This window comes from Rhipicephalus sanguineus, chromosome 6, assembly GCF_013339695.2.
Source record: "Rhipicephalus sanguineus isolate Rsan-2018 chromosome 6, BIME_Rsan_1.4, whole genome shotgun sequence".
Lineage (NCBI taxonomy): Eukaryota > Metazoa > Arthropoda > Arachnida > Ixodida > Ixodidae > Rhipicephalus > Rhipicephalus sanguineus.
Genome location: NC_051181.1, coordinates 126,868,145 through 126,935,324, shown reverse-complemented (window position 1 = coordinate 126,935,324; position 67,180 = coordinate 126,868,145). Strand labels below are relative to the sequence as shown.

The 67,180-nt window shown below is 47.0% G+C and overlaps 1 protein-coding gene across 1 annotated transcript; it reads right to left on the bottom strand.

Moving 5' to 3' along the window:
- Nucleotides 1–7,885: 7,885 nt before the first annotated feature.
- LOC119396373 (urocanate hydratase) lies at nt 7,886–42,234 on the bottom strand. The gene is made up of 22 exons (XM_037663571.2): nt 41,977–42,234; nt 32,165–32,295; nt 27,487–27,640; nt 26,697–26,887; nt 25,819–25,885; nt 24,861–24,917; nt 23,735–23,821; nt 23,524–23,612; nt 22,918–22,980; nt 22,120–22,228; nt 18,621–18,691; nt 17,668–17,765; nt 17,359–17,422; nt 17,225–17,257; nt 15,148–15,236; nt 14,884–14,954; nt 14,058–14,156; nt 12,737–12,836; nt 11,423–11,504; nt 9,956–10,004; nt 8,710–8,760; nt 7,886–8,057 (listed from the first exon to the last, which is right to left on the bottom strand). Exons 1-22 carry the CDS (start codon nt 42,100–42,102, stop codon nt 7,911–7,913), a joined length of 2,028 nt encoding a protein of 675 aa, XP_037519499.1. The 5' UTR covers nt 42,103–42,234; the 3' UTR covers nt 7,886–7,910.
- Between the last annotated feature and the right edge of the window lie 24,946 nt (nt 42,235–67,180).

Below are 67,180 nucleotides of genomic sequence, written 5' to 3'. Positions count from 1 at the left end.
GCCAAACCGCCGTGGTAGCTTAGTAGGTAAGACGTCTCGCTGCTATGCTCAAGGGCGCGGATTCGATTACCGGCCACGGTGGCCGCATGTAAATGAGGGCGAAATTCAGCACCCATGTACGTTTTTAGATGCACGTCAAATGTGTCCTGAACCACTTTTCCAAGTAATCATCAAATGACCTCAGTATCGGAGTTTATGCCTTATGAATCGGCTGCCGCAAGAACTTCTAAACTTCTCGAATCCGTCAACGACGAGAAGATTTACAGGAATTTGTCGCACGCTTTAAAGGGGCCGTGCAACACTTCTTCAGCAGTGTCAGAAAACGCTGCTAGTTGGTAGTCGAGGCTCCTGAGAACACGCGAGCCGAATGCAGCACGCGGCCTGGAATTACAGTGAATTCTCAAAGTGAGCTAGAAATCGTTCCCTCTTCTTTCCACATATGATGCCATATACCCAAGTTCACGGCCATTGGTTGATATGAGCATCACGAGCTGCATATTTACCGCTGCCGCCGCAGGAGGCCGCCACGTGCCCGCGCGCTCGCTCCCGATCACACTGAAAGTAAGGCGCGCGTTCGAAGAAAAAGAAAGAAGGGAAAAAAAGTGCTCAAGGTCACGAGGCGCGCGTGACGTACCTTTTTCCCCCGTGCCACCCCTCCCTGCTTAGCTTCCAGCGCTTTCGTGGGGACGAGAGAAGATGGAAAGCAATTAGAGCGTGCGACAAATCTCTGTAACTCCTCTCGTACTCGACGGATTGTAAAATTTTTTGCAGCAGTCGATTCTTGAGGCAATAGGCTCCTTTAATAATGTCATTCGACGGTCACTTTGAGAAGTGTTGCAGGGCTTTCCTCTCCTCCCGTCGGATGCGCTGGAAGCTACACGAGGAGGGATGCCAGGGGGGAAAGAAGTTACGTGAGCGCGCGTGATGAAACGCGATCGCTCTCTCCCGTTATGATTCCTATAGTGCACCACGGCCGGTCTGGAGGCGCGCGCTCGCTCCTTCCTTTACGGCCTGCGCACGGGGGGCTGTTGCTACCTATGGCCGCAATTTCGTGGGGGCGCTCCGAGCCAACTGCTCCTAGAGTTACTGTATATGCTACCTTTAGGTAGCAGAGTTGCGCATCTGTCTTCCAACGCCGCTAGCAACCATGCATTGCGGAAAAGCTGCCGCTTGGGCCAATTTTTTTATTTCTCAACGCCGCCGCTGCAGCAAACTGAATTAACACTCGCCATCGACAGCCAATGTTTATTGCCGGTCTTCGACACGCCAGACAGGTTAATCGGCGTCACGGTAGGCATGTCGCCTGCAAAAACGAAGTGCGACTTCACCGCATAGCTGTGGTTGCTAGCCGGACCTATGCGCAACTCTGCTACCTAAAGGTAGCATATACAGTGACTCTAACTGCTCCCTAACTCACTCCCGGCCGTTGCGGAGGCTAGCGCGCGCAGGGAGTGCTCGGCTTCCGACTTACCGTGGCGCTTTCTGAAGTTAGAGTCTATGTGGTACTCATGGTACCAATGCGATAGAAACATGGTAGCAAGTATATATATGATGACTCTGGTAAATTCCGCTTTACAGAGTTGGTGGCGCAGGCCGCTCATAAGCCCACTTCTGTTGCTCGGCAAAGCATCGACGCGGTTATAACACAGCCTTGTTTTTTTTTTTTTAGGTTTCTGTAACTTCGAGAATAAGTAAGAGGATGAACATTGCATTTGGTTGAGGAAACGGTTTAATCATGGTTTGGGAAATGTTTATTTCAAATGTACGTGCCGGCCGTCGCTGTACTTGAAAATAACAAAATTGCACATTTTTTGTTGGAGGCATCTTGATTCGTGCTTTAATATTGAAACAAATACTTCAAAAAAGTGAAAGCCGCGGCATAATAGTGACGGCCACGTTGCAGAATGGGAAACAGAATGTTTTCCTTGGTACTACAACAATATGCGCATGGAGAACTGAAAAAAAAAATCACTGCTGGTAAAACACTGTAGTGACGATCACAGTTTAAATTAGTCAAGTCTGTCACAGCCTGATATGCTTCCGCGAGGGCTTGTGAATAAAACCGGAAGGCCTGTCATTCTGATCTGCTAACTTTTTTGCGTAGTTAATAGGAAGAATCCGGAGAAACTTCTCAGAAATAATATATGAGCCAGCACTCTCGCGTGACTCTTGTCCACACCTTCCGGACAGTGCAGAAGTGGCGAATATTCAAGGTATGGCTCAACAGTCAATTGCAGAGTCTCGAGGATTTTCGTTCGAGGAAGATATTTGACTGCTTTCTCGAAGAACGTCACAATTGTGTCCAGCATTGATAGTAACTCCGGCTTTGGGTAGTGTAGATCATAGGCTTCTTGCTGACGGAGAAGATGATACAAAGGACTGCTCGTTCTGTTTGTCGTCACTAGCATGGCGCATGTTTCGCAACCGACATCAGTGATGAGTTTGGCAATGTAACCACCTACATACACCAAGCCTGAATAGGCAACAGAGTTCGGTGGTTTGCGAGGAGGTTCTCGCAGAGCTTCAAGTTGCTCAATAACAACTTCCGGAATAGACACCGCCGCTTCTTCAATGTTTTCGTCGCGAATGCCCATGTCTTTTGAAGGTAGCGCCTTTTCCTTGACAATGTGGGTCAAAGCAGCTGTGACGGCTCTTGCGTCTAGCACGTCATTGCCCCCGCACATTACCCTCAATTTTCCAAACAATGCCTCTATAGGATTACTGTTAAATTTCTTCATGAGCAGATATATATATATATATATATATATATATATATATATATATATATATATATATATATATATATATATATATATATATATATATATATATATGTATAGTTTACTCCTTTTCTCAGAAGAAATCGGACTGTCTCCACTGTGGACTTTGTGGTGAAAAGCAGGGCAGTGTACGTCTCGTCTGTAAAGTTTCCATCGCCAGCGGCGACAGAAGAATCCTGGATGCGCTTAATGTAGCCTGAAAATTCATTTTCCAGCCACAGCAATCTAAGCACACGGGCCTCAGGCATTTTCGCCTCCATCGAATATAAGGTGGTCGGGTCTTAAAAAATATTGTTGTTGCTAGTAGCGCTGCGTGTGCGTCTTCTATTGCCGAGTGCCGACAAAGGCATACTGTCCCCACGCGCACCTGTACTTCCTTCACCGCTTGCTACAACCGAAAGAAGTAATTAGCACGAGAAATTGGCCGGGCACAGCTGGTTTACAACACGAAGCGCATGCTGCGAAACGCGCTTTGGGCGGTTGGCTCGCGACGCCCTCACGCGGAGCGCGCCGTCGTGACTGTATAGAAAAAGTTCCATTGTACTCCCGGCGGCTGCTCAGGCCGTAAGAGAAGGAGCGAGCGCGCGCTTCTAGACCGGCCGTGAGTGCACTATGGTAAAGTCCCTGAAACTTCGTAAAGTAGCGACATACGTGCATGAAAGCGCGCCTCCTCTCTTTTCTCCCTCCTCTGCCCTCTCCGAGGCTGACGCCGCGTCGGTATTGGCCAACTGCAGTCACGTGGGACCGCTCGGAGCGTTCGTTTGTTTACAGTCGCTCGCGACTGCCATCTTCGCTCTCGAAGCGCGGGTTCGCTGGTTCTCAGCGCATGTGTTTCATGGATACGCGCTTTCCATTCCGCGTGCGTTGTGCTCCGAGATACCTTGCACACAAGACCGACGTCACGGTTGGTTGCCATGGGCTTCTGCTGCGCTTTCGGATGCCGAAACAATTCAAGTGAAGGCAAAAAGCTGTTTATGATACCGTCCGGGAAGCGCAACGAGTTGCGAAGGAAGGCTTGGTTACACCGAATCGGAAGATAGAACTTTCGGACGATGTTTTCGACGCGACTATGCGATGTAAGTTGCTATCCTCTCACTATAAGTACTCGTCGAGGTTCGCGCAAATTGCTGCGTGCTATAACGCGGCAGACACGTCTCAGTTATTTGGGCAGTACGTCGCTTTTCCTCACACGTTTTATTGCTGCTTCTGCGGGGTCTGTACTAAGTGTTTCTTTTTTTTCCAAAAATGTGATTGCGAAACTTCAGAGATTCGGCGCAGTTCTTTTGAAGAAACACAATTTCCGTGTGAAAGCTCACATTAGGTGTGGTACTCTCTGTTTTTGTTGCGTGCTCGTTTTTTTTTCTGTCTTTTTTTTTTCCCGAAGCAAATAGCTTTCTCTGGCTCTTTGACGCCGACAGATCCGCCGGTGGACTTGCGATAAAAGGTAGGTAGGCAAAGCGTGCGTGTCCAACCGAGTCGCAGGGTGCATTCATCGTTTAGGAACCTCACGTACACGTGTTATTTAGCGCGAAGGTTTACGTGCGTTTCGTGTGGAGGTTTATATCCGCGAGTGGCTTTCCGCCGCGGTGGAGCAGAGGTTGCGGTGCTCGGCTACTGACCCGAAGGTCGCGGTCGACCTCGGCGGTCACATTTCGACAGAGGCGAATAGCTTGAGGCCAGTGTGCCGTGCGATGTCAATGCTCGTTAAAGAACATCAGATGGTCAAAATTTCCAGAGCCCTCCACTACGGCGTCTCTCATAACCATATCGTGGTAGTGGGACGTAAAACCCCAAATGATATTAATATCCGCGAGTGGAGCTCTCGCGAAGGAAACGTTTACGGTGGCAGGCTAGTTTATTCGTTCGCTTGCTCGTTCATTGAGCAGCGAGTATAGTTCGTATGTCAAGTACGTCTACGAGGCACACTTGCACACAATGGTTGGTGCGTCTAATCTCGTAACGAATCAACCAACGCTGTCTAAATGTATCGACTGGAAATGATGTACGCCTTCTGGCGCATTCTTCTTTCAATAAAGCTCCGAGCTGCTGCTTGCACTGACAGTGATTTTCTAAATAAATAATAGTCGCCACTCTTAATACAGCCAACACCCATTGCCCATGTGTTTCTTGCACTCTAAAAACTGTCCGCACCTTTTGTGAAGTCTTCTTGCCCCTCACCAATAACCGTCCTCTGGCTAGTTTGCGCTTCCTTTCTTGAAAACTCGGCGCTCGGCACTTTCCTATCAAGGATGCTTTTTATTAACACGCACGTCATTCGTGACCTGAAAGTACGGCGCACCCGGCGATAATGCAAGGAAAGGCACGCGAGATTGATAGTTATTGTTTCGGGACAGAAATACGCCCCATAGCACGCCCTTTTTGTGAGGTTGCTAAACAGTTAACAGAAAATAGCGAGCGCGGAGATTTGGTGAAAAAGTAAAAAACAAGTGAGCCAGATGCTGGATATTGTTTTGTAGGAAAGAGACGCCTCAAATACGCCCTTTTGTATTGCAGTGTGAAGTGCTACATGATACAGGCACGTATAGCGGCGTTAACTATATTTACCCAACCGATACTTCGGAACGGCTACCTCTAGTGCGTACTGGCAGCCTCAGTGCGTTATTGGTATGCGCGGCGAATTCGCCTCGCGAGGACGACGTGTATAGGTTTCAGAAGGCTTCATGTAGAGCGGGACATTAACGTTCAACATCACACATGTCCTTTACAAACGTGTCCTAACATCTCCTAAACGACATAAAATAAAAAAAGGATACAAAGATCTAGACGGCTAGTGTAAATGCTTAAAGCGCTCCGCCTGGCAAGCAAGCGCTCCCTTTGCGAAGCGTCGTCTGCTACGCAAGAGCAAGGTAGGTGGCGCCATGCTCGAAAAGAGAGTGCGAAGGAGAGGAGAACGAGGAGGAACGCGAGCGGAGGAGGAAAGTGTCGCTACTTTACGAAGTTTCAGGGACTTTACACTATGGTGATTCCTGTGCGCGAGTGGGGCTACTGTGTAATGTTAGCAGACTGTGGCGGCACAGTCCGCTAGGGCGAAGCAATGAATGGGCACGGCCGGACTGGAAAGACGCGCGAGCGTTCCGTGAACGCTCGCGCGCCTTTCTAGTTCGGCCGTGGAATGGAGCAACAAATTTAAATGTTACACGAGGTAACGCTAGCAGCTAACTCCATTAGGATCGCATCTTGCGTGACTGCACAAAACGCTGGCGTAGGGAAATACGGCCGCTCCAGAGCGAAACGATTTTCGTGCTGTGTCGCCTCAACGCGAAGTAAGCGCTGTGAGAGCACAGCACGTACATGGGTAGGAGCCTTGTATTAACGTCTGTCAAGACAGTACACTCGCCAGAGTGCGCTACCGCGCCCTTAGTTCGCAGTTGCAGGCCGAGAGAAGCAGCCACCCACCACTGGCACCCCTTCATGCTCCTTCGCTTGACAGTGCTGGCCGGCGTGTTTCATCACCATTTCCAGGATTTGGGGACACCTGTACGTGGCGCCATCTCTCGGTGACAGCGACGGCGTCCTGCCATAACTGAATGGGAAATATGCGGAAAAAAATCATATCTCTTGAAAAAAGCTAGTTATCAAAAACGACTCCAGGTTCTATACAGCAGAGACCTACTGGAACAATTTGGTAAAATTCAGTATCGCACTACAAAGTATGTAGCTTCCCAGGATATTTGAACGCCGCCCATTGGAAACACATGGGGCTTCACTGTAAAGTATCAGACACTCTGGGAAGCCATGCGGTTTGTAGTGCGACGCTATAATTTTAACAGAATCTTCAAATAAGTCTCTGCTGTTTATAACCGGGAGTCGTTTTTGATAACTAGTTTTTATCGTCAGATATGATTTTTTTCGCTTATTTCCCGTTCAGTTACAGCAGGCCACCGCTGTCACCGACGAGAGATGGCGCTACGTGCACATGTCCCCAAATTCTGGTCATGTGCCTGAGCCGCGCCCGCCTGCAGAAATCGCTAGCGTTCGCTCGCACCTCCTTGGCTCGCACATAGAGCATACGACACGCGAGGCGATGTTACCGACTCGGACTTTATACGGAACATGACGGCGACGGCGAAGATGCGTCTCGAGAGTCCATAAAACAAAATGAGAGAAAGAGAGAGAGAAATGAAAGGAAAACACTGTGTGCTCCTCTCATTCGCTGGAAATTGACTTTGCAATCGCTTACTTCCAGTTCAATTCCCATTGCTCATTTGTTGGACACATTCGATGATTGCGTTTGCGCAGCATTTGTAACGCAGGTGGGTAAATTAACTGGGTGTTTAACAACTTACTTGAAGATTGTTACTAAATAAAGGTAACTGCCGACGACCGGGCTTTGTGTTGCCAGGTCGAATTTACCGTGCTTCAGCCACTGAGTTGACGTGGTTGTCCTTTCGTACCTCTTCGTTACGCAGCTTTGAAGACCAAACTGGAAATACTAAATGTTTTTATTAGCGCCACCCTTCAACTTTACCGTTTGCAAAAAATACATCCCGACGCCTGTATTTCGAAGCCAGATGCAATGACTGGCACGGGAACGGGGGGGGGGGGGGGAGAGCAATCGTCTGCTGTTTAATGTCACTTATGGACAACAAAATTCACTTTAAAGCGCGTGATATATATATATATATATATATATATATATATATATATATATATATATATATATATATATATATATATATATATATATATAGTACTGCAAGGATTAAAACGTAAAATTAACAGCATTTCTAATGCTCACTTCTCACCAGCCAGATTCTCGGTTTCGACTTCTGAAAATGACAGGCGACAACAGAATTGGAAACAAACGTTTATTTTGCTGCTCAGTCTATTAGTGATGCGGTGTATGTCTCGCTTAGGCGTATTGATTCTTTCTTGATAAAAATGACAGGATTTAGGATATGACACTGCCGAGTTCCGCCATGTTGTCGCTTTCCCCAATGTGACCTTCTGGGCCGATCAGCGAGGGAAAATCAAATTTTTGGGCCAATCCGCAGTGACGAAATGACAATTTTGTACAATGTGGTGGAATTCGGCAGTGTTTGGAATAACACCCCGGTTTTCTAAGCGGTGATTAGGAACTTCCGTGGCTGATGAACTCTTGATTGATCCCTAGAGCTTCCTTCCCGCCAGAACTTTCTTCACGAGCTGCTCATCGGCTTCGTTGGGCAGAGTCACCAGCAAAGCTGGGTCGTCCTTCATAGCTCGCTGGATGGTCTCGTAGGCGTACTTGTTGCCCGACCAACTTCGGCGGCACACCTGTAGCGCGGGGGAAAATTATTTGTTCAGTGAGTGAGTGAGTGAGCGAGCGAGCCACTTCAGTACTACAGCAAGGGATCTTGAGATCTCATCGTTTTCGTACAAGCGCCATAGAGCGCTAGGAAGCAGCAAAAGAGTCATATACTCCCCAGTGTTTAATGATCTTGTGCATTCAGTTTTGCGAATGAACGCAAGTTCTTGCAATGCCTTCGTTGAGGCCTTCATTTGCAAGTTATTTGCGAATGAAGGCATCGAAAAACGCTGTGTCATAGAGACAATGACGCCACGACATTTTCATTGAAGAGCGAAAGTTGACAAGCATTTGTTGCTTCTTGTAGCGCGCATTACCATTTGCATGGATGCGATAATGCGTCTAGTACATTCTGCACATAAGAAGTGATGCGTTAATTTTTCAGGGGCGAAGCACGTTAGGCTATCGGCGTCTCGGCGTACATCGTCGTCTATTTAATTGTAACGCCTTTAGTTGTAATTGTCATATGAGTACGCAAGTAGCAGTGGCTTCAAATTCATTTCAGTGCGCAAGGTCCCCAACCCACTACTACCTTCGGGATGATACGCGCATCAGAAATTTCGTAGCCGTGACGTCAGCCCAGCGTCCTGGCGTCACGGGAAATCAAAGCCGACTACTCACCCCGTTGTTGACGTCCCAGGAGAGAAGCGTCGTCAAACGCCCGTCCGCTTCCTGAAAACGGACAGCCAAGATTTACGTCACTTTTGATTAATTTATCGAAGTGTCACTCGCACATATCTGTAGCACCATCAATAACTGCAAGATTGAAACGTTAATTCATTGCTTCAGTGATCATTCATGATCACTGAAGATTGATATTATTCTTTGATTGATTGGTGTTGATATCTTGACTGATTTATATCATGATCACTCAAGGCAAGATTGATATAATTTGATCCTATCTGTAGAACAATTGATAACCGCATCTTTAGTGATCCTTCATGACGGGATTGGGAAATGCCCGTGGACAGTAGTTGACGGTCTCTTACGGTACATACATCAGGCACATGAGGAATGATGAGAAATCGTTGAACGAGAACGTCGGTAGAGTCGACGTTTCGTCCGCCTCGTTAGTACAGTGGCTACAGTGCTCGGCTACTAACTCGAAGGTCGCGGGTTCGATTCTTGACGCGACAGTCGCATTTCGACGGAGGCGAAATGCTAGAGGCCCGGGCCGTGTACTACGCGATATCATCATCATCATCATCAGCCTGTCTGCGCCCACTGCAGGGCAAAGGCCTCTCCCATGTTCTGCCAATCAACCCCCAGGTGTTATTATCAGAGCCGACGCTTCGACAAGAGCCCTGAAGAAGACGAGTCCTCTTGTCGAATTGTTGCATCCAGCGAACATTCCCTGTTCAAGATTACTCAGTACTTCAAGCCCCCATCAATTTTCCCTAAAGTTCTCTCTTGTTTAGACTACGGGGAATGTAACACGTACTATTTCTCGCCCTTTATTTTGTTAAATTGCAATTGATCGGCGTACGCTTAGCTGCAAACTATTAAACAGCCTTGATGCTTCACTTCAGCTGTCATCTGTTGTTGATTTATTTTCGTGAAGTGTACGGCCATGCGCTCACTACAGTTTATTACTTAAAGACCCCTCGATAATTTATTACGCAAGGAGCGGTGATGCATAAGTACACAACTAGCACGGTACGTGGTTGAGCACATGAACGAGAGGATACATGGGTTAAGTATCAAGTACTTAGCGCACAATTACATGAACCCAAAGCTTACGAACTAGAAGTACGTGAGAAAACACGTAGGTGTAAACATAAGCCACTATTATTTCATAGTAGCCAACATACTTAGTTCATATTGAACAAATAGGTCAAAACAACAAAAAGTACAACTTTTCTCTCACCTTGGTTCCATCAAGAACACGGCCGAACCCTCCGTTGATGACTTCTCCCCTGCGTAGATAACAAGCCGAAATCTGTTAAGTGAATAATTAATTTAATAGGATTCCGTCATACACACCTTATGATGTCTTTTTTTGTATATTTTATGTTATCGCACATATTTATTTACAACCTCAAGTTAACAAAATTGTTGTGAAGCTTACGCCAAGTTTATTACGATACACTTGTGTGATTTGTCCTCCCTTTCTCACTTTGCGCTCTGCTGGTAACATATTATTCATGAATATTACTTTGGTATTTTCCTGCCTGCCAGTGGTCGCCAAGCCACTCAGCTATTTTGACTGCTGCAATTAGTACCCATTTGCGAACAGTGATATTGCGTGGGTTCATTAGTACTATTGGTTCACGGTCACTTGCCACTTCAGATCGTACTAGCCAAGTCAGTAAAGACTTAGACGCTGACGTGTAGACACGAAAACCGTAGAAGGAAAACAGGCACCACTTTGATGTCTGTTACGCTTCACTCGCGTAAAGGTGAGCAATATGAGAGGGAACACCGAATTCTTGTGTAATCAAAAATTACCTGTAGTGTACCGGTATTAATGTGACATATTGAATTTAAAAAGATACCTTTCCGCTTGAGCATTTAGCATTATGTGGACTTTTGCGTTGGCCAACTGCGTTTAGCCCCTATGACTGTTAAAAGAAATTCCAGTGTTTTCACTTGTATTGCTCATTGCTCACGACGGCACGTGTGCCAGCACGCCTAACTATTGCTACAGTTAATCACTATGCCAACAACCTCACCTTTCTCTCATTCTAGCCAGTCAATATACTCCCCAGAAGGAGTCTGGCCTAATACAGCACAAGGTAGGATGTGGCGGAGACAGTAGCGGACCTACAGTTTTCTAGTCACACTGTAGCATGGCGTGAATGATCTGTAACACTTCTGAGGCCTTAGGTGTCTTACCAACGCGAAAACTGACCGTCGGCGTCAACACGAGTTATTAAAAATATTATCAGCATGTGATGACGTCACCATGACGTCTTCACGACGTCACAGATCGCGAAAATGTGTGACGTCATCACATTACGCGTAGTCGCTTGGTCAAAGGTTGGCCGATCGTGGGAGGCAATGAAAAACCGGGCGAGGTGCAGAAAGCTTGAAAGCTTGCAGTGCCTCTGATCTTGGAGGCAGTGCAAAACCACGTTAGGTGCAGAAAGGTGTCGGAAGGGGGCGGGGGTAGGATCAATACATCGACTGAGAAAAAAAAATTAGAAGATGGCTTTCGCCTTCAAGTCATCTTAGGCGAATGCATAAGGGAACCTTTGAGTTTTTAATGTGCACGTTGCTTTGACGGAAGTGTTTCAGTGGATGTATTGTAAGGAAGTGTCCTTTTTCATCACTCTTTATGACATGGGCATGATGTTAAATGCGGCAGTGATGTCAATTTTCCAAACGTACTGACCAGCCAACGCCCCCGCCATTGTGAAGGGCGACCCACGTCGCTCCCCTTAGGGCGTCGCCGACGAAGTTTTGCACGGCCATATCTGCAAAAAAAAAGATAATCGAAACGAAGCAACGCCACAGGCTTGTTAAATATGAGATGCCCCTTGTCACTGCGCTGTACTCTTCTCATTGCGCTGGACTCATCTCACTTATTTTTTTAATTTTCCCTATCAACTTCATTATGTAGTGAATTATCGGTCATTAAGGAATATTAATTCCAGATGTCTCACCAGAGCCCTAAAACTGAAACTTTGTAATCATAGTGACGTGGTGCTGGTCGCCGTAAATCAATGACATCCAAAGTTGGGGGTACGTAAAAACGATGTCATTAGTGCACGAGATGGTCAGATGGCATTTTTCAGGCAATGGGAAAACGTCCAGGTACCGTTCATCCTCTTTACTGCGTACCGCCGTAGAGAATAACAACAACAACAACAACAACAACAACAACAACAACAACAACAACAACAACAACAACAACAATAATAATAATAATAATAATAATAATAATAATAATAATAATAATAATAATAATAACTGTGATACGATTCTGAGGGGCGCCTTAGGGGAGGGCTTCGAAAACTTTGACCATCTGGTGTTCTTGAACGTGCACCTAAATCTAAGTGCACGGGCCTGTAGCATTTCGCCTCTATGAAAATGCGCCCGCCGCAGGCGGGATTCGATCCCGGTCAGCAGTCCAGCACTATAACCACTAGACCACCTTGGTGGGTAAAAACAAGAGTAGGTAACCCGGGGATCTGTATAAGTATCGTCCAGATGGTACTATATACGAGCTGTATCAGAACACCCACGCCAAAGTATGCCGAGATAGCCAAAGAAATCATGTCGCATTTTACACTATAGTCAGATACAACTTCTTAATAATTCTTCGGGTTAACGTCCTAAAACCGCAATATGATTGTGAGGGACGCCGTAGTGGACGGCTTCGGAAATTGCGACCGCTTGGGGTTCAATCTAAGTACACGGTCTTCAAGTATTTTCGCCTCCATCGAAAATGCGGCCCCGCCCAGTCGACCAAAGTACGGCAGCCGCTCGGCTCCGCGGCTAAAGAAGTAGTCCCGCTCATGCACTCGGCAATGTTCTCCGAAGGAGAGGTCGCAGGACACAGGCCGTCCGGCTCATGGCGTCAGTCCGGAGAGCGCGCCCGTTGGCGCAGGCTCATGTGCATCCGCCTTTGAGGAGGAAATGACGCGGACTTCTAAAGTGGTATTATGCGTCTATAGAGTGCTTTCTTCGAGAGCGATGTACACACCTGCAGTGAAGGCTGATCCGTCGTACACGTTGGACGTCTCCCTGTACGGACTGTCGGCACCGCTGACGTCGTGATGGTCGCGGCTGATCACCACTGGACCCTGCCGGGAGCAAACGAAAAGGAAATGACGTCACGGCGACTATCCATCAGACCAAAAAGTGCGTCAATGCGAAAAAGTGGCTAGTGGCCAGCGAAAATAACGGGACAAGTTTGAAGAACATGCGCGGTGCATGTTTCTGTCAGCGACGATTGTTGATTTTTATGAAGAACAAGGAAGGGCATGTTTTACGATGCGAAATAAAGGTCATGTAATGCGCGAAGGAGCAGTCAGGACGAATCATTTAAACAACGGTGAGCTAGAAAGAAAGAAAGAAAGAACATTGTTTCTCCTCACACTCGGTTGTTTTTGATGCCGGTTATTATATATATATAATAACCGGCATCAAAAACAACCGAGTGTGAGGAGAAACAATGTTCTTTGTTTGTTTGTTTGTTTCTTTCTTTCTTATATATATAAGAAAGAAAGAAAGGAAGATATATATATATATACATATGTGTGTGTGTGTGTGTGTGTGTGTGTGTGTGTGTGTGTGTGTGTGTGTGTGTGTGTGTGTGTGTGTGTGTGTGTGTGTGTGTGTGTGTGTGTGTGTGTGTGTGTGTGTGTGTGTGTGTGTGTGTGTGTGTGTGTGTTTATCCTTAGTGCCTCAGAAAACAAACCTCAAGAACGTATGTATCGTTCCATATCATTTATTGTTCATGCGCGTTCTTTATTAACTACAGTGTGGCCACTCTCCATTTATATTTTTTTATTTATATGGGAATACACGGGAAGGTAGACTACGTTAGAGCCTCGTCGGTATGAGCCAGTTTTTGAGGCAACGACAACATTTCGCCTAACACTAGGGGGTTTTGCCGAGTAACAGCTCTGTACTGCCGCGAAGCATACTCAGAAGAAAACAAGGTATGCATAATCTACAGAACTACTGTTAGGGATAGTTGCACGATTAAGCTTGCTAGGGTTAAGGCTTGTGCAAGTTGGTTCATATAGTGCAAAGAAGGGAGAACAGCGCTGAATTTTAGACGAACACAAAGCATGACAGACGACGACAGGCGCACGAAGGATGACGGCACCTGTCGTCATCTGTCATCTTTCGTGTTCGTTTAAAATTCAACGCTGTTTTCCCTTCTTTGCATGATTAAGTATGACCCCAATAAAATTAGCGCTGAATGCTGACGTTTCGGCGAGCGCAAGGTATATCCTTGCGCTCGCCGTTGGCCTAAAACGCAAAGCGGGAACGTAACGTGTCTAGTGTGCACGTACCTTGAGCCGTCCTTCCCTAACGGCGAGGTTGAAAGCGAGGGCAATCTGCGTCCTGCCCGTCTTGTCCGAGTAAAGGATTCGGGCCTGGGAGCCGACCACCTGCGAGGCACCGAGTCATTGCGGATAAAGTTCGTACTTGCGCAGCATAATTGACAATATGTTATAGTAATTTTCAGTTTCCTTGGGGGGGGGGGGGTTGGGGAGGGCGCCTACTCACCCCCCCCCCCTGACGGAACTGACTTGTCATGAGTCCCCCCGCTCCTCCCCGGTAAAAAAAAATCATGGCGCCGCCCCTGAGTATGCGGCAACAATCAATGCATGGTTGACAAATAGATGCTTAGAAACATGGAATGGTCTTAAAGTAGGGAAAGGTGCATGGGGCGGGTGTTGGAAGCAGCCGGCATCTTGTGCCAGAAAATTATTCGTGGCTTCAAACAACTTCACGTCGCCAACGCCGTGGTGAAGCGCAAAGTAATGCAAAGCCAGGACGTCATCACTAGCGTCCCAGTGCCTGGGCTCGGCGCGGCTGCGCGCTACCTTCCCCACGCCCGGCTCCGCCCTACCATCTGCGCCGCTGCCCGTCATCTCCACTCACCCCTTCCTCCTCTCCCTCCTCCACTCGCCTCCGCTATACTATGCTATACCCTCCCTCTTGCTCAGCCCCACATCATTCCTCTTCCCCCTCACTTCCCTTTCCCACCACTTGCTATGCATGGCTATGTTAATGCTAGGAACTTTCCCAATTTCTGTGCCACATACCCGCTTCGCTGTGCTGCGAACATGGAGAAAGAAGGTTCAAGTAACACCTCCACTGTAAATCACTCACCAGGTTGTGGTCTGCCGCCTTCTCAATCCAGGCGATGTTGTCCCTGTACTGCTGCTTCACGTGCTCTGGCACTGCGTGTTGGAGTGAACATCCGGATAGTTGGGTGAATTGGTTGTTTGAGCAGGGCGGGTGACTTGATTGAGTGGATCGGGTCAGTAGGTTGGTTGATTTGGTAGATTGAGTGAGTCGGTTGAGCGACAGTTTTCCTTATAGATAGCTGTTATCACGATTCAACTTTTTTTTTTTTCCGAACTCATCACGTACCGTTGGTCTTGAGCAGGTCCTTGAGCACAGAAGCGGCCAGTTTGTCTGTCAGCGCCAAATCGTCCTTCGATCCGGACAAGCAAACCCACCTGGAATAGATTTTAGCACATTTTTACAGAATTGTGGCCGACGATGTACGCATCGCGTGCGTCCTTAGCAGTGGCAAGGACCGGACCTGCGACCTTCGAATTGTTTCATATACATCAGAGTAGCGTGTTCCAGTGTATCATACTGACAAAATACAACGGGGAGTCAATGGGGAGCCATTTAGGGATTGCCATCTAAGATAACACTTTTTCCGTCCGCATGAATCAAACCATGAGCCCGCCCCGCCACGGCGGTCTAGTGGTTATGGCGCTCGACTGCTTACCCGAAGGACGCGGGATCGAATCTCGGCTGCGGCGGCTGCATTTTCGATGGAGGCGAAAATGTTTGAGGCCCGTGTACTTAGATTTAGGTGCACGTTAAAGAACCCCAGGTGGTCAAAATTTCCGGAGCCCTCCACTACGGCGTCTCTCATAATCACATCGTGGTTTTGGGAGGTTAAACCCCAGATATTATTATTAATATTAAACCATGAGCCCTGTTAAACGCGTAAATATTTTTAAAAAACGCCTCGAGAATGGAGTGCTTTATGCGTGCTACTGGGGTTCTTTGGTTTGTCCCATAGTCAACACCATAGGCGTGCGCAGGGTTATTCATTAAGGAGCGCCAAAATTCACCGTAGCGCTCCCCCCCCCCTTCTCCTGTTTGTCGTGTCTGAAAGCAAACACGCTACGCAGTAGCGGATGCAAGCGAAGCGATAACGGGCTTCTCAGAACTACCTGCCTTTGGTACCCGGATTTCCGGGGGGGGGGGGGGGGGGAGGAGTGACCAGGTCTTGGAATGAAACATTAAGCGTGTTCGGCCGCCATTATCGTCAAAAACCTCCGTGGCCACAACCCCTGCCCATTAAAAAATGGCGCTGCAGGTCCGACTGTGTCAAGCACAGATTTGGCGCCCCCCTTAGATGAATAGGGGTGGTGGCCGCCTCCCCTCCCCCCCCTCGTGCGCACACCTGTGTTTAACACTCCTGCTCTTGAGGGCCTGTGTGTTTCTACCGCGCGTTTCTCCAGTGATATACATTTATTTTATAATTTATATCCCTCACCCTGCGCGAATAAAGACGAGAGGTGAAGAGGAAACCCGTGTCTAGACTAAACTGGTCAGGTACATCGGTTTCTGAATTTCATCTCTCATTTTCTTTATATTTACTCTGCCTATAGGAATTGAAGAACGTTCGTATACGCAGAGTTAGATATAGGTTCGTATAACTCGTCGGAACGAAATGAAAACCAAAACCGAATACGAAAAGAAAACGATATTTTTGAGCAGACCGAAAACGTAGATGAAATACTTTTTATCGGTTTTCGGTTCAAGGGAAAAGATGGCTACCTGGAACAACCGAGTTCATGCAACGCGAGTATTGATGCATATTTCAGGTGATCACGTATCTCAGACAAGGATTCCGAAGTAAAGGTGTGTAGAAATTTTGCGAAAAACGAGAAGAGTGACAACTGGAGCAGTTTATTGAGGCGAAAGGCTTAGAATGCCCCATCAAACGCGAAAATCGATCATCCGCGTCGGCGTCCCGCGGCGTCAAAGCAACACGAGGGATGCAAAAAATCATCATCATGCGATGACGTCACTATATGACGCCAGAATGACGTCACAGATAGCCACACTTCGTGACGTCATGATGACTTCACATGACGTAATGTCACACGACGACGTCATTACATGACATCGTAGCTTGGTCAAAGGTGGGCCGATCACGGAGGCAGTGCAAAACCAGGTGAAGTGCCTCCGATCCTGGAGGCACTGTGTCCGCACGGTAACGTCCCCCACCTGAACTACATTAAAAACGCATGACGTCACTGAAATCAGCCAATGCAACTGAACGGGGCAACTATGCAAATTTTTGTTTGTGTGGGACAGTGACAGCTGAGGGCGGAGCTTGCATTTATACTTAGGTTGTAACATACTTTATAGATACCTTACAATTTTTTTAGTAGTCTTAAATCTCACAACAGCATACCTGAAGGGTCCGAAGCCGAGGGAAAAGATATCCCTGCAAAAAAACAAAAAGTAAATAAAGATCATCTCAAGCAAACCATTATGCGATGTTCAGGACGGTGCATACACCAAGCCGCAACATTCAAAAACACTCACCCCATGATGTCCTGCACGTAGGACGGGTAACGGAACCTGATCCCGTTGTGGCCGACGTCAGCGCCTGTAAACACACAAAAAGGAAGTTTGCGAGCAGTTTATCTATCTATCTATCTATCTATCTATCTATCTATCTATCTATCTATCTATCTATCTATCTATCTATCTATCTATCTATCTATCTATCTATCTATCTATCTATCTATCTATCTATCTATCTATCTATCTATCTATCTATCTATCTATCTATCTATCTATCGATCGATCGATCGATCGATCGATCGATCGAGACTGTCTGCTCGATCTTACCTGCCCTGGACGCTTCGAGGAGGAAGGCGTTCCCGTAATCCCAGAAGCACATGCCTCGCTTCGCCATCTTGTTGATCGCCGTAACGTGACGCCGGAGGCTAATCCCCAAGAAAGTGAGAAGCGGTATTAGGGTTAATTTATTGTTGCTTTCCTAGGCAGTGTGATATATAAGCATCACAGCAAAAATAAATAAATAAATAAATAAAATAAAAAGGAACTAAAGTAATGCTGTTCATCAAACAGCAGGTAAACTTCAGCTCGCACAAAAAAAAAAGAAAGAAAGAAGAGAAAAAGAAAAAGCGCACCCCCTCCGGTGGCATAACCGGGGTTTAAGGGTTCAAGACCCCTAATAGTATCGTAATAGTATCGTTTGTATTGCATTTTTACTGTGTTGTATTGTTGTGTAATTGTGTTGCTGTTAGTTACGCAATTGTATAATCTCAGATGTTAAAAAATTATTGGCTAACAATAAAATCTTGTTTGAATTTCTTGGGTTTTGTTTTTTTCCTTCTCTTCTTTTTGTCGGCCGTAACAACGTAGCGACAACGGTGTTGCGCTGCAGGGCTTGAGGACGCGGGTTCGAATCCCGGACACGGCGGCTGCATTTAGACGTGAGCGAACTGCAGAAGAATACACCGGTGTGCTTAGATATAATAATAATAATAATAATAATAATAATAATAATAATAATAATAATAATAATAATAATAATAATAATAATAATAATAATAATAATAATAATAATACTTGTTGGGGTTTTGCGTCCCAAAACCGGCCGGATTTTTAGGCGCACGTTAAAGAAAAAAAAAAAACAAATGTTGAACATGAATCCGGCGTCTCCCCCAAAATACGGGCGTGCCTCCATAATCATATCGTGGATTTGGCACGTCAAAAACCCCGGATATATATATTTTTTTCTACGTCGTACAGTGCCAGCAAATAGCGCAACACACCTTTCTTGCACGAGCATCTTAAAGGTCCGGGGGTCGTCTCTCATCTTGGCGTTCGCCTCCTCGTAAGTCAGCTGCCAAGGAGAAGAAAAATGAGAAAGTGGGGGGATAAATATTCGCGTAGCCGCAACTGCGGAGCGTCGCGTCATAAGTCAAGTGAGGAGAGCTAAGCCGTGGACTCCGTTGAGTTCGCGCGAAAAAGGCGCGATAATGGAGTTCTTGCGAAATTCGCGCAGACGTTGGCCTCTGCGTGTATGTAGCTCAACGCGAGGTTTGTTTGTTTGCTTGTCTTTCGTGTTATTTCACGTTTATCGCTGAAATTTCACGTTTCTCGTGTTATTTCTCGTTTCCCGCTGAAAGAAAGAAAACACGGAAACATATTCGCATGCCTCGCCTACTTCAGCAGTTTACGAGAAAGGGTAGAAAACCATCTGGGAGAAAACGATACAAACAGGTTGTTCCTCAATTCACCTCAGTTTATCCAACATTATTGCATATAGAAGCACCGTAAAATGCCATTTTAATGAATGGCTTAAAGGAGGTTGTGCCACTGTGGCATATAACCATAGGTGTGTGCTAAGGGGGGGGGGGGAGCAGGGGGGTTGTCGGCCCCCCTAATACCTCGTCTCTGAACTGCGTTCTGATCGTAAGCGCCTCAGCGTTTGGGGGTCGGGAAGAGGTGGTGGAGGTGGGCGCTACGGTGCAAGTTTACCCAGAATGCCGGAAGGGTCATCTCTTCCTGTTGTTTTACCCAGCCAGAGAGATTTTGTCAAGGTGTTCGCCTTCAAGTTTTGAATTTGGTGTAAAACATATCACTATTCACAAATCCCCGCCCCTAAGTGTTGTAATAAAGCATCCCCTCACGCCACTGGCGTATGTGGCAAGCGAGGGGGGGGGGGGGGGGGGCTCATGCTTGCTCCGAAATTTTTCATTTTTGTATGTGTACATAATATACACAGGTACATGTAAAAAGGCACGGACTAACATCCATAAAGGGGGGTAACACCCCCCCCCCCTCCCCTCCTCCCGAAAAGATTTCTGGCTACACCCCTGTCCCCCCCCCATGCCCTATTTCTTTTTATTTCTTTTCTTTCTTTTTTTCAATTTGAAATGCTGAGTCAGACGCGGCTGCGACCGCGACCATATTTGTTACTACGGTCGACAGACGGCGCAGGCCTCGCGCTCCTCGAGCATTTTGCAGCAGCTTGTTCGGCAAGTAGTTTGGAGGTCGCAAACGGCTTCGCCGCGACGTCACTGTTGGCGGAGTCACGTAACCCAAACATAACGTTTTCTCTCTTTTTTTTTTTCCTCGCCGAGAGTTCGAACACGCAGCGCGCAAAAAACGCTTCCGCTCCCTCCCCCTCCGAAGAAGCGTGGCATAAATCATTCCACCGAGCACTTCATCATAGTGCCAGCGACGATTTACGCCTCGTTGCTCGTCTAGCGAAAAAAACGCTCTCCTCTTCGAAACCTCGTGCTTTCTATTTCTTCTTCTTCTTCGTTGTGGCTTCCTCGTTTTTCTACGCGGCTCGCCTATTTTCGTTCCTCTCGCCGTTCAATCTATCTCGATTCCCTCGCTCTCTTTCCATCTTCCATCGCCCCAGCCGGCCATTGTTATACACTGCGACGCGTGCGACCATCTGTGTGTGTGTGCGCGCTCGCCGTGTATACACACAAACGTCTTCCTGCATTCCTGGCAGCGGGCAAAATATTATTCTTTTCCTCCTTCCCCATTGTCAGCGCCGTGCTCTATCGTACGCTGTCCCGAAGAAGAAGAAGGAGGCACGTATCGCCGTCAACGAAAGACTACGCAGTTTCCCTGGGCGACAAAACAAAACAAAACTACGCTTGCCGCGCTGCTGAACCGATAGAACTCGAACCATATGCTACACCAGCCTGGTGGCGCCGTTCAGACCTCTGGTATCATGGTACATGTCTGCGCACAAACCTAAAGCGTCAGGCAGCGCGTAAGCGGTGGATGCAGGAATCAAAGCCATGAGTCCTACGTGCATTGAACCGCAAGGTCAGCGTGGAGACGCGATGGGAGTTACGATGGTATATATCACGTAGTATGTGCGCTTCTAAGAATTCACACCTTTTTTTTTACTACACGACGCGTTCACCGCTATGAAAGGCGAACAGCCCGGCGGCGTCGTCTACCGGTGAACTCATTCGTGTTTTCTTTCCCTCTCTGCCTTGCGTAAGCGTGAAACATGTCAGGCGGTGAGCACGAACTTCTGATAGGTCAAATTCGAGTGGTAGACACTTTTCGCAGTGTTTTATCTTTGAAGATGCACTCACTGAATGTCTCACACTCCTGGACTTTCGAAATTGCAGCGCAGGTGTCGTTGGCCGGTCGATAATGTTGCTGGTGTTCCAAACCATAACCCGGTGTCTCTTGGCTTTCCATTTTTCCTACACGCTCGTATTGAAACGTGGTTTCCACCGTCATGAGATCGAAGCCTCCGTTCTCATTAGTACAACACGTTAGTCATTGATGCTAAGGATTGATACCATGCCTATACGCCATGTTAGAAATGTATGCGAGGACAAGGTCCGAGTTCTTGCAAGCATTCGGACCCGCAGTTCCCGTCAGGACTTAATGACACATACATGGAAAAGGCTTGAGCTTCGGCCCCTCCTGCAGAGGGCGACGCATGCACAAGGCAATTGCCGCGCTACCTACGGAATTCGCTGACGTCGACTCACATCATTCCAGCACTCCGATTGTCTTGGTAGTGTATGTTTCCTCAGCTTCCCATTAATGCTAAAAATGTCCGTTCGAGAGTTTGGCACACATGGGATGTCCGCTACTCTGTGTGTGTGTGTCTCTCTCATACATGAAAGGTGCATAGCAAAGGTGTAGTCCAGCTTCTGTTTGTACTCGTCCTCTGCATCACTGTATACAGTTTACTATCTTCATCTTTGGTTGATGCAGCTCTACATGGGACGAGGACGAAGAATTGGGAAGCACAGGACGGGAGCTGACTCGCAACTAAATTTTATTAGGAAATACTAAGGTATATAGGGAGATAGGTGATTCACATAATCGCTGAAAAGCCCCAAGCTAGGAAGTACAGGTATAAACTCTGATATCACAGTTTGGAAGCACTGCTTAGGTACATAAATTCTGCGTCACTGAGCGAAACTGACGGCACGCTGACCCACTTATCGCCTTTCCTTCAAATGTGGAAGGCCGGGAATGACTTTTCTTGCTATCTGCTGTTCATGGTGGGACATCGTGTCGCTAGAGAAGGGTGCGAAGCTATCCCGTGTGCACTGCATCAACCAAAGATGAACGCATACCAACCTAGCGCTCAAGTTTCCATTCTTATATAGTTTGCCATATTGTCTGCTTAGTAAATCACAATCGGGATCCGGCACAAGACAGTGCGTTTCCTACGCAATTTCTGGATCTCTATCAAGACCGTCTAGTCAAAGTAGACCAGGTCTTCCACTGTTCGGCTCACGCCGTCGTGCACAGGGTTATATACACACTGACCTGAACAGGGTAGTATCCGCCGTTGAACGGGTTGTGGCATGACGTCTGGTCAGAGCCCAGGTCCGCCAGAAGCTCGCCCGTGGTTTCCAGCTCCGTAGCCAAGCGCTCCCTGGTTGAACAGAAATTTAATAAATTTATTAACGAGCGACTTAATCATAAACAAAAGTTTCAAATCATTAAATCTTTCGAAGCTGCCAGACTACGATTCCTGGCTCCGTGGGCCCAACCATCGAGCGCAATATTGATGTATGTTGCCAAAACCTAGCCTTAATTTGTACATATAATGGCTTATTTTGATACACAGAATTCGAATAAAAGAACACTACCTCTAGTGCCTCTTTTTTGATAAGCATTGAACAGTGCAACATTGCCATTGCTGACCGCCTGTCACTCGCTACTGTCTTGATAATATGCCGCTTTAACACATACTTTAGAGTGTTTTTAAGAACATGTAATGCGTAAAAAGAGATAGTAAAGCTCATAGTGTAAAAGCTATGGGTGCGCAGCAGGAATCGCTTGACATATAATTTCCGAATTAAAAGTTCGATTACACATTCATGTTGGAACCACAGCCAGAGAGAGCACGCTAACTTAGAAATAAGAAAGAACAAGTGGATCCGGACAACAGGACAGGAGAGACGATGATAGGTATTTTCTGAAAAAAATTGAGTTAGATAGAATGAACCAGCATTAATTTTATGCCACCGCGAAGCTACAAGCTGCAAGACATGGTGAGATACCTGAGCAGCTGGTCAAGAGGGAAGAAAAAGAACTTGACACTTAATTTGAATGACTTACCACAGCGTAACGATGTTTCCTAGGTATCCGATGCTCACAGTCTCCTTCATTGCTTTGGCTTTCCTGGATAAAGAATCATATTTAATACAACATATACGCATCCGTAAATCCTCTGTTTTTATGCCAAGTTTTGCTGCAAGATTAACGAGGTTAAACATACAAGTGTAACACGTGTAACAAGTATCACAAGTGTAAAAAGTCTAACGTGTAACAAGTGGACCATGCTTTATTACGCAGTCGAGGGCTTCGGATAAAATTTGGCCACCTGTTGTTTCATTAAAGACAGTGCTACAAGATACACACAAATTCCTCCAACAGTTCGGCTATTGTCTTATGGTATCCTGGAGATGTAATTACATAATCAATTAACACTGCAAACGGTGCGATCAATTGGTCGAAAAAATAGTAAACTAAAATGTACAGCCCAGACTGATTAGAATGATAACACGTTCTGCTAGAGTTCGAGTGCTACAGTTAATCTGTCGATTGATGAACTACCCGATTCCAACGAGCAAGAACTTGGTGTCAGGCAACTGCAACATTCTTTTCTTGTTTTTCTCTTAGTCACTAAGACCTTGTTAAGCTCTGGGCTTTGTTCGTACGTGCCTTATTCTCTTGATAAGTTCTTCGATATCCTCGATGACCTCATCCACCCATCCCTGCCGGTGGCGTTTGTAGGTTGCCTCCCGGGACATCTGCGGCGTAAACAAAGAAAATAATGTTTATCCATTTATTTAGTCAGTTGGTTGTTAGTTGGTCAGTTAGGTCGGCAGGTACTTTGTTATTAATTTGTTTATTATACTATATAAGCGTATACCTCAGCGATGACTCCGATGCCGTTTGCGATTACAGCTGCCTTTGCCTGAGCACCGCTCATGCCACCGAGACCGGAAGACACGAACACCTGAAAAGTCAGAAAGGTGAGTTCGCATCTTTCTTGAACTTCCTTTTGGCATAGTCAGCTTCAGGTTCACTGAACTAGAAGGGTAAGTTGGGGTCCAGTTGGTTTATGTTCATGCTGTGAATGTAGAGCGAAGCACCAAAATATAGGAAGACAGTGTGTTTATTGAACTGTAGACCTTTCTCTGTGGTAAGGGCGCAATTTTCTCCTGTTCTTTTATTATTTCCTAGTGATGTGTCTATGCGTCTAAATTGGACGTTTGGGGTAATTCGCGCTGGAGAGAAATTGGTAGACGACTCAGTCATCAGATCGAGATTGAACGATGACAGTGGATAGAACGTTGCTGTTGTAACAGATATGTAGCCGACGGCGTATCCAACATATACCAACAGTTTGGCAACGCTACCATCAATCATTAACCACGGTTTGTTCAACAACGGCCAATATTCAATGAACATTCGCCCTTGTTGGTATTACGCGAGTGAAGGCGGTAGTTAAATGGGGCCAGTGATCGCCGTTGCCGCCATCATACCCTGCTATAGAAAGAGGGTAAAAAAGTCGTAAGAAAACACTATTGTCTTCATTCTTACGCCAGGAACGTTGTACCGTTTCGTCGACGTATACGCAGCAGCCATGGGCGTAGGCAGGGGAGTGCAAAAGGGGCACTTGTTACCCTCAAGCCACACCGGCACTTGCCCCCCACCCAAGCTATGCCAGCTCTTCCTCCCCCCCCCTCCCCCAGCCGCGATGTAACACGGGTTTGCACCCCCCAAGGCGAAATCCTGCCGACGCCCATGGCAGCAGCGCAATACGATTTCTGCATTTGAGTTACTCGACTGAACATCACTCCTCAATCTGCTACATAGTTTTCTCTCCTTTTCAGTCTTACCACAAATAATTGCCACCTGCTTCCCACAATTTTAGTTTCTTAATTTGGGACGTGGCACGGAAAATGTATTCGATGAATTGTTGTAGGTCTTATAAGAAATCAATTCTGAGTCTAAATGCGTAGCCAGAGCGTCACTCTTGAATATCTACTTACTTTTCCTCGAAGGTCTTCGAGATTAAGGTACTTGCGTCCGGCGTTCATCACGGTGATCTAGAATAATAATAATAATAATAATAATAATAATAATAATAATAATAATAATAATAATAATAATAATAATAATAATAATAATAATAATAATAATATCTGTGCTTTAACGTCCCAAAACCACGATATGATTATGAGAGACGCCGTAGTGGAGGGCTCCGGAAATTTCGACTACCTGGGGTTCTTTAACGTGCACGTAAATCTAAGTACACGGGCCTCAGACATTTTAGCCTCCATCGAAAATGCAGCCGCCGCGGCCGGGATGCGAGTGATCTAGAATATGTAGTTGCAAAATTGTTCGACTAGCATTTTCTGTGCGGAGTGACTCTTTGACCGCCGTTATAGGGCCCCTAAACCACCCAGAGGTCGAAATTTAGTTGTGGTGTTGCGGTTGTGCACGAGTCTACAACGAACACGTAGCCGCGAGAATTTTTCGAAACGGTGCACTAATAACGGATTTACATGGCGTTTGATGATACGAAAGAGGCCCTCGCTCGTTCCGCTCTTTCCTTCGCTATGCTCCGTTTGTCGGCTCGTCTCTCCTCCTGATCGAGTGCTCCTCCTCACCCTGCGAGGAGGGAGAGCGACGAGCGCGCGTACCTGCGAGCAGGCAAATAGGCTCTTTTTGTGGGTGACGTGAGCAGACGCGAATGTTGACGTCACGGTGAACGCTGGGGATTACGGAAAGACCAGGAGATGATAAGGAATTGTTTATTGGAATTTGTGGCGCGCCCGCAACTTGTAGCGCCGCCGCTTTTGCAATGTTGATCGTGATGGCGTTCTGAACTCGATGCGCGTGTTTACTTGAAATGTTTAAAAAAATTGTCGGATCGGTTTAGGAGCCCTTTAAGTGCGTACAATTCTGCACAAACAAGTATAGAATAATGCTGTTTGAAAACCGTACCGTTGTTCCGTGCACGATACCCTGTGGCCCGATGTAGCAGTAACTGCCGGCAGTCATTTGCCCATACCTGGAAACGCAACAAAATATCACCGTGAAGGCGTGCGATCCTCTCTAAAAGGCTCATTGCGACTCCGCACTGGTAGGGTCGCCATATCTGGCTACTATACGCAAAATCGGCTGCTTTTGAAGGCCTGTGGTGGGACAATTCTTGGCCTGTCAATGTCACGCTCATACGTACACTTTGCTTGTGAGCTGAAGTTTCCCGTAGAGAAGCGTTGAGCGGTCAAGCAATGAACTATGTGCAAAATGGATTATGGTTATCGTTGGGGATCACGCTAGGACCCAAAGTGTGTAAAACTTTCTTCGCCTCAGCTTTCCTTTTGATAGCTTAATATCTTCGTAATACGGAGTACCCTTACATTGGAGTAGGTGCACCTATTGGGAGAGTACGATAACTCTCAAAAGGGAGTCTAACGATGGCACGCATTTACTCCGGCATAAAGGAGGAAATGCATTCCCTTTGTTCATAGAATGATATACACTCTAAGAAAAATCGAGTACTTGAGGAATATTTCTGCCAGACAAGTATAATCGTCATCTGGCTTGCTCGCGTTTCCTTTCTTGAAAGCCCGGCTCTCGCCACTTTCTTATATCAAGAATGCTATGTCACGCTGATAGCGCGCACGCCGTTCGTGACCGGGTAGGTAGGGCCGGAACCGCGGTGATAACGCAAAGTACGCGATGTAGATGACGATTATAGCTGTGTGGCAGTGGCAGAAATACTCCCCAAATACTCGATTTTTTCTCAGAGTGTATCATCCAAACTTCAATTCAGAAATCGTGTCAACGCGGTTCACTTTTTCAAAACTGCCGCTCACATGGTGACCCCCATGGCAAACATGCGGTCGTAGTCCTCGTGCGACGAGTGGTTCGGGATGACCATGCCGTTTGTGATGACCACTCGTGGGCTGGGACGGGACGAAGGAAACAGGCCGAGTGGGTGTCCCGAGTACATGACCAGCGTCTGCGACTCATCCATCTTGGACAGGTAGTTCATGACCAGCCAGAACTGCAAGGAACGGCGATGAATTAGGATAAACAAATGAAAGATAATGACGTGGATAAGTAAGTGAACGTGTAACCCTATTAGACTATGTAAAAATAAAGAAGAGCTGTTATTTTTGCTGGTTGACATACATTCATAGCTGTGTGACACGAGCCATGGAGGAGTCTCACAGTGCCTTATGCATTTGCCTAAGATGACTCGAAGGCGAAAGTCATCTCACGCGGTTCTGCAGTACCTTCGGGATTGGCCCACTTTTGACCAATCGACGGTGTCATGTGATGACATCGTCATTGGACGTCATAGAGAGGTCACAGATTACGGCGACTTGTGGCATCATGATCTCATAAGGTGACATTATCACGTGACGATGATTTTTTTGTATCACTCGTGTTGATGCCGATGTCATGGGCGTCGGCAGGGGGTTGCAAACGGGGAAAGTGCCCCCCCCCCCCCCCCCCCCCAAGCGGCACCAGCACCTGCCTCTCAAGGCCCACCAGCGTTTCTCTTGTTCTGTTATTGGTCTTATAGCCATTCTGCGGAAGTTACCTTCGCCCTACTATGGCACCTCTTCAAGACTAGGAGCATACTGCACGCAGACATACCTGTGCCCAGTTGGAGAAGACCTGTCCGTTGCCGCCGTAGGTGACCAGTTCCTCTGGAAACTGGGCCACCTGCGGGTCCAGGTTGTTCATGATCATCAGCATCACGGCGGCAGCCTGCTTCGTCTTGGCCGGGTACTCGTCGATCGGGTGCGCCCTGTGAACGATGGAGAAAGAACCCGTGCAGCTTGTGTTCAGTGTTTGATCTGATGTGAGCATGTCTTGAGACACTGGTAGGTCGTCGCGAAATCCCTTGGGATGCACCATACTTACAAGGGGTGTTTAAATGAAAAGGTACGAAACGTTGTAACAACATGACCAATAGCATGGATACCTGTGCCGCTGTAGGAGAATGTAGCGAGACATCTAAGGATGCGATTGGAGTCTCTACCGTGGATCGGAGCATGCGGAGGCATCCGCATGCGCGGGAGAGAGCAGAGTAAAGGGCGCCGTCCAATTGACGCGGCAGTGCATGTGAGGACGGGATGGCGTTCACATCGCAAAGTTTGACGATTAAGGAACAGCGACGCGTTATCCGATTTCTGACAGCGGAAGGAGTTAAACCGGCCACCCTTCATCGCCTGCGATTTCCATGTGTCTGGTCCCCTGAAAAAACACCTGAAAGGGAAGCGCTTCGACTCGGACGACAAACTCAAGGACGCTGTGAAGGACTGGGTCTCGTCACGGCCACGGGAATTATGGGAACAAGGAGTCCTTCGGTTCGTTCATCACTGGGATCGTTGTGATCAGGCACATAGTGTATACTTTGAATAAAGTCTTCATTTACACCCACAGTGTCGTTTCGTACCTTTTCATTTGAACACCCCTTGAAGTTGTACATTATGCGGATGCAGCCTAGTACATTGAACACTGTAGATTGGCCCATTTATTCAATTCTGCAACTTATCCGCGTCACTTTAATTACAGTTATCTATCTATCTATCTATCTATCTATCTATCTATCTATCTATCTATCTATCTATCTATCTATCTATCTATCTATCTATCTATCTATCTATCTATCTATCTATCTATCTATCTATCTATCTATCTATCTATCTATCTATCTATCTATCTATCTATCTATCTATCTATCTATCTATCTATCTATCTATCTATCTATCTATCTATCTCAATTTTGCTGTGGTCTCGTGTATAGTGTTGATAAATGACAATGAAAGCGTAAGCTTCGTCAGTGCGTGTGTGCGTGAGCAGCATGCGTGTGCTCACGCATGCTGCGTGATTCATTGGGCTGCCATATAACACTTTCTCTTGCCTTATTTGTCATTCATGTTCTTTCAACATACCTTATATGAGTGTGACACCTCTGACACGCACGCTGCGCCTATCGCACGCGCTATGCCGGTTCGAACGCAGAGCGTTTCGAAGCATACAGGAATACCAAGCTGAGCTTATTATTCAGGAGTGAAGTTGTCGAAGGAGAAGAATATGTGGTCACTTCCCAATATTCGGGCGTTCATTGATTTGCTGAAACGAAATGGGTTACCCGTTTATGTTTTCGTCACATCCTCTTTTGAGGGGCATTCGTGTTGTGTACGTGTGTGTGTGCGCGTGTGTGTGTGTGTACTCATGTGTTGTCGTTTATGATTTTTACTTTTATCCTGTACACTCGCTTTGTTTATGTGTTTGTGGTTCGCGCTCTCGTCGCACTCACTTATCTTTTTCCTGCTACTTCAAAGCTTCTTCTAGCCAATATTGCCGAGGTGCCGCCAAAAGTCCCGTACTTTCACAGCACATAAACAACTGCAACGTTCGCCGCTCCCTGCGACCCCTCCCCTTCATTTCACCAAAGCTCTGGGACCGATCGTCATACTCTCTACTCCCTGTCATATCGCCTGGCGCCAATCTATCCACGCCATAGCGGCGGAGCCCTTTGATTGATTCCCATATCCGCCACAGCGCGAAGCCAGCGCAAGCGCCAAACAAGACATTCCTCGATGGATCGCAGCAGCCAATCAGCGAGTAAGTCGCGTGAAGAGTTTGGTGACCTGGTTTTCTATCGATAAGAAAAGGGCTCCACCCGTCTAGTCAGTTCATACCGTGAGCTCACAGTGGTTATTGTTTTGATAAATGCGTCTACCGCGAGGAGACATTACAACACACCTTCTGCAATAAGTAGGATGAAATACTGGGTGAGTTGGTGCAGATTTATCGTGACTAACAGCGCGATTAAAAACGGACGAGGACGAGAGGTTGGCACGGTACAGTGATGTTTATAAGAACGCGAACAGAACACCTCGTGACCAACCGCGGCATTGGAACTTTATTGCCAGTCTACTGAAAATGCTCTGTGCAAGTAAGCATTGTCGTAGTAGACGTATAGACTGCAAAAGTAAAACGTAACCAGTAAACCAGGCACGGGGTAGCTTAACATCCTTATCCACTATCTAACATGGAAACTTTGTTACCCATAAAGGCAACGGATGGCTGGCTGACACATTCAGACCCTTTCTTATTTATAAAGAGCGCCTCCATAATCTCTCTTCATAGCCTTTCAGCGTGCCTGAAAAACACGTTTGTTTTATCAAAAAGTGGGTGACACAATCGCGACAGTACATAGATAAATGCGAATGCGCAAAGCCTTTCAATGAACTCTGGTGTTCCCTCAACCGAGGGAATATATACTGAGCTGTGCCGTGTCCACTTTTCGTCTTCGTCCGCGTTAATCGCGCTGTTAGCCCTTCTGCGACGAAAATGGCAGTAACCACACTGGAATGTCGTACTGAGAAGTCATCGCGGATGAATGCGACGAAGGCATTGCTCAAGTTCTTGAAGACAACAGACTTGCACCGGCGGTTATAGACAATAGCGATGTTGTCACTGTGAGGAGTGTGGCTTTGTGCATGTGAAATCTTCATCTCCCTCTTTCTCTCACGCTTTGTTTACCCGTCTATCTTTCCTACTCCCCTATCCGTGTCCCCGTCTAGGGTAGCATACTGGTTATTCTGAACCGGATAACATCACTGCCTCTCCTCTTTCTCCTGTTCCTTCCTTCTTTCATGCTTGTAGTGCGCTGCCAGTGGACACGGACGAGGAAAAAAGAAATAGGAAAACAACACAGCGTGATGCGCAAACTCAGCGCACTACAAGCATGAAGACGTACCAACTAGCCCCTGTTGCCGCCTTAGCATGTATTCCTTCTTTCTCCCCCCCCCCCCCCCCCCCCCCCACACACACACACAGCACAGCTTATGCGACTCTCCTCGCAGCTATGTGCAGAGACCATCACTTTCAATTGCTGCGGCTTGGCTTGACCATGCATACACCAATGTCAGTAGAGACCATTCCATAAAGTAGAAGCATGGTCACTAGCGGCCGTAGAAGTTATTGCAGCCAAAGGCGACGGAGACGCTGTTGAAAATTTAAAAAAAAAAAACATAATTGTGCAAGCCGTCGCGTACCGCACAAGAGTGATTGAGTCTGATGTCGTGAACGTTCTCCATGCCTCTCTCTCTCTCGTTCTCTTTATGTGCAACCTATATGTACCTTCCCTTCAAACTCCCCCATCCGTGTCAACAGCGTATGGAAGCATACTGGTTAGTCTGAACCGGTTAATCTCCCTGCATTTCCCATCTCTACTGTTTCCTCGCTAATCCGCCTCTTACTGTACATGTTTTGTCATTCCATTTGTTATATATACCTATTTAGGCGCTGCAATACATACTAATGTGAAGAAAGTAAATTAGAACAGGAAATGTTCAATGTTCGGAGCAAAGCTGTCAAAGTACTAGTAAAACTTTCCTATTTTGCTAATATGTTTCGAGATTTTTTTGTGCATGCCGGTAAGACTACGCTGTGGCACATTACAAAACGAGTGAGCTAAAACATCAAGGAAAAGGCACGCAGTCTCTAATGTATTAGCCTAAGACGACTCGAACGTGAAAGCCATCTTTTTCTTCTCCGTCGATTGTCTTGTCCCCTCTTTCCTAAAGTTTTCTGCACCCAACTGGACTGCCATCGGAAGCATTGAATGCTTGCTGCCTCTCCCGTGGTTTTGCAGTTGCTTCAGGATCAGGCCACCTTTGACCAAGCGACAATGTGATGCGATGACGACATCCTTTGACGTCACGTTGTGGGGGCGTCGTAGTGACGTCATGATGACGTCATTTATTGTGGCTATCTGTCACATCGTAATGACGTCGTAAGGTGACGTAATGACGTGATGATGATTTTCGCATCACTCGTGTTGACGCCGACGGTCCCGTTTCGCGTTTGATGAGGCGTCTAAGGCTTTCGCCTTAATAGCCAGCTCCTCCAATGTCAAACCGCCGGCGTATGCATCACCACCGAACAAGATCGTCTGGAGGCGGAGCTATAGCTTAGACTCAGCGGCGCTTATGCATCTATTAACGAAATAGTTTCTTCTCGCTTCTCTTGCGCCATTTTCTTAACTGTTCTGTATTTCTTTTTTTTTTTTTGCACGATAGCAGAATAGTGTGTACAGTGCTCTATTACTTATAACTTATATCGGCGTCACATTGTCACTTTTGATCGCGATCGGGTCTGATCCAGATCGAATTTCTTGATCATGATTGGTTTCTTTGCGCAAGCTGCAGAAGCCAGCCAATCACAGTTGAAAAATTCGATCCCTAAGCGGGAATAATCGCGATCGGCAGTGCACCGTGTGACACCGGTATTATATTAATACAGGATGACTCACTTCATGGCAATGCTGGGAATGAAGCGGTACATGTAGATGTGGCCGTAATCCGACAGCTCTTGCGCGAACTCCGGCGCAAGTTGCGCATGCAGCCTCGCAGGGAAGTACCGTAGCGCATTCTTGATGGCAGTCTGAAAAAGAAAAAAGAGTCACAATGAAATGTATTTCTGGGACCGACGCCGTTCAATCTTTATTTGTGGAACGTTACTGTCATACTTGGTTCGAGAATGAATTGCCTTTTTTTTTTTAAGATACACGGAGGAAAGAGATGCGATGACGACTTTTGGGAGAGTAGACGGGTTCATACCTCTTAACGTGAGCAGGAGATGCGAATAGTAATATGGCACAAATTGAAGGCTATGAACACAGTTTTTAGAAAACACGGATGTGAGAGCTATTGTGCTTCTTTGCATCATAGGGCTGATGTTCAGAACAAGATGGACGCTTAAAGAGGTAAAAAAATTCTTGAACACGGTCTTGTCTTCAAGTCTGCGAGGTTGCAGCCTTGAAGAGCTTGTCGAGACATGAACTCCAGTGGCACCTCGGCCGCACTCAAGATTTCTTCAACTTTTGCTCATAGGTCTTATTTAGCACCTCTTTGACCTTCACTTTACCACTACGGAAATTATTCTACACAACAGCGAACTATACATATATACTATGCGCGCTATAATAAAATACTTTAAACTGTGTAGTGATTCTGGCAATGGCGTGGGCAAGAGGGATGGGGGGTTCAGCCCCAAACCCCACTCCGAAAAAAAAAAATTCTTGCTTCGCCACTGTCACCGGGGTGCAGGGGCGTAGCCAGAAATTTTTTTCGGGGGGGGGGGGGGGGGGGGGTTCAGCTATACTTTATTTATGTTCGTGCCTGCGTTTGTATGTGCCTATATTGCGTGCCTATATTCGCAAGCAAAACTGAAAAATTTCGGGGGGGGTTTGAACCCCCCCAACCCCCCCCCCCTTTGGCTACGCCCCTGCCGGGGTGGCAAGCAACCAAACACTCTTTATATATTCGTAACGTTGTTATAAAGCGATAGATGAGAAAAGGGAGAGGGAAGAAGGATAACCGGTTTACGTCCGGTCTGCTACCTTACACAAAGGAAGGGAGGTGAATGCTTCAAGAGACGTAAATAGGCGATGGAACAAGGTGTAACCGCTTCATATTTGGGTGCACATCGTTACAATTGGTCGATGAAGTCGGAAGAGATCAGTTTCTCAACTTGAGGTGGCCATCGCACGGGATATACATAAGAAGTCCACAAAGATATGAACGAACTCTGCGGTGGTAGCCTCACTAATGAGCTATGATGTTTAAGGTCGTAGGACTTTAGGGGCCCGTCTTGTAGTCCATTCACAGCCTCACGTCGCATGGTCACGCAGGGGTCAATACAGGCCTAAAACAAGGCTAACAATGCTCAATACCAGTGCAAAATAAACTAAGAGGGTCTAAAATAATATAAACTATAGAAATAACCAAGACTTAATCGCAGTAATTTGTCTAAAATCGCGAGAAACGCTTCTGAAAAATGCGGCTGATGCCCGCGCCGCGCGAGAGAGGGCGCCACCACCTCGGATAGCGCACGATTGCCAAAGGAATCGAGGGTTGCCCATGCTACGCATTTCCTCAGGTTTCACGGTTGTGCAGCTCCATTAAGCGCAGGATTTAGAACTACACCAATACCCATACAAGAAAGACAGTGGCGCAGCTAGGATTTAGCGCAGGATTTAGAACTACACCAAGACTTATGCAAGAAATACGTTAGTGCTACATTAAAGGGGCCCTGCAACACCTTTTGAGCATGGTCAGAAAATGCTGCCGATCGGCTGCCGAAAACACGCGAGCCAAATATTATTGGCCGCGAGATCGACCTACAGGTGGCAGCACCGTCGCCGCGTTAATGTGGAGAGGCGGTCGGAGGCGCGGATACAAATGCACAGAGCGGCGCTTCGTTGTGAGCGGTTTGAGCCGATTGTCGGCGAATAAACTGCGTTGATTGCAGCTTACTGGTAATATATACGCTCTTCATTGTTGAATCGATGCACGAAGATCATCCAACGTTACTATTACTAGTGAGAGAAACGCAATCTGCCGATGAAAGGGATGCTCGCCCTGGATGACAGTCTGCGCTTACGCACTATATGACGTTTTTTGTTATCTCTGTACGTGTTTAGCTTGTGTTTTGTACGCACTGCAGTAGCACGACTGAACTACTTAAGTGTTTACTTCTTGTTCATTTGTATACCAGCCCATATTCCTGTGCAATGAGTTCAATAGCACTGCTCACGCGAATACGCATATATACACAGGTAAGAGTTTAGCACAGAGCTTTCATCGATCGATTACGTGCACGACAATGATGCAACAAAGGTCCGTTTATTTTATGGAACATGTTTTTTTTTTATTTCAAACTAATAATGTCCGCTGCCTTCCATTAATTTATAACAACTCCACACAAATGCTCAAGATAATGTAAAAAGAAAGGATGAGGTTTTGCGTGAAATTATGCGACATAAATGTAAGGCACGCCGTCGGGATTAATTTTGAACATCTGGGTCCTTCAATGCGTGCCTAAATCTAAGCACACGGGTGGTTCTGCATAAATTTCGGCCCAAGTTAAAATTGCGCGCGGCAACTCTGTTTTATCACTGCCGTGTCATTCCATTGTCTGTTTTTATCTTTTCTTTTTTAGAGACAGTTTGAGTACCGAAGTCTCACACTTCACTTGATCGAAATATTTCGCTGTAGCGGGACCACGACCCTACAATAAAAGAGCATCTTAAACACAACTAAAGTTCATCATGAACTGGAGTGCCGCGGTTATGCACCTAACAACAACGCGAAAGTGCATGAGCCTCGTTTTTGTTTACCACCGAGTCGCTGAAACGCTGCGTTCACACACTATTTAATGTTCCTCATGTTTGGGACTATGCCAAGCGCACTTTAGGGTGTGCTTGAACCAGAAAGCGGGACCAACACTGAAATGATTCTGGCGAACGCAGGGTACGACACCAATTCACAGCCCTCTCTAAAGTCGCACTCACTGATCTTATTACAATGCGCATGCAGCCGAGCAAGCTCATTTGCTTCTGTGCACCGTGTTAAGTATACGTGCGAGCAGTTAAACTCGCGCTAACACAACAGAACAAACCGCCCTTTGAGAACGTGCAGGACGTACGCGCACATGTAAACACGACGTGGCTAGCAGACGACGCAGGGAGCAATCCACACTAGGCGCGCTTCAGCCAGTAGCCGCCAGGCGGCGACTCCGCTCGATCTCGCGGCCAATAGCGCTGCACGCGACGTGGAATTTACAATTAATTCTCAAAGTCAGCGAAAAATCGCTCTCTTTTCTCTCTATAAATGACGCCTCATACCCAAATTTCTGCGCCACATACCCCAGCTAAAAATCGCTCTGTTTTCTCTCTACAAATGATGCCATATACCCAAATTTCTGCGCCATATACGCGGCGATTGGCTGATTTGAGCATCGTGGGCTGCGTAGTTGCCGTGGCCGCCGCGGGATGCCGCCCCGCGCCCACGCGCGCTCGCGATCACACCGAAAGTAAGCCGCGCGTTCGGAAAAAAAAAAAATTGGTCGCGTATCTGCGTGCTTCGCTACAAATGCCGTGTAAAGACGATAGAAGAGGCGCTGTGTGAGATATGAACGCCATCTGGCAATACGTCGGGAAACATGAGTGCTGTGTTGCGTGCTGGTAGTCCCGGCGCAGCAGCAGGCGAAGACCTTTGCAGAGAAAACGTCCGCACTCAACGAGTACTCTCCACACACTCTTTTATTTACACGTCGCCTGGGTAAAACAGGAACGCCAGAGCGGCGCCCACAACCGGCAGCCTGAAGGCCGCCCACAACGCTGCTTTTTCATTGTTTAAATATTTTTTTTCACCTTCTTGGCCTTCTGAGGCGGGGGGAGCTTCGCTCCTCCGCCTCAGTAAGGGCGGCCACCCCGGGTATAGCGGAGCAAATTGCGGTAGCGTTGGCCTTGTCTGACCCAGAGCGTTCCTACATTTACACCGACTCGAGGGAGGCAATCAGAGCTTTCGAATCGGGCAACCTCGCTCGAGAGGCGGCCTCCATTCTAGAGAAGAGGGCTTGTACCGGCTCTCATTTTATCACTTGGTTTCCTGCACACATGGGGAAGAACGTTCTCGAGGGCTTCCCAAACCTCAACGAGCTGGCCCACGATCGTGCGCGAGAACTCACGCGCCGCGGCGGTCTGGAGGCTCCGGAGGGGCAGGAAGAGACTCAGCAGAATGATCCACTTCTGACATTTAATGAGGTAACAAAGCATTACCAACTTGGCAGGAGAGTCTATCCTCTTCCTCACCCGAAGCTCAGCAGAGCTCAGTCAGCTACTCTGAGAATGTTGCAGACGGGGTCTTTCCCGTCGCGGGGCATTCTCAGTAAGATGTACTCGGACGTTGACCCCGGTTGCCCCGACTGCAGTGAAACCTTTTGCTCCATGGCTCACATGCTCTGGCGATGTTCCGCGTTGCCTCAAACCCTTCTCTCCAGCGAAGCCGAATGGGAGGAGGCCATCAGAAGCACGGCACTCCGACAGCAAGCCCAGGCTATCCAGAGGGCCCAGGAAAGGGCGGAGCGTCACGGCGTTCTGTCCTCTACGTGGGCGCGGCCAGCAGTTACAACGGCCTCCCGTTAGGGGGTTGTAACTCCTCAGGATCCAATAAAGTTCGTTGTCTGTCTGTCTGTCTGTCTGTCTGTCTTGGCCTTCTCAAAACTAAAGTTTTTCAACACCAACCCATGGCATTCGTACAGTGCAATACAGAACCGAAACCGAAACACAACAATGAGCTCGTGCGAAGGGCACGGAGGAAGGCAAATTTCAGCGCAGTCGCATTTTCAGCTTTGTTGAAACAGCGCTCACTAGACGACGACGAAGTAAACGAAGGCACAGGACAGGCAGCGTCTGTCCTGTGCCTTCTTTTACTTCATCGTCGTCTAGTGAGCGCTGTTTCAACAAAGATGAACGCATACCAACTCGCTCAAGCTTCCATTCTTATGCATTTTCAGCGCAGCTTAAGAAACTAGGGTCCTTAAAATTGCGTATGTATGCATTTTCTATTAAAGGAACACGCCACCTAATACTTACCTAGTGATGTTGCACCTCAGATATGCATGATATTTACTTTTTGATCGACAACGTTGACAAGTATGAACAGCCGCACCAGTTCAAGACGGCTGGCCCTTGGGCAAGTGGTTCAACTTTGGCCGAGTGGCTGAATCAAGGGACGTGCCGACAAACAGAAAGACAGACAGACAGAAAGACAGACCAAAATTTCTGCGTTTAAGTTCCCCAAGAAAGACTATCGTCTTTAAAAAACGAAAAGAAGTGTTCAAGGTGATGACAAAAATTACTTGGCGCAATACAAGCATGGCACACAAGAAAGGTACGCAAGGGACAAGCGCTTGTGTACCTTCCGTGTGTGCCGTGTTTGTATTGGGCTAAGTAATTTTTGTCAGTATGCACCAACTAGGCCCCCCAAAAGTCCCACCAAGGTCATGACGCGCGCTTACGAAGGGACGCATCTTCTTGCCCCATTATCATCCCCCTCCCAGTGTAGCTTTCAGCGCGCGCGCGCTGGTACGAAAGGAGAGAGAAAGCGCTTGGAGCATGCGATAAATCCCTGTAACTCCGCTCGTACTTGACTTGATTCTAAAAATGTTTGCGGTATACGACTTGTGAATTAAGCGTCTTGCGCTAATAATGAGACTATTCTTTTATAACTGAGAAAAAATGTCGCAGGGCCCCTTTAACGGCAGAATTAGCGTTACATTAAGCGCTGGATTTATAGTTTTACCTGTGCACAAAATTCTGGGACCTTGGACATGTGCTTTGAGGGCGCAGAAGGCAACTAAAGCGCTTCTGAAATACCTAAAATCAACAAATCTGTGTGACCGCCTGTAGACTGGATATGTTCCCCCGAGCGTGCTTGTGATTCTCTCAATCCCTCTCTTTTCTTCTGTCTCTATCTTCGCCCCTTTATCCCTCTCCCCCAGTGCAGGGTAACAAAAGGAACGTGTGCCTCTCCTTGCTTCTCTTTCCCTCTAGGGTTTTTTAGAGCAATCATGCAAACAAGATTGCGTGATTGTTTACCCGGTTTTATGGTGTCAACTAAGACTATAGTCTATAACTCGACCAAGTGTTCGTGGTTTCCTCCGCAAAGTTGTGTGTTCTTTTTTTCTGAAGTACAAAACCATTTACCATAAGCTTGCTGGCTCGTTCTGCCGTCGTCGTTGCCACCGTAAACTTCAAAGCACCGAGTTGCTGCAAGAACCCTTCGCTACCGGTCGTCTTTTCGAAGCAAAACTGCGATTCGGCCTAGTTGGAACATATTCATCTTGAAATATTTGCGCAGGCACGATTGCTTGTGTGTATCCCTTCTGTGTCCCCGTGTGCCTGCGCAAATATTTGAAGACGTCTTTTCGAGACACTCGATGGTGTCATCGTCGACAGAGACCGCTCCTTCGGGCCAGTCGCGTAGTCAGGGGGTGGCACACCGGGCCCGTGCGCCCGGTGAATTTAATGCATTTAAATTAATTAAGTTTACGCTTCTTTTGGGCTTCTCCGCGAAAGTCGCGCCGCTATTTTGGGCTTCTTTTGTGATTATTATTTGCTTGTTAGCTCCGTAGCATGGAGGAACAAAAAAAAAACTAGGAGGGAGCGTCACGTGACATTTTTGAAGCCCAGCAAAAAAAAAAAAAATGAAACAGGGGCCTGCCGGGAAATGAGTACCCCTACGTGATAGGCGAGCGGTGAGTTTTGGAGTACGAGGGGAGAGCGGCGTCCGAGGAGGTTGGCTTGTGGACGCTAGGCGCCCGCGCTACTCAAATTTTGTTTTTATTCATGAGCCCGCCAAGAAAGGAAATGAAAAATGATGATGAGTGGGCGAAGCTGCGGAGGTTCATCGGTAAACCGTGAATCTTCCGTGAATTCTGCCCAGTACATCATCACCGACGTGAGATCGGGCGCGTTTATACTAAAGGTTCGATGAGTTATGACGACTTGCAGCTCACTTTAATTTTACATGTACGCTGTGAATTTTCATTGTTTAGAAAACCATTGCTTTAGAAAACATCTGGCGTCTTTCGTTAAGCAGCTGGCGTCTTTTCGTTTTGCTTTAGAAACATCTGGCGTTCTTTCGTTCTGCTTTTACAAAACATCTGGCGTCTTTCGTTGGTTTATTTCATCAATCAACGGCGTTTTGAACAAAATTTTTATTGTTTTAATCACGCACAGGAGAAATCTCACCAGGCACTACCTTGGAGGTAAACAATGGCTGCTAATGGGAATGAGAGACAGAAGAAGTCGGCTTTTAGTTAACGCGCACGCTGCGAATTTTTTATTGTTCAACAACGCACAGGAAAAATCTCCCACCGGCACCACCTTGGAGGTCAAAGCGTAAGACTTGTTACGGACTACGACGACTACTACTACTACTACTACCACGACGACGACGACTATGAGGGACGAACGGGTGCCGCCTTAAGGAGCTTCGCCCCTAAAAGGAGCATCATGGGAAATGAACCTCGAACGCGAGGAGCAAGCGGCTTCAGAGGAGGTTGGCTTGTGAACGCTAGGCGTGCTCCCTCCTTTCTTATTTTTTTTTTAAAGACGATAGTCTTTCTTGGGGAACTTAAACGCAGAAATTTTGGTCTGTCTTTCTGTCTGTCTGTCTTTCTGTTTGTCGGCACGTCCCTCGATTCAGCCACTCGACCAAAGTTGAACCACTTGCCCAAGGGCCAGCCGTCTTGAACTGGTACGGCTGTTCATACTTGTGAACGTTGTCGATCAAAAAGTAAATATCATGCATATCTGAGGTGCAACATCACTAGGTAAGTATTAGGGGGCGTGTTCCTTTAATAGAAAATGCATACATACGTAATTTTAAGGACCCTAGTTTCTTAAGCTGTGCTGAAAATGCATAAGAATGGAAGCTTGAGCGAGTTGGTATGCGTTCATCTTTGTTGAAACAGCGCTCACTAGACGACGACGAAGTAAAAGAAGGCACAGGACAGGCGCTGCCTGTCCTGTGCCTTCTTTTACTTCGTCGTCGTCTAGTGAGCGCTGTTTCAACAAAGCTGAAAATGCGACTGCGCTGAAATTTGCCTTCCTCCGTGCCCTTCGCACGAGCTCATTGTTGTGTTTCGGTTTCGGTTCTGTATTGCACTGTACGAATGCCATGGGTTGGTGTTGAAAAACTTTACTTTTGAGAAGGCCAAGAAGGTGAAAAAAAATATTTAAAAAATGAAAAAGCAGCGTTGTGGGCGGCCTTCAGGCTGCCGGTTGTGGGCGCCGCTCTGGCGTTCCTGTTTTACCCAGGCGACGTGTATATAAAAGAGTGTGTGGAGAGTACTCGTTGAGTGCGGACGTTTCTCTGCTTCAGCGCTTCGCGCCAAACCGCGTTTTCGGGCTGGCTGGCGTCCCCGCCGGTCGCGTTGGTCACCGCCGGTCTTCGCCTGCTGCTGCGCCGGGACTACCAGCACGCAACACAGCACTCATGTTTCCCGACGTATTACCAGATGGCGTCCATATCTCACACAGCGCCTCTTCTATCGTCTTTACACGACATTTGCAGCGAAGCACGCAGATACGCGGCCAATTTTTTTTTTTGTGTCCTCCATGCTCGGTAGCATCTGGAAAAGGCGCATAGAACACTCGACATTGATGAAAACCAACATACGCTGTGCGGTTACCCTAAGCAATCTGTATAACCTCCGTAGTCTCTCTGGGCATGTCGCCGATTGCTTTCAGATTTTAAAAATTACGCTTGTGGGTTGGCGCAACTCGGTTCAAGTATTCTTTAAAAATTTTGTGCTTACTTTGTAACCTTTATGCAGGTACTGCGACGCAATAGGCGTATGAATGTAGAATTGTTAGAGAATTTTCGTGCTGAGGGCTTAGAGGAATGTCGGGCTTAGCCTCATAGCGGGATCGAAATGCGCATGCGCGGAACGCTACACCGCACCGTTTAGCCTGCGCACGCTGTTTCTCATACTTTTCCCGTGTTATCGTGGTTTACGCCTTGGGTTTACGTAACCGACGGCGGTGGTTTCAGCAGCCCGCTTCGAACTGAATAATTTCTAGTTGCTGTTGAAGGATTCCGCTCGTTCGTAGAAAATGGCTGAGTAAAATGGCTTCGCTTGGCTTCACGCACCTTCGACGACACAGTGTTAAGGGTAACTTAGCGGATTTATCGATGATAATAATAATAATAATAATAATCTGCACTAAAGGTGTCGTGTGTGATTCAATACTAACTCGCCCAACAGGAAGTTTGATTAAAGTAATAATAATGTTTGGAGTTTTACGCACGAAAACCACGTTATGAACTTAAACCATCTGGTGTTTAACGTGCACTGACATAGCACAGTACACGGGCCTCTAGCATTTCGCTTCCTTCGAAATGTGACCGCCGCGACCGGGATCAAATCCGCGACCTTCCGGTCAGCAGCAGCGGGCACTTTAAAGACATGTATACCACCGAGACGGGCTAGTTCTCAAGATTACATTTTTTTTCCTTATAACTCAATATCTCTCTTTGGTCAGCGCCCAATGGGCAGTTTACTAAAGGCAAACGTGGGTAACTGCCGTGTGCGCCGGTTGTTGAAGAGATCACGCATTCATATCCTCCTGCGTAATTAAATTTAATAGGATACGATGGCATCCGAATTGCGAAAACACGCCGACGTAAGGAGAAATGTGTTGAAATGTTCGACGCCCCATTGGCAAGCGTCTCGTCAATGATAAACGAAGGTCAGAGGGTCACCGCTCACCTCTGTCTCCTCTGTGGTCAGCGGAACGCGCCTGTCCGGAGCGTGGGCCAAAGCCGGGTTCCTCGACCTGGGTGGGGGCAGCGGGTCCAGTGGCAATCCAGAGCATATCTCCTTAAGCGTGCTCATCTTTCTTTTTCTTTAGAATCTCAGAAAGTGATGAACTCGAGTTTGAATTCCGTATACAGACTAGCCGACTTCTTTCTGCGGCGACTGGAGTCTTCCTCGGTGGGCAAGAGGACGAAAGTTCGCGGGACGACGGCCTGCCTAGCCTTGGCTGCCTAATCTCTCTCGTTTTACTATGCGCTCCGTTATCTCGACAAACTGCCCCCACCACCGCATCGCTGTCGCCGCCCTCCTGCCATATACCCGATCGTGAAACAATTCCGGTCTGGACAAACTGTAAGCTCGCTCAGATGTGAAGACTTCCAACATAGCCCTTGCTGAAATGCAGTGTTGTGGCCCGCGGGTAAACATAGAAAACACATACATACAGACTTATTTTGGTATGGTTTTAATCGGGCTATAAGCAAGGACAACAGAAAACGAGAAGACAGCATGTGCGCAACGTCTTCTGTTGTTGTTCATAGCGCAGTTAAAACCATTACGAAGTGAACTTAACCTACTAGCTTAACTTGGTGCTCTTCTGAAATATGCAGACTGTTGAGGAGAGCAGGTTCAACCGAAGACCTCGCGTCTGTCTATCTATCTATCTATCTATCTATCTATCTATCTATCTATCTATCTATCTATCTATCTATCTATCTATCTATCTATCTATCTATCTATCTATCTATCTATCTATCTATCTATCTATCTATCTATCTATCTGTCTGTCTGTCTGTCTGTCTGTCTGTCTGTCTGTCTGTCTGTCTGTCTGTCTGTCTGCCTGTCTGCCTGTCTGTCTGTCTATCTATCTATCTATCTATCTATCTATCTATCTATCTATCTATCTATCTATCTATCTATCTATCTATCTATCTATCTATCTATCTATCTATCTATCTATCTATCTATCTATCTATCTATCTATCTATATATATATCTATCTGTCTGTCTGTCTATCTATCTGTCTATCTATCTATCTATCTATCTATCTATCTATCTATCTATCTATCTATCTATCTATCTATCTATCTATCTATCTATCTATCTATCTATCTATCTATCTGTCTGTCTGTCTGTCTGTCTGTCTGTCTGCCTATCTATCTATCTATCTATCTATCTATCTATCTATCTATCTATCTATCTATCTATCTATCTATCTATCTATCTATCTATCTATCTATCTATCTATCTATCTATCTATCTATCTGTCTGTCTGTCTGTCTGTCTGTCTGTCTGTCTGTCTGTCTGTCTGTCTGTCTGTCTGTCTGTCTATCTATCTATCTATCTATCTATCTATCTATCTATCTATCTATCTATCTATCTATCTATCTATCTATCTGTCTGTCTGTCTGTCTGTCTGTCTGTCTGTCTGTCTCCACCTCGCGCACATAATTTCTCTTGGAATCCAGTCTGTTACTCTTAATGACCAGCGGTTATCTTGCCTTCGCGCTACATGCCCTGCCCATGCCCCTTTTTTCAGCATCAACATGCATAGTGATTTCGTAACGCCGAAAGAAACGCTTTCTTGTCCTCATCTCATAAGAATATGCTTAGGGATGCTCCGCAGCCTTTGTTGATGTCGACTAACTCCACAGATGCTCAGGTCTTCCTTGCACAACTACGCAGAAAAATGACAAACTATACACCTGAATATACTGAGCGCAATCTTGTCTGCATTACTTTAGCGAGCTGCAGTAAACTGCGTCGTGACAGCCGCCTTTAGTGACGCGCCAACGTGACGACAGGCAACCGCACTTTCCAATGGAAAAAGTAGTTCATTCAGCCGCTCGCAGCGAGCACCATACAGAGGGCCTTCTCATTCACTGCATCGTATACAGCGACGTTCAGACGCAGGAAACCACTGAGACTTTTATACGGCTTGTGATCGCGTTGTTAGGAGCTGTCTTTAGAGTGCGCGTGCACTCTAAGTGAGCGTATACGGTGCAACATTCTGTATATACCCGTGGATACACACGCTATTTTTTGAGGCCGACCGCCCACTTCCCGCTTCTTTTTTCAGCGAGCTCGCAAATCAAGCGGCTGCATTCCATTCTGCACTTACGTACGCCACTCCAAAGGCTATATAGCGCGCCGCTTATTTCCAAAGCACTTAAGGGGGCACTCTTTGAGAAAAGGGTCACGATCTCTATTCTCTCCTATAGTTCCGCTCAGTCGCGAAATTCCGAGCTTCGTTTCGACGGCAAACGAAGCGCCAAGGGTCCTGCTGAATCACGCTTTTGATGAGCACCGCAGCTTAGAAAGTTTGAATGTAGAGTTCAATTTCTTCGTGGTTGGTGAGAGAGTGAGAGCTTTTCTATAAAAACAAGCGCTCTTTCATTGCCTAAAAGCTTCGGGACCCGTTTGTTGAGCAAAGCGGTTACGTTGTGTATAGAGCGTAGCCTATCGATATACCTACGTTTCCGCTATTGCGGCAACAACGAAGACGCAGAATAGAGCGTTACCGCTTCTATACTAGAGTGTGTGTGTGCGTGTTACCCTCCTTTGTGCCCGTCTTCTCTAGCGCTGTGTTGCTTCCAACGTTTTACCAACACGCCCAAGTTTGCTAATTCTGCACTATAAGATGCAGAATAGGTGGCAGCAGCAGCGGAATACGTGGCTTTCGCTTTATCTCCTTCAATGATGCGGAAATGATGATTACGATGATTATTATGACGTGAGGATTGGTTATGTGAAGCAAAACAGTTAAAAGAAGATATAATATTTCAAGAGGAAAAAACTTTTTTTTTTTTGGCTGCCTTAGTGGCTTTTGATGTCACGTGACAGCACGGTTTGTTACGAAAATTAAGTTTTCAGATTATCTCAACTCTTAATTAGGTGCCAGCAAATATTAACTTTTCTATGTCCTTGAACGTATTTGAGAAAGTAACTAAACGGTATTGAATTTACTGCGACGTGTGTTTTCATAGTACCGTAGTATGGCTTTATTTTTATTTTTTTACTGTTATCTTCTTGCTATCTGCTCCTATGTGACACATGCAAGGCCACCTGAGATTTCGGGCTTATATTGTTATTTCTCCTACTATCTGTTCTATATCAAACAGTACAGAGAAGCCGCGACCTTCGTCAGGCATTTCAGTTTTTAGCGCTGCGTTCCTCCTTTGTAGCGTGAAAAAAAAAAAAGAAAACTACCCGACACCCTATGCCACATGATATGGGGATGTGTACGAAAACCTGTCGCCGTAGGCGATCAAACAATATTCGAAGAGCAGTGGGAGGCCAAGATATCAGATACTGACCCGAAGTAGAGTGTACTAGAAGATGGGAGTGCTCGAAACGAGCTTCGAAAAGTGAAGCCAAAACAGCGTCAAGCCGCTTGTGGCGCTGCCATCTCTCGCCTGCAATATGTCGTCGTTTAAGAGCTGCGCGTTGCTCTACCAAAGTGGTGCAGAGGTAGAATGCCCGCTTCCCGCTTAACGGACCCGGGTTCGAGTTGCAGCTATACATGGTGTTTTATTTTTAGTGTCACTTGTTTTCTTGTTATTCTTTTTGTTTGCTTAAAACTAGCTCCAGTTGCTACGTATTGCTACAAAAGTAACGCGAAATGTCAAGTAAAATACAAGAAATTTGACAGTGAGCGTAATTATTTGCAGCGCCACTGCGCGAGATTCAACAAAAACGTAAAGAAAGGTATGAGCTTCGAGATTTTTGCAAATAGGAGATTCGGCCTGCGCGTGTTCGATACGCTGCTCTCAGTTGCCGGCCGCTGACTCGCAGCAAAAGAAAAACTGAAACTAGTCGGCATTCAGTCAGCGGGAAACGGCGAAGGTTTGAATACTGTAAGAGAGCCAGATCGTAGTGCGTCACGTTGAGCGATGAAATTCATTTTCCGGCAGTTGAACAGAAGGCCGTTGGCTCGTGCGCTTACTGCGTACAATGTTAATGCGAGCTTTATGTTCTTGCTGAATCCCGTGCGGTGGCACTGCCAATATTGTATACCCTCACTGTCAAATTTCTTGTATTTTATTTCACATTTAGCGTTACATTTTGTGGCAACGAGGAGCAAGTGAAGTTTGTTTTAGGAAGAAAAAAGGAAGAAAAGGAATACAGTTGCAACAAGTCACACTAAAAATAAAACCCACCGTCTAAAGCTGCGACTCGAACTCGGGTCGGCTCTTTTAACTGGGAAGCGGGCATTCTACATCCGCACCATGCACTTTGATAGAGCCGCGCGCAAGACACATTGCGGGCTACCGATCGCAGCGCCATAAGCGGCTTTGCACTCTTTTGGCGTCACTTTCTGTGCATTGGCAGAGCGGCCGTTCCGAGCCCTCTTCTCGCACTCTACCTGAAGAATCAGCGCAGCCTGGTAGAACGGGCGGGAGAGATGGCCATGGCGCGCGGCTACCTGGAATAAGGCGGTAGCCCACCTACCCAGGAAGCACACTGCGCTTGCTCAGAATAAAAGTTTATTACGGGGAAAAACCTGAGGTGCCTCATCAAAAGGGAAAATTGACCGTCGGCGTCGTCCCGCGTCGGTGGCGTCAACACGAGTGATGCAGAAAATCATCACGTGATGACGTCGTCATGACGTCACAGATCGCCAGAATTTGTGACGCCATCACAGGATGTAGTCGCTTTGCCAAAAGTGGGCCGATCACGGAGCCAGTGCAAAGCCAAACGATGTGCAGAAAGCTTTCAATGCTTCCTATCCCGGAGGATGTGCAGAAACACGTTAGGTGTAGAAAGCTACCGGAGGGAGCGAAGGAGGATCTATACATCGACTGAGAAAAAAAAGAAGGTAGCTTTCGCCTTCGAGTCATCTTGGCGAATGCATTAGAGACCTTGATAGTTATTTTCTCTCCTTACATGGTCGCTTATACATTCATCTAAGACTGATCGAAGGCGAAAACCATCCAATGTGATAGTTTGCAGCGAACATTGTAATACGCTAACGCCGCTTTTTGAAACCCTTTTTAACGCGGAAACGCTATAGATCTCTATTTTTCAAGGTCGATGTGAGGCACAAAAAGTATCGCGTGAGCGTGCAAGCTACGCGTCCACTACGTATTTGCGGTGTTCCCATGAGTAAAAAAAAAAGGTAACTTTTTACGCAAATATCACGTGACCTCGCGAGCTGCGATTTTGTGACACCTGGGCTCGCCAAATCTCGCAGTGCCTCAACAGGTCTCGCGAAATATCGTCAGGTATAGCCAAATCTCGCGAAATCTCTTGACTCATGCGACATATCGCCTTGATTTCACCTAAATAAGGTAAACGAGTGACCAAGAAAAAAAAAATAGAGCTTGGAACAAATGGCGTAGAAAATATGGCACGAACGAAATTTGAACAACGCGTTTATACGTTCCTCTTGTATGCGTCGTCGCTACAAATGCTAAACTTTTCGTACCACCAAGAAAGATTAAAACAAAAAAAAATCACAGCATATCCACGGAGTGAATGATGATGAGTGGGCGAAGCTGCGGAGGTTCATCGGTAAACCGTGAATCTTCCGTGAATTCTGCCCAGTACATCATCACCGACGTGAGATCGGGCGCGTTTATACTAAAGGTTCGATGAGTTATGACGACTTGCAGCTCACTTTAATTTTACATGTACGCTGTGAATTTTCATTGTTTAGAAAACCATTGCTTTAGAAAACACCTTGCGTCTTTCGTTAAGCAGCTGGCGTCTTTTTCGTTTTGCTTTAGAAACATCTGGCGTTCTTTCGTTTTGTTTTTACAAAACATCTGGCGTCTTTCGTTGGTTTATTTCATCAATCAACGGCGTTTTAAACAAAATTTTTATTGTTTAATCACGCACAGGAGAAATCTCACCAGGCACTACCTTGGAGGTAAACAATGGCTGCTAATGGGAATGAGAGACAGAAGAAGTCGGCTTTTAGCTAACACTTACACTTCTACAGAGACAGAAGAATTCGGCTTTTAGTTAACGCGCACGCTGCGAATTTTTTATTGTTCAACAACGCACAGGAGAAATCTCCCACCGGCACCACCTTGGAGGTCAAAGGGTAAGACTTGTTACTCACTACTACGAGCACGACGAGGGACGAACGGGTGCCGCCTTAAGGAGCTTCGCCCCTAAAAGAATTCCACGAGTGATCTCTAGGAGTTGTCTAAATGTTGCGTAAGCATTTGCCTCTAATGGCGTGCTGTTTCCTGGACGTATACGGTATGATTGCGAGTAACGCCGCCAAAGTAATCGCGAGACGGAGGAGGGCAATTGAAACACCCATGATAGAGTCAGTAAGTTTTTACAACTCCGGTTGTCCGCGAGTTTCATGCGATTGTGTAACTCCTGCACTTGCTTTGCAGTGGGCGCCTCTCCTCTTCCTTCTTTTGTCAGCGCCCCGCTGTAGTTCGCCACTCGATGGGTATAGGGCAATGCTCACGAATAACTTTCGTACACAGGATCGCCAATGGAGACGAACGACTGGCGGCATCGCTAGCACAAGTTATATACAAAAACCTCCGTCACAGCTCGAGTCAGACACAAGATCATGTCTGGACTTATATTTTAACTTTCGGGGCAACCTGAAATAAAGAACTATGAAAATGAAGTTTCTGAATCTTCCTTCACTTCCTTTATGCTGCTCTTCTACGAAAGCGAAGTAAACATCCGTGATCAATGGTGCTATTCCTATGTAAGCCTTCGCTGCTCATGGTTGTCGTAAAACAGTGGCGTAATATTGAAGGGTGATCTTCACAAACAATAAAAAAAATAAAAAGAGGGAGAGAGCAACCTCACACCGTCCTCTTTGGATGTGCATAGGACGACTCAAAGGCGACAGCCTTCTTCTTCTTCTTCTTCTTCACAGTCGATGTATTGATCATCCAACGCCCCCCTACGAAAGCTTTCTTCACTTGTAGGGACACTAAAAAGAAAGTGATTTTCATCATATTAGTAAATTACTCCTTCGCGATACCAAAAGCACCACACTCGCCGCGAGAAGACGCTTGGCAAGCGAGAAAACGCGGAAAAAGAATACGCGGGTGGCTACGCTTCCTCGAAGTTCCCTCACGAATCGCCGTGACGTCATAGCTTTTGACGGCGTCTACTATAGGGCACTCTGAAATCCGTGACATCTGAGACAATCGGATATTTGGGAGGGAAATTTAAAAGAGGTACTTTGGCATTGATTTTCTCATCTATTAATAAACGTATGATGGTGAAATTAGCGGCAGTAGAGTTTACAGAGTATAATTTATCAGTATAATCATCTAATTTAGAGTATAATCATCTAAAGCGGGGCGCCAATTCTGTCCCATAGCTTTTTTTTTTTTTTTTTGAGTCAGTCGTGCGCTACTGCGCTTTCTGCGTTGAACCGGTCTATCAAAACAACTCTGATAGGAACGTCCTGCATGTGTGTGCATGTGTGCATTTTTTGTTTTTATTTTATCTCTCTCTTTCCTCTCTCCGACCCCTATTTCGCCACCCCTGTGCAGGGTAGAAAATCGGTTATTACTACCAGATTAACCTCGCTGCTCTACCTATTCATCCATTTCCCTCTCTCTCTCTCTCTCCTTTCACATCATTTTTAGTGCACGGGGTAATGTCTACGGATGTTTTTTTTTTGTTTTTTATTGCGATAATGACGACCAAGGGCCCCTGATGTTGCAATCAAAGAACTGTTTGCTTTCCACCTTTAACCCCGGAAAGCCGGGTACCAATGGCAGGCCTTTGCGAAAAGCACGTCATCGCTTCAATTTCATTCTTGCATCCATTGCGGAGCTCGTTTTCTTTCGGACTCGACCAATGCGGGGAAGGGGGGGGGGGGCGCTGTAATAGAGAACCGCACTCACGCCTGTGCGTGTAATACTTCTTGAGCTGTTTAGGTTTCTCTGTACAGCTGCAACACCGTCGGTCATGTAACGAAAAAACATTGTTGCAAGCTTGTGCTTATAGGAGCATGTGAAACTGAGCCAGGCTGTCATTTTAGACTGTTCTGGGAGTTAAGCTTTGGTGCGGAGGCTGCGTGACGTCATCAAGAGCGTGAATGTGCACGTTTTGAATTCCTCGCCGATGTTGCTGCTAGCTTGAATTTCATTTCCCTGTTGTGTCTGCTTTCGTGCTTGAAACACCGTCACCTCACTGAAACGCTAGCGCCCGTTTATCCACTGCCCAGTAGTTTAGTTTAGTTTAGTTTAGTTTAGTTTAGTTTTTACATTTTAAGTTTAGTTTAGTTTAGTTTAGTTCATTTCTAACAAGCATGCTTAGATACATGTTTGAGGCATATGGGAGTAAAAGCCACTATACTCGCCGACAACTTTTCTTGGCATTGAAGCGAAGGCTACAGAGCCACAATGCACGTATCCTACCGCTAATGAATGTAGTCCCACAATTGCGTCCGTATTTTCTTCGTGAGATATAAAAAATGCTCCTTCTTTTTCTACATGTAGCTTTCTGTGACGGAACGCAGCGCACACGAGCGAGATATCTGCATTTCTTTTACTTTACACCACGGTGTAAGAAAAATAATTTAGGTGTGGACACTCTCCGCCCCCCGCGAAGGAGAGCGCGTCCAGATAATGTTCGCCTTTAATACATGCGCCGGCCGCAGTTTCGTGGGGGGCGCTGCGACATGGGGGCTTAAGAAACCTATTGCGACGAGGCGAACGCGCGTTTTTCTTCATTTTTTTTTCACCTCATTGCATTTTTTTTAACCGTGCACGCTAGCAACTAGAGCAAGGAACGCATACCGCGTTTCTCGCGACCGAAAAATGCGACGTGCGGCGAACGCCGGAATTGGCTGCACGGCGTTAGAAAAAAAAAAGATGCCTAAAAGAAAGTACATAATTGCTCTTATTGTTTAGACCACTGCTGCTGTAATTTACGCACAGCGGAGGAGGATAGAGCAACTGAACGGCGAGTTTTCATACGGCCACGGTGTAAACGGCGCACCCGATGCACATAGCGTCCCTAACAGCGTTGCGTACGTAAAAAGCGCGGCGTCTTGCTTAGAGCGCGTGAGCAGTCTTTCTGCTCGCTGACTTCTCACGTGCGCAACGCCGTTACGGACGCTAGCCCGGCCGTGGCTCGTCTTCTATAGTACATGCGCCGGCCGCGGTTGCGTGGGAGGCGCTGCGACATGGGGGCCGAGAGGAGGAAAGAGGCGAACATTATGTGGACGCGCCGTCGGGCGGAGTGTCCACACCTAAATTATTTTTCTTACACCGTGCTTTACACGTTGTCACTTCGCGTTTTTGCGTGCGTGAAAAATTCGCGCCTTTTACCCGTACCTTAGACGCTAAGCAGCGTTTGCGTCGAAGTGCAACGCTAGCCATCACACTCCACGGCGTTACTAGACGCGCGCCAAACCGGACTACTTCGCGTAGCAGTACATGTGCAGACGCTCCGCCCCCGTAGATTTCCCTTCAGTGCCAAGAAAAGTTGTCGGCGAGTATAGAAAGCAGCTTGACAAAGCCCTATATTCAGTAGGGCACAAAAAGAAAGAAAGAAAGAAAGAAAGAAAGAAAGAAAGAAAGAAAGAAAGAAAGAAAGAAAGAAAGAAAGAAAGAAAGAAAGAAAGAAAGAAAGAAAGAAAGAAAGAAAGAAAGAAAGAAAGAAAGAAAGAAAGAAAGAAAGAAAGAAAGAAAGAAAACAAAAACATTGACTGACTGCTCATTCATTGAAGCGATATTGAATGAAGGCAATTTATGTTGATCTTATGACTACGAGAGCCAACATTAACCCATATTAATTAACATGAGGCCCACTTTAGCGAACAGTCAGCCGTCATTAAGTAGCGCTAGGCTACGTCAGCCAATATAAGAACAGCAGGTGGTTGCAGTTTAAGAGTGAATACGGTAGCTAGCTAAGGTGCGTGCTACAATTCTGGTCATCACCGTAGACCAGCGATGTAGTCAGCGGGGGTAGTTTGGAGGGCTCAACCTCTCCCTCCTACTAAGAGAGAAAATAAATTTAGGAAAGCGCTTCTTGCGATCGACCGGCCTTTTTGAACGATTGTAAGAAGAACTTCGTCCCTGTGTGTGTTGTTTTTTATCTTGTGTGTGTACGTGCGTTTTTTTCCTCCTCTTTTTTTCCCTCTCTCTCTCTCTAGACCCTCTTTCTTGCCCCTATTTCCCCTCCCCAGTGCTGGGTAGCAAACCAGATGCTAATATCTGGTTAACCTCCCGGCCTTCCTTTTTTCATTCTCTCTCTCTCTTAGGAAAGGCAAGGAGGTTTACTAGACTACGTCCAGTGCCTGACGCACTATTCTTTCTTTCTTTCTTTCTTTCTTTCTTTCTTTCTTTCTTTCTTTCTTTCTTTCTTTCTTTCTTTCTTTCTTTCTTTCTTTCTTTCTTTCTTTCTTTCTTTCTTTCTTTCTTTCTTTCTGTCGCATTGCGCAATGCTCCATCCTAAGTGCTTCCTTCCTCCATGCTGGGAATCGGACATTAGTCCACGTGTTTAGCAGAGCAACAGTTCAGTTGCTACTGGTAACAATGACGGTCATGCGTTCATATTCTTTCAACAATGAAATGTGGCAACGTGGAACGACAAGTCAGCTCGATAAAAGATCACATTGCCGTATCAGAAACAGCTAATCGCCGACTGGCCCGCGATCGAGAGAGCATCAATTATTGGAAAACGGCGCATACAAATGTGAACGGCGCACCTTCGAAGACGGCATTTATTTGCATTAGCGGGCGCCGCGGGCTTCTTCTCGCGGTCACAAGTACAACGCCAGCGAGGCTCCTGGGGCAATACAAGCTCTGTGTTTAGAAAACTCACAGGATCCATTTTGCATTCGCCTATAAGACGACACCAAGGCGAAAGCCATCTTCTTTTCAGTAGATGTATACTAATCCCCCCCCTCCCCCCCCCCCCCCCATCCCCACTGTGAAATCTTTCTGCATTTCACCTGGTTTTGCAGTGCCTTCGTGATCGGCCCACCTTTTACCAAGCGACGGTCTCATGTGATGACGGCAAGGTGGGATGTCACCTTATGTGACGTCATGATGAGGTCATAGCGGTGGCGTGATGACGTCACAAATTTAGCGATCTGTGGCGTCACGACGACGACATGTTTGGGCGTCATAACGTGATGATTTTTTGCATCACTCATCTTGACGCGGTCGACGCCGTTCGCCGACGATCAATTTTCGCGTTTATGGGCACATAAGACTTTCGCCTTAAAAATTTGTTCTATCACAGGCGATTAATATCTATACAGTTGAATATACCATTTCTTTAAGTAGACATATGAGAATCACAAAAACAGAATTTAATCACACGGCATAAAGCTTCGCTACAAAACAGCGTGATAACTCTTTTTTTTTTTTTTTTTCATTCGTAACGCCTCCTCTCCGCTGCCTTGCTGAGGCAGCGTGTAAGATTCATACACGTGGCACGGGTTACATCGTTTACTTGCCTCGCCGTTTTTACTTCCCACCATGTAAACCCCCTTGTGACGGCGCAACTTTGTGATCGCATAGCGCGCCGGTGTTAAACGTCATCAATGGTCCGCTTTCTCGAGAAGCTACAGGGAGTCGAACCACACAAAGCAACGTGACGGGCATCGCAATAACGCGTGACAAAGAACCTTCCCATTTTTCACGACCTATATCGTCTTCGCTTCTTAGTTTGTTTCTTGTTTTTCGATCGCCTCCCGGCGCGACAGTGGGAACAAGGGATCTCAAAGACTCTCAGACAATCGGTCTCGCCGCGTGAATATACAGGGCGACAGGCAGAACGCTTTTACACAGATTTGGGCTGCGGGGAGGGCTGCGAAATAGCGTCGCCGAAGGTTGGAAATCACAAACCGGGAAAGCACTCGGATACACGGCAACAATGTATACGCGTTCAAAAGAAGCGCGTCTCGAATGTTTCAACTGGGTGAACAGAGCCCTGTTTGCATGCATATAGAGTCCCGACGATCAAAACAAGCACGCAGGCACTATGTTTTCCTGCACCACGACTCCATATAGAAAGGAACTGAAAATGTCATGCAGGGATGAGCGAGCGAGCCGTCTCGGCTTTTTTAAATGTATGTTTACGGCACGGTGTTTTACGGTATCGCCCCTCAAGCCGCCATTCCCACGATTTCGTACTTCTCTACCTTCCCGGCATTCCTCTTCCCTCCTCTCCACCCTTCCCATGGTTCCGTGCCTTCCCGACATGCCCATTGTGCGTGCTCGTGTCATACGTCCGTGAAGGGTTCGAGGTGATTTAAGGGCGAAATGCGGGCGTCGTATAATTCATACTGGAAAGAACGAGTCCCTGCGTGCTTCCGGAGCGATATAAATCGAAAGCAAGGGGCAAAAATATTAAATATAAATGTGATACGCGCATACGCACTTGAGACGTTCGTAGATGCGAGAGAACTGACGCCTTCAACTGAGATATGACTGCGAATACCAATGGAGCTTAATCAGCCTCCGTGTTTGGATCATCCTTCGTATACACGCCGAACTTTGTTCTTTCTTTCTTTCTTCTTTCTTTCTTTCTTTCTTTCTTTCTTTCTTTCTTTCTTTCTTTCTTTCTTTCTTTCTTTCTTTCTTTCTTTCTTTCTTTCTTTCTTTCCTTACCTTTTCTTGTGTCTTTCTCGCGCAATTTGCCTTACTCTGTTTTGTTTTTGTTTGTTGTAATGCTTATTTATTTATTTATTTATTTATTTATTTATTTATTTACTTATTTATTTATTTATTTATTTATCGTATCCAGGGTCCACGAAATATTCCGCTCTCAAGCTATCGAGGCACAGCTTTTTGTTGGGTGCTTATTAGGTACCACATCTTGATGCGATAGCGAAGCAACAATTGTACAATTTCATACATATGAAATTAAGTGTTTCTTTCTTCACGCTTCTTTCTTTCCCTCTTCCTTTCTGTTCTGGGTATTATCCCGTGCAGCTTGTCTTCCCTTGCTGCTTCTCTTGCATCGCAGCTTCATAGTATACCGTGTGTTTTTCCTGTGCTTCGACAAAAACGCATGTGCCACACATATTGGGTAGACCCCCAACGCATCACCACCGGTAGTGCACAGATTTGACTCTGGCTAATAAAGTCTCCAAGGTTGTACCCGAGCCGATCAGTGTGGGCCAAAGCGACCACAAGGCCATCGTCGCCACCATCACGATCGAAAAATAACTCACAGGGCCTAAGACCATTCGCCTAATACCACTCGAAGGCAAAAGTCATCTTTTTCTTCTCAGTCGATAAATTTATCCTCCCCCTCCCCCCTCCGAAAGCTTTTTCTTTTTGCTCGGTTACGGTGCTCGGCTGCCGAACCGAAGGTCGCGGGTTTGATCCCTGCCGCGGCGGTCGCATTTCGTAGGAATGCTAGAGGCCCGTGTACTGTGTGATGTCAGTGCACGTTAAAGAACACCAGATGCTCGAAATTTCCGTAGCCCTACACTACGGCGTGCCTCACAATCATATCGTGGTTTTGGCGCTTAAAACCTCAGATGTTATTATTGTTACTATTATTTTTGAAGCTTTATTTTTTCTGCACCTAACGTGGTTCTGCACTGCCTACGTGATCAGCCCACATTTGACCAAGCAACGATGTCGTGCGATGACGTCATCGTGTGACGTCACGAACTGTGACGTCATGATGACGCCATACGGTAATGTCATCACGATTTGAAGATTTTTCGCACCACTCGTGTTGACGCCGACGCCGCGGGACGCCGACGCTCAATTTCCGCTTTTGATGGGGAATCTAGGCTGTCGCCTTAGTAATAACGCGACGATCAAGGCAATTAAGGACCACTGATCAATAAACTGGAGATGTGTGCGCGTCTTTCGTCGCGATGACCACCGGTCACGACAAAAGTGAGTTCGTATCTTCGTTCAAAATTCTGTCTCCTCTGTGCCGTGGGCTAAACAGCTTTACTGAGGTCATCCACCTACACAGACTTTATTATTTCTTTTGCTTTTCTTTCCTGGCAAACGGCGCGTCGCGAAAAATACATGCGCCTTGAAGGCATGTCGTTTTTACGAGTCGTAAAGATGTCTCGCGCGGCGGACGCGGCTGGGCGCCCTAGATAGCTCTGTGCGCACATTGCGTGTGCTTTGACATGCGGACAGGCTCGTTCGTGTGTGAATGTGCAACACCGGCGTCACATCGACGGTGTCTTAAAGGGGTACTGACACAAAAATTTGCAATGGTCGTTTTTTTCTTTGCGTAAATTGAAAGGCCAAGCCCTCAAGAGACTAGAAAATGTACTGCTAAGCGTGAGTGCGCCCTGATAAACTAATTACGGTATGTTTTTAGAACCTAGTTTCGGTTCCTACTACACCCTGGCACCACAACACGGTATGAGCTTCTCGTCACGTGCTCGCGCAAGATATCGTGACGTTTCCGTTGGTGACGCACAAGCGGCCATTTTGGAAGTTTTGTTGCCTGACGTCATTGGAAGAAGCCAGACCGCTGCATGAAGTCATCAGAATTAGTACTGTCCCTGACGTCAAGCTATTGTCGATGTCGGTAAGTGCGCCATGGGAAAATTGACTTCAGTATCAAAATAAAATATCTTATCAGCATTTGCTGAGCTTCACACTTGCACAGAGCCGTCTCTGTACACGGGAGATTTGTATGACAGTGTAAGCTCACCTTCGAAAAAATGTTGTCAGTCTCCTTTAGGAACTAATAATCATCGACTCCCGAATGTGTACGGATTCTATCAGGTGGCCAATAGGGAATAATCGGTGCAATATGTTGGAAATTGTACGCGGCGAGGACAGGAAGACGAGCAAGAAGGGTAGCGGGGGCTGGACTGGGTTTGTACTGTTCGATATGTACGCCATGTTGAAATGCTGTTGTTCTGAGCGCCAATAAAGGATACAGAGATGTTTTCCTGCATAATGTGCAGGAAAATAATCAAAAGAGGGGTAGAAAACCCACTCATTGTATTAGGATGGTACAAAGACGATGTTCTTTTGTCATCTATCTATCTATCTATCTATCTATCTATCTATCTATCTATCTATCTATCTATCTATCTATCTATCTATCTATCTATCTATCTATCTATCTATCTATCTATCTATCTATCTATCTGTCTGTCTGTCTGTCTGTCTGTCTGTCTGGTGATGGACGGACGAACAGACGGACGGATGGATGGATGGATAATGTCGGAGGATAGACACTAGAGCACTGCACGGGCCGGATTTTACGACCCGGGCCCGGCCCGGGCCCGCTTTATGAAGCCCGAGCCCAGCCCGGGCCCGTGGTTCCAAGCACGGGCCCGGCCCGGGCCCGGGCGTACATGACCGAACCCAGCCCGAGCCCGGCACGGGCCCGGGCGTACTTGACCGTACCCAGCCCGAGCCCGGGCCCGGGCGTTCATTACTAAACTAATCTAGGGCGCGCTTGTTCATGACCAGGCCCGACCCGGGCCCGCTAGAGGATATTAGTTGATGATGATTATTAATGATGCCGTGCGCTTTGTAGCGGGCGATCGGACGGAAAATCCGGTGTGTACATGCATCGAAATGTTGCTTTGCCCATGGTGGTAGCGCAGCGGTTAAGCTGTTTTGCTGTTGAGTCCTAGGACGCGGGTGCAATTCCCGCGGCCACGGCGGCCGCAATTTGGTGGGGGCGAAATGCAAGAACACCCGTGTATATACTTATCTTTAGGTGCACGTTAGAGAACTCGAGGTAGTCTAAATTGATCCGGTGCCACTACGGCGTGCCTCGTAATCATATCGTGGTTTTGGCACGTAATACCAAGGAATATAAATGAAATGTATCGTATGTGTCACTGTCAACCTCGAATAATTGACCGAAATCTTTATGCCTCCCATGGGAACAACAACCGTGATCTGGCCCATTGTTAGTCCTGTTAATATATATATATATATATATATATATATACACCACGACACCACGTATATATATACGTGGTGTCACTTCAGCTTGGCACAGTATACCTTAGACCATAGAATGCATAACATTCGCGTGTGCTCGAAGGCCCTACTTACGCCTTAATGAGCGGGTCCGAGTCCGGCCCGGCCCGCAGCCTCAAGCCCGGGCCCGGCCCGGGCCCGCACTTTCAAGCCCGAGCCCAGCCCGGGCCCGCCGGAAAACGCTTCGGACGGCCCGGCCCGGCCCGGGCCCGTGCAGTGCTCTAAGAGACACTGCGTTTTGTTTTGCACCCTGCAGCTATGCGCTCTGATGGGCATACAGCCTGACATCGTTTCCGATGTAAAGAGCGAGCACCAGAGATACTGCGAGGAGGTGTGACTTCGTGGAAACTCCTTTCCAAACAAATAAAACAGCGCCGCCGCCGCAGCGCTGCCCGTCGTCGCGCAAGACGTTTGAAGAGCTGGGAGGAAGGGGAGGCGGAGGGTGACATCGGCGCGGGTGCGTGCGACACGTCACCTGCAAAAACAAGACCGCCCTTTTGTGTAGAGCGCCCGCGCCGCCGCGGTGGCTCCACGAATCCGCGGAGGCCAATGTCGTTTGCTTCTCTCTAGTGACAAGTTCCCTCCCCCCCTTCCCCCAAAGTAGCCCGCCGCTCTTCTTCTTCTTCATCTTCTTATTTTAGTCGCCGTGCCCGAAGATGACGTGTGACGCGCCATCTGCAAGGCTTTGCGAGCTTGTCGCGCGCAACGCCGAAGCGACTGAGCGTCTCCCGCACTCGGTTGCAGCGCTCCGTAGTGCATCCTGGCCTTGTTTGTCGGCGGCGACGAACTCCAAACCTCGACCTTTCCTTTTTTATTTTTTTTTTCGCTTGGTACTTCCTCCCTCTTTCTTCCTCTCGCGCTTTCTTCGTACTCTCCTTCCTCTTCGTCATCTTTCTCGTCTCACGGTCTCGGCCGCTGCGCTGCCGGCTGCGAAGAATGCACATACATACATATACGTACCGCAGTGTCATGGTGAATGTCGCGCGCTGCAGCGCGACAAATGACAGAAGAGACAAGTACGAGGATCGTCCTTAACAGGCAAAACAAGACTCGTTCGACGCCGTACACGGACTTTCGTGTTTCTTTTGGTTCGACGTCAGTTAGATGAGTTATGGACGAAGAAGCTAGAACAGTTCGCCTTGTTTTTGTTTCGGGGTTCGTTCGACGTCCAGTTAACACTGAACGGAAAGAAGGCAGGATCATTTTGATGAACACCACGACCGTTTCTGTTCCTCGTTCATGCAGGCTGACCTTTTTCGTTTCGTGGGGTCACGCGACGCGACGACGTTTTCTACGTCATGGCAAAATGCTGGATCCACAGACAGCCATCCACCTCCAGAGCCAGGCGTCCGTCCTATGACTGCGGGCTTGCAGATTCCACAAAACACTGCGTCAGTTCACACGCAACATAGTCCTTGCAGCGGATATACTATAATACGCACATGTATAATAATCATTATACCTTAAGGGCAAGCCTGAGGAACATATCCGTTTTGATCTCTTCACACTGCCTCTTTGCTACACAAACGCTTGATGCGTCTTTCACGACGCACCCAGGAGCCGTGCAAATGATCGCAAAAGAATGCTTCCTGCCCTCTTCTTCATTCCCAGCAGTCTTTTATCATAGCTTCCATTTCGCAGTCTGCAGCCTCTGTATATCTCTCCAGTTGCCGTGCACTGTCGGCCTTTTAGGCGGCATGCTGCATAAGGGCCCAGGAATCGGTTTCTTTCGCCACCGTATACAAAACACCACGGTGCGCTCATCCTCTTGTAAGCAAGCAGGGCCGGAAAGTCATATACCATAAAGGACGCTGCCAATCTAGACAAGTTTCCAGCGCACGATGCCACGCCCTCCTGCATAGCTGCAACAGCTCCTAGATCGGCCGCGGATTGCAGGGGGTGCGGCTGGGCTTTTAAAGGCATCCTCGGTGCGTTGCGAGGCACTGATGGCACGGCCTTCATCTATACATGCGTCCGGCCGGTGCCCTATGCTTCTTATAGATAGACGCCGCCGCCTTATTAGCTGGAGCTATATGTCCCACGCTGTGAGCTTACATGCCAGCCTGCTCGCCTTATAGATGCGATAAATTGGAGAGGGTGTCTGAGAGTCGCTGAACGTGGAGTGGGGTTGGCCGTCGGGGAGAAGATGAGATTTGGGTCTGGGAAATTGCCTTCCGCTGCTACAGGTATCGAAGAAAGTGAGCGTACGTTATAAGCTCGCACTTTCTCGTCTGTATAGTCTCGAGGGAGGGATGAGAGGGGGCAGGAGTGTTAGCTGCAGTATGAAGATGAAGAAACAAAACAAACATGTATGCAGGAAGGAACGCGTTTAATACAAAGCGAAGTCGAGGAAGGTTAGGCGGTGTGGCAGGGAGTAGCAGACGACGAAATAGGCTTAGTGATTGGAATAGAGAGTTCCGAGAACAAATGAAAGGGAGAAAAAAAAGAAACTGCTAGATAAAGAAGGTGAACGGTGTTGAGATGGAAAGTTGGAGGGGTTCGAATTAACGCCTTGTCTAACGGGTGGAAGGGGCGGAGCTCCGGAAAGAGATTAGTCACATGGTGCGTGCGTGTGTGTAAGGGAGGTACAGGGCCGGAGATGGGCGCGAAATGAAGAATGAGGAATGAAGAATCGTGCGGAGGGAAGTGGGCGGGTTACAAATGGCGTTAGTGGCGATGTTTAGAAGAAAACAACAGCGATTGAGATTGCGCGAGAAAGTGGGCATCCGTGCTTGTTGCTTGCTTCTGATTCGGTCATGGTGTCGGCGGCGTTCGGTCGACTTAATAGAGTAATGACAAATGAATCTGGAATCATGACTTCGGGAGCCGAAGTACAGTGAACTGCGACAAGAGGACTTAAGCAAGAGTGGGAGCCGAAATGAAAGTGACAGAGCCGCGAAAAATAGCACGAAGTAGAACAGTGGAGGACGACAACGCAATCAAAAGCTGAAGTAAGCTGCACGCCAATGGCTTTACTGTATAGGGAACTAAATTGGTCAACCAGTTGTGTCTCGTTGGCCGCTGGTGTAGCAGTAGCCATGGTGTCGGAAATAATTGTTTTTCGTTCTGGTTTTAGTTTCGTTCAACCTAAAAAAGCTTGTTCCATTTCTCTTCCGGAACGAAAAAAAAAATGTTCCGTAATGGTTCGTAACGGTTTTTATTTGCATGTAAAAGAATTTTGAAATTGAGGTAAAGATAAAAATATAGTATTTATTTTTACTCCTAAGTGAATTACGAGTTCTCTGAGCAGGTTCAATGCTTTGAAGGGTGAACTTGCCGGCTAGTTAGTTGATCATATCGTAGGGGAAACAGCGCAAAGACCCGGACAGAAAAGGCACACATACAACCACATGTACTCGTAGCACTGTCTGGCAACTCTGGCTGACTGGCAACCCTGATTGACTGGCAACGCTGACTGGCAACTGGAGTTGCTAGTCAGCGCTACGTGTGGTTGTATGTGTGCCTTTTCTGTCCTGGTCTTTGCGCTGTTTCCCCTACGATTCAATGCTTTGCGTCAAGGCAGTGAACATGATCTCGGAAGCAGCACGGATCGAGTGATATGTGACACCGCTGTTCTAATGAAACAAGCTTCAGCGCCGAGAACGCACTCTCCACGCTGGCCTGTGTGGCTGGCATGCACACCACAGACCACATGCGTTAGTATACAGGGTGTCCCAAACGCATCACGCTTCAATAAAAGAAGAATGTCGTTACGCATATTGTTCCCAGTATACTGGAATAGCCACAACAAATTTTTTTCATTTATGAGGTTTAGCTAATTCGACGTAATTATGTTTCTGACTCGACAAGTACTCACCCAATCATTAAAATGTCAATGCGGCATATGGGCATGCTCAAATGTCATTTAACTGCACTTTTTTCAACAACGTACTATTTACGGGCTCATTTTTTCCGGCTGATAAAGAAAGCACGCGAAATATGAAAAAATGCCAGGCCTGCGCTGAAACCGCAGCACAGTCACAGCGAAAGCTGGAAGAGCGGCGTTTCTAGAGCCCGTTTTAAGCTCTCTTGGGGCTACAATACAAGTACATTAGAAATGTACCCACTACGCCATAAATCACAATTTTTGTGAAGTTGGGAAGCACCTTCTAAGCCATTATTCGTCATTCTGCGGAGAAGCGAGGCACCAGCTAGACGTTTGTAAGGCATTATGTGCACTTCGTTGACGAGACGACTGATGAGGATGTAGAATTATGGCTCAGCCCTTTGTAATGGGTTGGAAGCTTTAAACGGCCCACCAGTTATGTAATTTGCATTGGGTGACGCCCGGTCACTATTTCCCTCTCCCGTCATGCTGTATAACATACGTTGACGTGGGAGAGAGAAGGAGGGGGGGTGGGCGAAGAACTCTACTGAGACCCCGAGGAAATGGATCATGCGCTTATGGGCTTCCTTGGCAACCAATACAAGTGCACTTGCGAGAAACCCACTACGCTATAAATCATTGTAATTTTACTGAGACCCCGAGTAAATAGATCATGCGCCCCGCCACGGTGGTCTAGTGGTTATGGCGCTCGACTGCTGACCCGAAGGTCGCGGGATCGAATCCCGGCCGCGGCGGCTGCATTTTCGATGGAGGCGAAAATGTTTGAGGCCCGTGTACTTAGATTTAGGTGCACGTTAAAGAACCCCAGGTGGTCAAAATTTCCGGAGCCCTCCACTACGGCGTCTCTCATAATCATAGCGTGGTTTTGGGACGTTAAACCCCAGATATTATTATTAAATAGATCATGCGCTTATGGGCTTCCTTGGCAACCAATACAAGTGCACATGCGAGGAACCCACTACGCTCTCAATCATTGTAATTTTACTGAGACCCCGAGGAAATGGATCATGCGCTTATGGGCTTCCTTGGCAACGAATACAAGTGCACTTGCGAGGAACCCACTACGCTATAAATCATTGTAATTTTTGAGAAGTAGGGCAGCAGGCACTGTGCCATTTTTCGTCATTCTATGGAGAGCCGTTGTACCTGCTAAACGCATGTGAGCCATTATGCGCACTTTGTTGATGCTGTGCCTGATGACGATGAAGAATTATGGCAGAGCCCTTTGTAATGGGTTGGAAGCATTCAACAACCTACTCGTTGCGCAATTCGCATTGTGTGACGCCGGGTTACAGAATTCGCGTTGTGAGACGCTTGGTGCTTATTTTACTCTTCTACCACATGTGCAAATGTGGTTCCTTCCCGACATGAAGCCTGTATAGGACCTTTTTGCAAAGCAGTTTCAAGCACCGGCATGGCTCAGAGGTTGAATACTGGGCTCCCACGCAGACGGCCGAGGTTCGAACCTCGCTCCATCCTGCAATTTTTTTCTTATTTAGTTTTTTTTTCTTATTTCGAGCGATACTGGTTACGGACACCGGCGGCGGCGGCGGCGGCGGCGGACAACTACGGCGCCAAAAACGGCCGGTGAAATGATCTCATAACAGCTTTCGCTGTAAAATATGACGTGACTACGCTCCCGCCCGCAAATGGTGCAGCGTAGTCCTGACTTGCTACCTCACAGTGATCCTGTTTGAGGGCGCTGCTTCTTGATGCGCGCTGCAGTCTAGTCACGTGTCATTTTTCAGATTTCGCGGGCTTCTTTTATTAGCCAAAAAAAGCGAGCACGCAATTAGTGCGTTTTGAAAATAGCGCAGTTAGATGCCATTTGAGTATGCCTACATCTGCCTCATTGACATTTTAATGATCAAGTGAGTATTTGTCGAGTTAGAAACATAATTAGGACTAATGAACTAAACCTCATTAACGAAAAAATTAGTAGTGGCTACTGCAGTACACTGGGAACAATATGCATTAGGTGTGTTTCGCGTAGCGACGTTCCTCTTTTTTTAAATCGTGCTGCGTGATATTTGGGACACCCTGCATATACATCTTGCGTAGGAGCGCGCGGAAACAATTCATAAGAATGTGCACAGGACACGAAAGGCGCTAGCTTTTTTTCAAAAGCTTCTTTTTCATAACAAACATCAGTTGCAAGCAAACGTCTTTCTTGTCCTATGCACGTTCTTCTGTACCGCTTCTGCGCTCCCCTATACGCAAGATGCTTAAAAAAACAAAACAAAAAAACTGGCCCAATGTGAGATCGCGGAGCGTTACGGAACACGTACATAATCCAAGGGATAGGCTGGGCCTGTCCACAACTTATCTTCCTGTTCTGTGTTTTGTGTCGCTCAACGATCTCACAATCATGCGCCAACTGGCCCAGCAGTCAACGCTTCTGAACTGGCCCAGCAATTCACTATTTTAATATATGCAGCTCCGGCTGCCGCTCTTTTTCGTCGTCTCCAAATTTCCACAAATCTTTAATTTGAAATCCCTGCCCGAGATATGCTCTAATGCCCACGTCGCATGACCTCCGTTCATCCGGATTACCAAATTTTCCCTTGACCCGAAAATCGATAAAGAGATATTATAGTTTCATTCCCAAACGAAACAATAGATAACGTTTCGGTTACCTTTTTGTTCCGGTCAAGAATATCGTTTCTTTCCTTTGTTTATCGCTCAGTTCCGAGCACGGCGTAAGATATATACTCTTACACCGTGGTTCCGACGCACTGGCAGTAGCGCCTCTCTTCGACGCGGCGTGGCGCGGCGTCCCCGTCGATCAAGAACGCGCTCCAGGGAGCTGCTTCGGAGGGGCATTCCTCGCGCGGGGACCGGATCCCGCGAACGAAAGTCGACGCCGCGCCCACCACCACGCCGCGATCTCGCTCGGCTAAATGAAAACGACTTTTTAGATTTAACACCACCGCCAGGCCTGGGAGAGCGTCGCTGGCGCCGCCGTACGTCGACTTCGCGGAGGCTTGTCTCGCTGCGTAGAACTGGGCGCGGGAGCCAATCCATCAGGCGCCGGCCGGCCCGGCAGCGACGTGAGAAGCGCGAGAGCCCTCTGCGTATACGAACAGCGTGCGTCCGCATGGTGTCCGCGCAGCTCGTTGCTCGTTCAATCGAAGGTTTGCGGTGTGGCCTGCAGCACACGTTCGTAAGAAAATTCACAGAGCCCTTTCACTTTTGCGAAAACGGAAACCAGCGAAGCTGTGTTTATGGGGGGTCTGGTATAGTGAATATCGCTATAGTGAATTTATCTATTATCATCACCGACAATATTGAGCGAATCAAGAGACATACACTCAAATACTCCGGTCCACAAAGGAAAGTTAATTCGACTATAGCGCACACAAGCGCTACAGGGGCTTATACACTAAATACTAATAACTCGCGTCAGCATAACTTATACAACAGCTAGACGCCGCAGAGAGAGAAAGAGAAGATGAAGGCATGAAGGTTAACCAGAAGGTAGTATCCGGTATGCTACCCTGCACTGGGGTTGGGGAATAGGGGGTTGAAAGAGAGAGAGAATAAATAGTATGGGGAAAAAACAATCAAAACCACACACACACACACACACACACACACACACAAAAGAGCGTTCCACTCAGAGGCATTCTGACAGACCAGTAGATCGCAGGAAGCCTAGTAGCGCTTGTAAGGCCTTCTTCTGCGACGTTATGTCATGACGATTGGGTAGTAGTCTCTCTTCTGATAGAGGCTGCTCTTAACGTGTTGAAAGCATGACAGATTGTCTCTGTGTGCTATACTTCGGACAGTCGCACAGAACATGTCGAATTGTTTCTTCGTCGCCGCAGTGTTCACAGGCGGCGGTGTCGGCCATCCCTATGCGGAACGCATACGCATGGGTAAACGCGACGCACAACCATAATCTACACAAAACGGGCGTCACTTCGGCGAAGTCTTGATGGGAGTCGAAGGCCTAACGTGGGATCAAGGGAGTTTAATCGTGCATGCATGAAATGTGGCTCATTTCAATTTGACGTGGTGCATTGGTGAGCGAGCATGCATACTGCAATCATACACTATCGGCTACCAAGCAACTATACAACAATAAGTATGTTAATTAAAGCATCGCGCCTCTCGAGAAGGTCGAGAAATGCTGAAGGTAGCTTGAATGGGGGCCGGGGGGGGGGGGGCGTAACTTGTTTTCTCGGTGTTTCTCTTGCGCAGACGCATCGATGGCGGCCAACGTCGGTGTCAAAATGGAATCCTGCGGTACTTAAGAAACCCCGTTGTTTCGAAAGTATAAAACTGACATGACGTTCGTTTGTTATGCGAGTGGTCCTGTCTTAGAGGCAGAATTGTTCACGCCATTATGCCATTTCAGTGAAATCATTCACCTCGATGTTTCCTTCTACGCCATGCCCATTTTTTTCTCTCTCAAAAAGGCCGGATTAATCGAGTTAATCGGTTCGCCGAAAATTGTTGTTCTACGCGTCTTCTGTCCGCGGACTCGACCCACCAGATCCAAGCCATACAGCTTCGTAGTAAAACTCACAGGGTCCCCTATAGATTCGCCTAAGACGACGCGAAGGCAAAAGCCATCTTGCATGGGTGTTTGATCATGCACTTCATATCACGTGAAAGCCGCTTATATATATATATATATATATATATATATATATATATATATATATATATATATATATATATATATATATATATATATATATATATATATACCGGGTGTCCCAGCTGTCTTTAGCCAAGGGTTAATAAATACAATATTAGAGGCAGGTGAGTGAAATCAGTTGCAAATTGCTGACAGCCACCTTGCGCACTACAGCCAATTTTTTGTTTTGTAATTAATGACTTTAATGACTTTGTTAATTAGGATTATTTAACTAAATTGCTAAATATTGACTTTACGCAAGAAATGCGACTTGCAAAATGCGAGAGCGTCTTCAGAAACCCCCCATTGCATTATTTGCGACAAAGAAAGTCTCACGTATACCATTTTTTCCAAGCTGCAAAGAAAGCTCGCGAAATACAAAAAAAAAAGCCACGTGACTAGCGCATTCGCGCGCAGCGAACATGCTGCTCTCAGCCGTGGTTTGAGCGAACGAAATTAGCTGCGGCCGCGACTCGCCCGCTCCGCTGCAGCGCGGTAGGCCGATAAGTTGGCGGTGGTTTCTTGGCCAGCGTCAGCCAGTTGGCGCGCGTGATGGTGCAAGTTGTAGCGAGCGCGGGCCAAGAAACCACCGTTAACTTATCGGCCTACCGCTGCAACGGAGCCGGCGAGTCGCGGCCGCAGCCAATTTCGACAACGGCCATTTGCACAGCATACTGCGCGGGCGTAAGGCCAGCTTTTCACCACGTGGCCCTCCTCATTAGCCATATAATGATTTCGCTTTATAACTCTGTGCATGCGCATTAATTAGATAATACC

Bases quoted from the DNA above. Each gene is read 5' to 3' on its own strand.
- LOC119396373 (XM_037663571.2), bottom strand. From the start codon at position 42,102: ATGAGCACGCTTAAGGAGATATGCTCTGGATTGCCACTGGACCCGCTG. The intron at 27,641-32,164 runs GTGAGTCATCCT...CATCGTTCACAG, and splicing joins ATTCCCAGCATTGCCATGAA to GGCGCACCCGATCGACGAGT. The intron at 18,692-22,119 runs GTCAGTGTGTAT...TCTCCTTGGCAG, and splicing joins GCGGATACTACCCTGTTCAG to CTGACTTACGAGGAGGCGAA.